General features: G+C 46.6%; 1 protein-coding gene across 8 annotated transcripts; it reads right to left on the bottom strand.

Moving 5' to 3' along the window:
- Positions 1-2,441: 2,441 nt before the first annotated feature.
- On the bottom strand, positions 2,442-61,525 carry LOC125642866 (uncharacterized). 8 transcript variants are annotated; one of them, XR_012669957.1, is made up of 5 exons: positions 61,226-61,507; positions 10,925-11,031; positions 10,306-10,574; positions 8,947-9,021; positions 2,442-4,943 (listed from the first exon to the last, which is right to left on the bottom strand). XR_012669957.1 is itself a non-coding variant. In XM_075132385.1 (3 exons), the coding sequence occupies exons 1-3, from the start codon at positions 61,256-61,258 to the stop codon at positions 30,072-30,074; spliced, it is 759 nt and encodes a 252-aa protein (XP_074988486.1). In that variant the 5' UTR covers positions 61,259-61,525; the 3' UTR covers positions 29,872-30,071. The 8 variants fall into 8 exon arrangements, 2 of the variants coding, with proteins under 2 accessions (XP_074988486.1, XP_074988485.1); XR_012669958.1 differs by lacking the exon at positions 61,226-61,507 and adding an exon at positions 56,879-57,102; XR_012669954.1 differs by lacking the exon at positions 10,925-11,031 and having other exon boundaries at positions 61,226-61,433.
- Positions 61,526-62,559: the final 1,034 nt, after the last annotated feature.

Raw genomic sequence — 62,559 nt, 5'->3', positions numbered from 1 at the left:
CTCTGAAGGCCCAGATGGTTCTCCTGTCAAACCCAAGAGATTCATAGGAAAGACACACACACACCCTGCCCCTCATATCTTTATGTGTTATATAAGTGAGCAGCAGCACCTCAGTCAGTAAAACACATAAGCATGTGCTTAAATCTAAGCGTCAGTAATCCCAGTGGAGCCATGGGAGGACTCAAGCACTTGCCTAAAGTAGGCCAGCAGCAGAACCATGGATAGAACCCGTGTCTCCTGAGTCTTGCTCTTGTGCTCTACCCACTAGGCCCTGCTGCTGCCCCTGCAACTAATTCAAGGTAGTGGGACTCCTCCAATACGAATAGCACATAGAAGATCAAGTGAAAAGTTTGTGAACCATCAATAGCCTAAAAGTTATTTGTTAAAACTGCTCATCCAATACTTAAGTAAAAACACTCCCAAAAACTAGGATGGGGTCATGAAACTTAAAATTGATATGATTTGTAGTAGGGCTGTTAATTAATCGCAGTTAACTCAAGTGATTAACTCAAAAAAATTAATTGCAACTAATCAGTTTTAACTGCACTGTTAAGCAATAGACTATCACTTGAAATTTATTAAATATTTTGGATGTTTTTGTTTTAAAATATATTGATTTCAATTACAACACAGAATACAAAGTGTACAGTGCTCACTTCATATTGTTTTTGATTAAATATTTGCTCTCTAAAAATGATAAGCAAAAGAAATAGTATTTTTCAATTCACCTCATACAAGTACGTAGTGCAATCTCTTTATTGTGAAAGTGCAACTTACAAAATGTGGATTTTTTTTGTTACACAACTGCACTCAAAAAACAAAACAATGTAAAACTTTAGAGCCTGCAAGTCCACTCAGTCTTACTTCTTGTTCAGCCCATTGTGAAGACAAACAAGTTTGTTCACATTTACGGGACATAATGCTACCTGCTTTTTATATACAATATCACCTGAAAGTGAGAACAGGCATTCACATGGCACTTTTGTAGCCGGCACTGCAAGGTATTTACATGCCAAATATGCTAAACATTCGTATGCCCCTTCATGCTTCGGCTACCATTCCAGAGGGCTGCTTCCATGCTGATGATGCTCATTAAAAAAATGTGTTCATTAACTTTATGACTGAACTCCTTGGGGGAGAATTGTATGTCTTCTGCTCTGTTTACCCACATTCTGCTATGTATTTCATGTTATAGCAGGCTCGGATGACAACCCAGCACATGTTGTTTGTTTTAAGAACACTTTCACTGCAGATTTCACAAAACGCAAAGAAGGTACCAATGTGAGATTTCTAAAGATAGCTACAGCACTCGACCCAAGGTTTAAGAATCGGAAGTGCCTTACAAGAGAGGAACGAGGTGTGGAGCATGCTTTCAGAAGTCTTAAAAAAGCACCATTCTGATGTGGAAACAACAGAAACCAAACCACCAAAAAAGAAAATCAACCTTCTGCTGGTGGCATCTGACTCAAATGATGAAAATGAACATGCATCAGTCTGCACTGCTTTGGATTGTTATCGAGCAGAACCCATCATCAGCATGGATGCATGTCCTCTGGAATGGTGGTTGAAGCATGAAGGGACATATGAATCTTTAGGGCATTTGGCACGTAAATATCTTGTGATGTGCTGCAACAGTGGCACGTAAATGCCTATTCTCGCTTTCAGGTGACATTGTAAACAAAAAGTGGGCAGCATTATCTCCTGCAATGTAAACAAACTTGTTTGTCTTTGCAATTAGCTGAACAAGAAGTAGGACTAAGTGGACTTGTAGGCTCTAAAGTTTTACATAGTTTTATTTTTGAATGCAGGGTTGTTTTTTTTACATAATTCTACATTTATAAATTGAATTTTCATGATAAAGAGATTGCACTACAGTAGTTCCAATGGGGGAATTGAAAAATACTATTTCTTTTGTTTTTTACCGTGCAATATTTATAATAAAAAATAAATATAAAGTGAGCACTGTGCACTTTGTATTCTGTGTTGTAATTGAAATTAATATATTTTAAAATGTAGAAAATATCCAAAAATGTTTAAATAAATGGTATTTGTGATGGGTTGGATCACAGAAACCCCCTTGGGACTGCCACCCAATGTGCCAAGACTACTTCTGCCCCAGCCCTTCTTGCCAGCTTGGGACTCCAGAACCCTACCTGAATGTGCCAGATGCGCTTGCCGGCCACAAACACAGACCCAGGTCTGAACCACGTCCCACAAACTGCAAGCTTAACTGAGAGCAGCTTACAGAAGAGTTCCTGCCTTTAACACTCAGATGCCCAACTCCCAATGGGGTCCAAACCCTAAATAAATCAGTTTTACCCTGTATAAAGGTTATACAGGGTAAACTCATAAATTGTTCACCCTCTATAACACTGATAGAGAGAGATCCACAGCTGTTTGCCCTCCCCCGACCCCCGCCAAGTATTAATAGATACTCTGGGTTAATTAATAAGTAAAAAGTGATTTTATTAAATACAGAAAGTAGAATTTAAGTGGTTCCAAGTAGTAACAGACAGAACAAAGTGAATTACCAAGCAAAATAAAATAAAACATGCAAGTCTATGTCTAATATACAGATAAAACCTCACCAGTTCCAGTAAGCTTCCTTTTACAGACTAGCCTCCTTCTAGTCTGGGTCCAGCAAGCACTCACACACTCTGGAGTTACTGTCCTTTGTTTCAGTTTGTTTCAGGTATCCTTTGGGGTGGAGAGGCTATCTCATTAGCCAGCTGAAGACAAAAAGGAGGGGTCTCCCAGCAGTTTAAATAGACTTTCTCTTGTGGGTGGAGACCCCCTCTTCTCTCCTATGCAAAAGCCCAGCTACAAAATGGAGTTTTGGAGTCACCTGGGCAAGTCACATGTCCATGCATGACTGAGTTCCTTACCAGCCAAGCCACATTCCTGAGAAAGCTCAGATGTGGACTGGCGTCTCCAAGTTCATTGTTGGCTTAAGGGCTTCTTGGCTGGGCACTTACTGAGAATAGTCTTTTCTCAGGAAGCTGACCAACTGCTTCACTAAAACCTACTTAGAATCAGACAAGTATACAGCCAATATTCATAACTTTGAATACAAGAATGATATATGTATACAAATAGGATGAATAGATTCAGCAGACCATAACCTTTACAGAGATATGTTACATGGCCTATGTAGCATAAAACATATTCCAGTTATGTCATATATACATTCATAAGCATATTTCCATAAAGCCTTATGGGGGGCACTGTCACAGTATTATATTAGTGTTTAACAGCATGATTAACCTTGATAGCCCTAATTTGTAGCAAACACTTTGATCAGCTCTTCACAACACTGACTCCTCTCCCCCCCCCCCCCCCCCCAATACTTAGGATGACATTTTGAGAGAGCCATCAACCTGGCCTCTAATTTTGTGTCTGCAGATGCAGGTGCAAGAATGTAAAAGCCCAACTCTCTAATTTGTTGGTGCAAGTATAGTTTGCTCCTGCAATTAGGTAGTGAAAGGGTTTAAGAGTGTGTGTGTGTGTGTGTCAGAGAGCACTAAGTATTTTAGAGTACACCATAGACACAGAAAAGCCTGTACCATTGCCTGTTGTAAGGCCTCCAAAAACCACCACTCAAAGACCCCAGGGGAAAGAAGTCAACAAGCCTAATGGTGCCATTTTAGTTAATAGATTTTTATTACAAATACATTTTAAAAATTGTTAATGGTACAAATGATTAGTACATATAGATTGTTGCCCCTTTGGCCTGAGTTGTTAGCCTTGCAGGTGAGGTAATATTTTTTATTAGACCAACTTCTGGTGGTGAGAGAGACATGCTTGAGTTACAGTGGGCACACACACTGCTTCTTCAGTGTTATAGCATTTCATTGACAACTATTTCATCACTGCTCAGTTTAACAGATTGGATGGTGAAAGAATTGGGAGTCAAGCCCACAAGAGGGAAATTGGGAGATGCTGCAGGAAGGAAAGGAGAGGCTTAAGGAAACAAACCAGAATAGCTCCCGAGGTAGACACTATTCCAGGATATAATTATTCCGGAATAACATGATTTACATGCTCAAATCGCACTAATTATTCCATAATGAATTCCAGAGTAGTGTCCACATGAGGAGCTATTGTAGAAAAGTTTATCCTACAATAATTATTCTGGTCAATTTTTCCATTTAACAATCCATAAAGACAGGAAAAGGAGGACAGAGAAGGAGGAGGAACAAAAGCAAAAATAGCCATGGTTTGAAAAGTTAGCATATTTTTCTACGGAGTGAATTCAGCAATAAGACACTGGCGTTTACTAAGAGCCATATTTATCTTTGACCTTTCGGCAGACTTACTATTAATATAAGGGAAGTTCCTACAACGGATCCAGAGACGTACTGCATAGAGATCTGTATTTATACCCTGCTTCATAGACCACAACTACAAATAGACTTTAGCCCTCTCCCCAATATGAGTTTGACACCCTTGCTCTATAGGAAACAACCTGTCCTTTAAACACTCTCCCTTATAGGTCTATTGTTTTGTGCATTTTGTTGCTTGTTTGTTTAAATGTAGACTCAATCTGTTCCTACATAACTTGAAATGCTAAGTTATAATTTTCAGATGCCGTTGTGCAATTGCAGCTCTCTCTCTCCCCTTTGCTGGGCAGGCATTTTCTAAAAAGAGTTCTGAGTGCTAGTACTGTTCATGGATGGGCAACTGGCAACTTTGCGTCAAAGAACCAAAACCCACAAGATGGACAGTTTCAGATGCATTTTCTGACGGAGAACACTGATTTGTAATTTGTGATTTGTAAGAGGTCTGATGACTGCCTTAAGCCTGATGAAGTGGTTGTTGCTGGGCAGATGCAAACTGTATAATTCACTTTCTGTTCCATTATGTCTCTTTTTAAAATTGGGATTGTTTCTTCATCCAGATGAAGGCACGGCAGAGTTTTTATTCACTGTGTAAGTCCCCATCTGCTAATGGAGAAGGAAAGGAAATCTTCTATTAGTATCGTCATATTCTATCAATTCAGCAGTTACTCATTTCCTTTGGCTCTGGTGGTTGCTGATTCCCGGCCCAAATTCCAAACAGTCCTGACACTTGACATTGACTATTAGTCACAGATGGTTCCCTGAAGGGGCCTCAGCCAGAAGCAATGGGTGCATTATTTTACAGAATCAAAAAAAGTCAAATACAGGTAATGCATTAGGAAAGGAATAGATAATAAGACACAAAATACCATAATAATGCTATATATGTCCACACCTTGAATATTGCATGCAGTTCTGTTTGCCTCATCTCAAAAGAGATATATTAGAATTGGAGAAAGTACAGAAGAGGGCAACAAAAATGATTAGGGGTATGGAGCAGCTCCCATATGAGGAGAGATTAAAAAGACAGACTGTTCAGCTTAGAAAAGAGACAGACAATTAAGGGGGAATACGATAGAGGTCTATAAAATCATGACTGATATGGAGAAAGTGAATAACGAAATGTTATTTACTCATTCACATAATACAAGAACCAGAGGTCACCCAATGAAATTAATAGGTAGCAGGTTTAACACAGACATAAGGAAATACAGTGCTTCTTCACACAACACACAGTGGGGGGAGGGATAGCTCAGTGGTTTGAGCATTGGCCTAGCTAAACCCAGGGTTGTGAGTTCAATCTTTGAGGGGGCCATCTAGGGATCTGGCCCAAAAATTGGGGATTGGTCGTGCTTTGAGCAGGGGGTTGGACTAGATGACCTCCTGAGGTCCCTTCAAATCCTGGTATTCTATGAACCTGTGGCACTCAGTTGCCATGGGATGTTGTGAAGGCCAGTATAACTGGGTTCAAAAAAGAATTAGACACATTCATGAAGGATAGGTCCATCAATGACTAGTAGTCAGTATGGTCAGGGATGCAACCCTATCCAGGGGATGGATCACTTGATAAACTGCCCTGTTCTGTTACTTCCTTCTGAAGCACCAGGCATTCAGCCACCATTAGAAGCAGGATACTGGGCTAAATGGACCATGGCTCTGACCCAGTATGCCTGTTCTTAGATTGTAAATCTATTGAGGAGAGTCCAATGAGGTCATCCCAGAACAGCAAAGAGAGTTACCAGAACCCTAGGGAAGAAATAATAATTCCACAATTTCTACAAGTCACAAGATAGTTGTGGATGTCAGTAATTTGACCCCAACCCTGCTATGGAAATGTCACAGCAGTGAGAGAATGGCAGATTTAATTATTACAAGTGACTAACTGATTGCATTACATCACTGACAAGCTAATTTCCAGCCACTGATTAGTTGGAATACTTTTGCCAGGTATCCCCCCCAACCCTAATCTTCGGTTTTGGTGCTGGCTTTTCATATATTTTCTAGCTGCCATATATTTTCTGATATTTATTCATAATCATCCAGCTCACTGAACCCACCCAATATTTAACCAACTGAAGAGAAATTTTATTGAAGCCCCATCCTGCAGAAAGCAAAAAAATTAAAGGGACATACTTTGGCCTTTGGACATACAATTAAAGGGACATACTTTGGAAGTTTTTTGCCTACTTCTAAGTAACAAAACAAAACAAAACAACAAAAATTGTATCTGAAAGATTAGCAAAAAAATAAGTTTCTCTGTTATTTTTTGCTTGTTTATTTAAGGTATTTGACATTAATTTAGAGAAATATGTTTGTAAAACCACAAAAATTGGCAGGGGGACCTAGGGCAGGAGCTTTAAATGCATCTTTTGAAATTCACTAGGTTTCCAGTTGACAGTGCCCCTTTAAACAATGTTTGATTTGTAAAGACAGTTGAAGAGAGGGGAAGAAGAGTGGAGTTGTTACTGAAAAAAAAAAAGAGCAATGGCAGGAGAAGCATTAGCATTTGTAAAGAGAGTGTTCACTAGAACAGTAATTGGCATGGATTCTTTTTCCCATGTAAAATGTGTAACAGCTACACACATAAAGTGCTGTTATAATTTGTCTTACCAGTGAACATTAGTTTGACTTCTCTGACCTCAAGTATAAAAGGATGCTAAGTGCTGAAGGCTGGAATGTCATTGCCATGATAACACTGTCCAGAAGCTGTTTTGAGCTATTACTGATGCTCAGTGTTATCTCTGGCACGCCAAGGTTGTTAACACAAGCACAGAATGCAGCGAGCTATTTCAGCAGACCTCCATGTGATTTATAAAGCGCGGCCACCAGCACAGTTCAGTGACAAAAGCACTCGGCCAGGTGTATTGCCCTCAAGGCACAGTACTAGTGCCCTGGCTCCGTGGTTACAGGTACACTAACACCTGAGCGTCCCATGGCAGGAATTTCTGCTGTCTTCTCGGCCGTACAGAGGGCTAAGGGGAGGTACCCTGACATTTCTAACTGAGACAAACAACTTGCATACTGCCGAACATGTTTTATGATGACATCTACTTGTTACCTTCCCTTGTATTATACTCCAGTTGTCTCAGACAAAAATTCCTCTTATCTGGCGTTAAGTCAGGATGTCCCTGAGGTAATCTTTTAGAGAATGTTCCCACCCACCACAGTATCTGTTGCTACTTAAGAGTGCCTGGGTTTTAGCAACCCTAGCAATACAGTGAACTTGTAAATATCTATTTTAATACATGACCTGATTGTGGTTCACAGCCTCTGGTTCAGACCTCAGGTCTTGCCCCAGGCTCCGTGCTCCAGGCTCTCCTCTCCTACACTCTGCTCTACTTCAGAAAAAGCAGCAGCAGGCTCTTCTTCTCTTGCAATTTTAAGCGGAACTCTCCATTGAAATGAATGAAGAATTAAACTGAGGGTGCAATATGGCCTTAAGGAAAATTTCTTTCAATGCGTTACGAGTACAATGTCCTTTCCCCTAGAGCGTGGCTGGGTTAAAGGAAAAGTGAGGTAGTGAGCTAGCACAAGTGTCGCATCTGCAAAAGCACCTAAATGACTTACGCACATAATTCACTTTTGAAAATGGGATTTAGGAACCTCAGCTACGTCTACATAGGGATAAAAGCCCCACAGCTCAGCCCACAGCTGCCTTGGGCTCGCAGGGCTCAGGATGAGGGGCTAAACATTTCCATCTGTAGACATGCAAGCTCAGGCTGGAGCCCAAACTCTTTAGACCCTCCATCCTTGCTGGGTCCCAAGCCAGGGCTCCAGCCTGAGCCCGGAAGTCTACACAGCAACTGCTGCCCAAACCCTGCAAGCCCAAGATGGCTGGTGCGGGCCAGCCGTGGATGTCTAGTTGCTCTGTAGACATACCCTTAATGTCTACCAGTGTTCTAAAAGGAGATGTACATTTCTTTTCATATATTTTGTCTTTGGAGACAGCTTTGCAAATAACCCAGACAAACCAGGTAATTTCTAAGCATGGGCACCGCTAACTAAACAGAACATAAAGTGAATCTTCTTGTTTGTGCTAAATACAGCTTTAGAGCCACTGGCCCCTCTGGGGCAAGGTGCAGCACTACATTGTTCCAGGAACAGCTGAAGGAGAGATTGGGCTGGGATGTTTGTTCCTGCTTCCGACACACCCCAGCTGGAGCAGTTTGAACCCCTGAAGATGCTTGCAGGGAGCAGTCCCACACTTCTCTTAGCTGGGGGACTGGAATTAAGTCTGCTCCTTGTGCCAGTCGTTCATTTTGGAGGGAGGAGACTCCTTGCACCTTTCCTTCTGCACACCCACAAGAGGGCCAGGCACAATTTAGTCCTTCATGAAGCCTCATTTTCACCATAAGAACCAAATCCTGATCCAGCTGAAGTCAGCAACAAAATTCCCCAAGGATTTCGGCTTTAAATCCCTTTGGGTACAAATATGTAAAACAGAGAAACTGATATGTGCAGCTGTGATCAGTTTCTAGAAGACAAACCTATAGTGTTATTTTAGGTCACACCTTCCCCATCTTTTTGATATAACTCATAGCATAGATCCACCATGAACCAAATACAGTTCTGTGATCAATGGCAAGGAAGTTGCAATCCTTTTACTCACCCATTACTAGACTTACGACAGCAGTTCTGACAGCAATTCCCAAAATGACTCCGTCTGAAACCACAGCTGAAGAATCTGTGTGAAGAAACATCACTTTCCGATCAGCCACTCTTTGAACCTCACTTGTGGAAAATGTCCCAAGAGAGAAATAGCCTTTTTCCTTTAAAACAACAACTTTGCGATCTGCCCTTTCAAGTTTGAATATTAAGTGCTGTTCTACAAGATTTTTTTTAAAAAAACCTGTTGCAAGTTGTCTCTCTCACACTTGTAAACATTACTGCCCCCAACTCTGTTGTGGTCTAGAAAGGCCAGATGTCCAAATTTTTCCATGACTCCTGCAGTTTTGATTAAGCCAGACTGCCTTAGTTTCAGTACAACCAAAGAGGGCAACAATTGTCCTTTTGTGCTCACTCGACTCCCCCAGTGCTTCCTCATCTGCCATCACTCAGCTCCCACCTATATACACTGGTACCTGCATTCTCCCACCTTTTGTGCTTTCACTTCTGGTACAATGCACTAGTAGAATGATCTCTGAGGCGGGGCTTATGGTAGTTTATTTAGTTAGCTAAAAATAAATCACTTATAAAATAAAGGGTGATGCTACTGCTGTATTCTAGCCAGGCTGTATTCTCGCTCTCTAAAACTGGTGCATATCTCTATTTGCAAGCCAGAGTCTATTACTGCCACTAGGTAACATGGCACTGCATAGTGACCTATAGGATGGGTGGCAATTTTAAACATCCTACTTACTTACTTCTATAGCACATAGAAGACAAAGCTTTACTGAGATTTTAAATTAAAGAGCCCCCAACTCCAAAGTCTTCCCACAGTTCAGTGGGTTTGGTCTAATTTTTATTTTAAACCATATCAAAATATTTTCACATGAAAATGCATCATTTAAGTACAGATAACCAATACTGGTGTCAAGCTATTTTGAGAGGATTTATACTCCTAGCCTGGGTTGGGACCATTTATTTAAATCACTTATTCCTGGGCTCTCAGTTGGGTAATTATTTTTTGTTGGCACTTGGGGCCATATTACACCATCCTTTTTTAAGCTTAAACTTGATGGCACCAGTGGACCCTTGTTTAGGAGTGCAATCACTCCTACATTTGCTGAAGTCACTTAAGAGCATCAGAGCTCTGAAATGACCCATTGAAATACTGAATTGCATAGATGTGCACCTGAGATGAACTTATGGTGTATTTTTTAAAATGTAGCCCATTATTGAATAAACACCGATCATTACGCGTGCACACACACACACAATTTCATAAACTCCGAAGAAGCATGAAGTTAATTCCCATAATTAAAACAACAAAAACTATAAAATACTGCAAAGAGAAATTCTCACTTACCACTGATGGCCAATTCCAGGGAGGTTTCATTCTCACTAACTTCACTGGTAACTTTACAGGAGTAACAGCCACTATCAGCCTGTGTTGCATTCAGTATGAGAAGTACATTGTTTTCCGAGAGAGTTGGTAGTGATCAGTCCCAGGGAGAGGCTTATGGTCCTTACTCCACAGATAGGAATCCACCCTACCTACTGTCACGTTACAGACCATTTCAGTGGTGCAGCCCGCCAAGGAAGAGTTCCTAAAGAGTTCCGACTTGGATAAGGGCTCTGGAAAAAAGGGAACGTTTTGCGACCATTATTCCTAAACACTAAAAAATGCAACAGCATTTTCCAAGAATGACTTAAAGATATCACTTAACTATTAATAGACACTATCTTCAGTCTTAAAGGAATGTGTTTCGATAGCACTGGATGGCACAACGTGTTATGCAATGTTGATCTTTATTAGCAGCGTATGCTAAATAAATAAATCCCTACTAATGCAATATTATGATTGAGCTTTAAAAAACGTAAATCAAGTCATTTCAATTATGGCTCCCATAGCATCCTTAATGCTCCTGCCTTGTAGTATGGTATATTATATTACAGTTTTGAACATGTCAACTTTAATGTCTTACTAAGCAGCTTGAGCCATTTGCTGTAGGAATCAGAACTTTGATTTTGCCCGTGAGAAAATTCCTCCCACCTGCGACCATGAGACTGCTAGAAGATGGCACTTGAGACTCTGAAAAGATAAATGAACAGGTGAAGAATATAAATGAAAAGCCTTGTTCACTCTTTTTTCTGTATTTAGGCCCCAGTTCAGGAAGTCCATGGGAATTAAGTGATTCCAGCTACGAACCTAATTAAAGAAACATACAAAAACATCCATTTTAGCAGTTTGAGATTATAAAATGGGAAGAAAGTAAGGAACTAATAACATGTAAATAAAAAAAATCTAATTTATTTTTAAGATGGTACAAATGATTATTACACACTCAAAGGTATATTAATGGAGATAAAATAAAGTATTTTTCTCATAAATTTTTGCTAAATCTGGCTACTATCAAATGTTTTATGAAGTCCTTTGGTTTGTCAATTTAAATTTGACCCACATTTTACATTTTGTTAAAACAAGTATAAAACCTAAAACTAGAATAATTGTTTTTAAAATTCCAATGAAACAATTTCAAACAAGTAACTTTCCCGTGTGTTATGTTCACGGCATACACGTAAAGAAGTTAGATAAAAACAAATACTCTTACTGGAAGGTTGCCACTTAAAACTAAAGTTATTTCTTAGAATTCAGAATGCTAACACACCAGAACCAACAACAGAGAGACAAAGCAGGCTACTCCCTTAAAAAACAGAAGCACAATTCACTCCACCTCTTTCTAAATTATCTGTCCACAGACTGACTCTGATCAGACTCTTCCCTACAGAACCCTCATCTACAAGTACAGCCAGAAAAACTCCAGAGAATGTAAAGTGATAGATCACAATTTTGACATGGATTTCAATACACCACACTCTGCAGTATATGAAACCCAAGCACTAGCAGAACTAGAAAATGAGAAAGCCAAACTGGCTTAATAGATGGTCAGTATCCTAGCTGAGATGACTGCAAAAAGAAATGGAGAATAAAGACAGTTGGGGCAAATTTTAAAAATTCTTTCATTTTTAATAAAGTGTTGTCAGTACCATTGACACAGGAATGAATAAAACATGATTTTTGGACAGTGTATCTAGAAGCAGTGTTTATTTCTTCTTCGTTGTTTTAGCTGTTTTAGACTATGTGTGTAACAGTCCAGGAATCCTGGCGTTAGTCGTGCTGTTGCTAATGTATGAACACACTTATCAGTATAAATAGGCTTCCAGGAATAAATTATGTGTCAGAGTTTAAGGCCAGTCAGGACCACCAGTTCATCTAGTCTGGCCTCCTGTCTATTGCAGGCCACCAGCATCACCTACTATCTGCACACTAAACCCAACAACCAAATGAGACCAAAGTATTCCAGCCCACAGGAGACTAAACGGCTACATCCCATAGGCAGACAAAAAGAGGGACAGAAGCCCACTAGTGCCTGAGACCCCCACAATGGCAGGAAAATGGTGAAGTGAGCTATACCCAGATAATCCTTGTTAGGATATAGATATTCAGGCCTGTCTGAAAAGGCCTATACTCTAAGAATTTAGGTGTATTCTTATCACTTGGCTAATTATAGAGGTATAAAAGAAAGAATCAAAATCACTATCTGATGGTGTAAGGGCTTTCTCTTACTGTGACAGTCTGAGGCCCTGTTCTTAGGCTAAGGCCTTTGGCTAAGCAGCAGAGGCAGCCATAAGCTGGGAAGCGAACAAGTCACATCCTCACATTCCAAAATAGTCACATTGAAATAAGGTGCTATTGGGCTGTTAGGCACTATCAGGACAGGATTGTATTCCTATCACCTCCAGAGAAAGGGAAGTGCCTAGAAAATGTAAAAGGAAACTTAGTTTGATAGCATCCTGTCTGGCAAGAACTCACTTATCAATAGCTGGGATGTGAAATCCTCACTTCTGTATTGTTTTGTCATTATAGTTCCCACTTTGCTATTGTTTGTCTGTATAATCTCTCTGGTTCTGTGACTGTTCCTGTCTGCTGTATAATTAATTTTGCTGGGTGTAAACTAATTAAGGTGGTGGGATATAATAATCATGTTACAATATGTTAGGATTGGTTAGTTAAATTTCAGGAAAATGATTGGTTACGGTATAGCAAAGGAGAACTCAAGTTTTACTATATAGTCTGCAGTCAATCAGGAAGTAGGGGGCTGGGGGTGGGCACGGGCATGTGGGTGAGGGAGATGGGAACAGGGAATGGGGGTAAGAAAATTGGAATCATGTTTTGCTAAAGGGGGAAATGGGAACAGGGAATGGGAGTAAGGAAGTTGGAATCATGTTTGGCTAAGGGTAGGAATGGGAACAGGGACACAGGTGTAAGGCTCTGTGGTGTCAGAGCTGGGAAGGAGGATACTAAGGAAGGAAACTGGAATCATGCTTGCTGGAAGTTCACCCCAATAAACATCGAATTGTTTGCACCTTTGGACTTTGGGTATTGTTGCTCTCTGTTCATGCGAGAAGGACCAGGGAAGTAAGTGGGTGAAGGAATAAGCCCCCTAACATCTTGGTGCCGTGACTCGGATGCATCGCATCGGATAGGTGAGTGGCAGCCTGTAAGTCCCCCTCCCCAACAGTCCGCGCAGCTGCTTGGAGGTGGTATCGCGAACTCTTGTGATGGTAGTTGCGGGTTCTGGCAAGCCAGGGTAAAGGATTTTTTGGATAAATGGATAAGGGAGAACCAGGGCCCATACCAGGTACAGGGGTCAACCTGGGATGAGATTAAAAAGGAAATGGAGGAAGTGTTAGGGGACCCAGAGGTATGGGGGGTGGCTGAGGAGCCCACCCTCCTTGGTATATGGGTAGTGGAAGAAGGTCCCTGCCCATGGGGGCTGAATGCCTTCCAGGGAAAGGAGGCACTTCAGTCCACTTGTGAGCGGTTTGAAGTAAGGGCAGCATTATGGAAGCTGCCAGTAATCTTTCAAGTTTGGTGCTGCTTCAGCAAGGGCTGCTGAAGGGTTGTAAATTAATTAGGGGTAGTGAAAGATGATTTGGCTCAAAAGGGTTATAGTCAAAAGCAGAGTTAACAGACCACCTTTAGAGACTGGATCTGGGACTTGGTCCTGGGGGAGTGGAAAAAAAAAATTTCAAAGTGCAACCTGCCTTTCCACACTCTTTTGTTTTTCTGAAGTTTTAATGGAGGGTACTTTGGATACTTATGTGAGATGTCAAGAAGGAAGTTTTTGTTTAATGATAAAACCCAGTTATATAAATGTAACTGTATGTGCAACTCTGTGCAGTCACATTGGAAGGAAGCTTGGTAATTAAATTATCCAAGGGGGTCAGGTAGAGTGGCTACTACCACCACTGTGCTTCTGTCCCCAGAAGCCTTTACAGCTATTCTGAGGGAACATGGGCCCTTTTCCCACAGAAATGGTCTATAAGGGACTACTGCAGGCAGCAGGCAGAGAGAGAATATGATCAAAATTATTTGACTTTTGGGTAATGTAATCAAAATCACTAAAGGATGGAAGGGGTTTCTCTTGGAACTTAACTTGGCTGCGCCTGGTTGTGTCTAGTTGTACAAGATGGAAGTGTAATTGGGGTACAGTTGTGTAAAAAAGAGTAATCACAATGCAAAGGATGTTAGGCAAAACAGAATTTTGTGTGTGTGTGCACAGGTAAAAGAAAAGGAAAAGGGGAGGAATGATGGGAACACTGAGCCTTGGGATGGCTCTGGGGGATCAGATTGTTGCTTTGGTGGGTGTGCATGAGAACTCTGTGGGCATGGGGGAGGCAGTTACACCTTGTGTAAAATTAATATGGCTAATATAATGTTATGGAGGTTAAACTATACGGAAGGAATGTGCATTTTCCCAGGACGTGTGCAGTGTATATTGGAGAAGGGGTAAAAGAAATGCAAATAAAACATGGTACTTCATTAAAATCGTAATAGTGCTCCAAAAGGGGCCACAATAGGTTGTGCTTTCTTTTTCAGATCTGTGAGTGTTTTGGAGCAGGAGATGAAAGTGGAAAGTAATCAGAACTCTGGTGGAAGTAAAATGTTTCCCTTTTAAGACAGTGTCTGAGCTGCTAACAGCTTTGGATCCAGAAGCAAGCTAGTAAGCCTCTGTGTAAATGCAAATTACCTAGGTGATGGGCACAAAGGAGCTACAAATAATGAATACATCGGGTCAGCAAACAAGCTACTAGAAGACTCAGATTATGGCTCTCCAGGAAAGGGAGGTGAAAAAAACAAGTCAAGCCTGAAAATAAAGGGGACAGGTTAACCTTAAGGGGTGTGTGTGTGTGTGTGTGTGTGTGTGTGTGTGTGTGTGTGTGTGTGTGTGTGTGTGTGTGTGTGTGTGTGTGTGTGTGTGTGTGTGTGTACAGCAGAGAAACTATTGCAAACTCGGTCTGTTGTACAAGAGGGGAAACTGAGGTACACCATCTCATGAATTTCATAAATGACCAGTGAGTGAGGTAATTCACTAGCCTGACTATAGAACAAAATAAGGACAGCTTGGAGGTAATTCTTCTGTTTTTCCTGCTATTAGCAAGGAAATTTGTAAAGGAAAGTGGTATTATTATTATTAAGCAATAATCTGTCCCCACCAGGGGGGTGGAAATTGTTTCTTTTGTTTTTCAGACACTCTACAAGCAAGCTGGCGCCAGTGGGAAGAATAACTCAGAATACCAGGGATCTATGTTTTGTGTTGTTTGTCTGTGGTGTTTGTCTTGTTGCTAGCATTGTTGTGTTTTAATGAACAGAAAACCTCATGACATGGGTGGGGGATGGCTTCAAAAGGCTGACCTTGGGGGAAGATGTGTATGGGAATGCAAAATGCTCAACTAGGAGGCCAGCATCTGTGTAATAGCTACCGTGGTACCTGGAAATGGAATGGCAACTAAGGTGGCCCCCACAAGCCCTATGGAAATAATGAGAAGGGGAGGAGCTCACTGGGACTCAATGGAGGGGTGTGTAAAATAGTGTAAATCAATAGAAGTTGTTTGGATGTGCCCCTCTCCTATGACTATAGAGGAGCAGGATCAATGGCCTATGCAAGGGGTGGACAATTGGGTGTACTGTGTATAAGGTGTTTTGCTGGGAATGTACATATTACTGGGGGCACAATTACACCAGCCCATAACCAAACTACACCCATCTATATGCTGCTATATGGACTTTGGTGCACAAATGGATCTGTGAATCTTATTGCTGTGAATAAGCCAGGGCTTACTGCCTGATTCCATACCAAGTGGTCAAGCTGGTTTGGACAATATCCCATTTCTCTGTGAACATTCAATGGACTTATGATATGGACAAAAGCAAGCAAAACCTCCAAGGGCAACTTGTTGCAACTGCCAGCAACTGGACACAAGATCGTGACCCCATCGAAGGAGGAGAGGCAGTGTTTTGAGGGTGTCTCGGATGTTGGACCATACTGCAGTGGTCAGGACTCAGTGTTGCTGTGGATTTTGTATTGTTAACTGTACTTATGTTACGTTGCATATGGGAGATAATCTATAAGTAATGTAATAAGCCCTCCAAACCCTGCAGTGTACTAGACAACCCAGACCCAACCTTCTCAGGCCCACTCTAATGGGAAGTCTGGAACACTAATTGGAATAGGTGTGGTATGCCCGTACGAGAGAAGGTACAGGGCACTATACTACACAAAGGGCAGTGGGACAAATGGAATATCGACACCTTCCACCTTGATGCCTGGCCCTATCAGGAAATGTGTCTCCATATGTCCTATGCTTTTCCAGGGATACCTGGGCAGGAGGATCCCAAAAGAAAAAGAAAAAAAAGGGGTGGAGTGTTAGGATATAGATATTCAGGCCTGTCTGAAAAGGCCTATACTCTAAGAATTTAGGTGTATTCTTATCACTTGGCTAATTATAGAGGTATAAAAGAAAGAATCAAAATCACTATCTGATGGTGTAAGGGCCTTCTCTTACTGTGACAGTCTGAGGCCCTGTTCTTAGGCTAAGGCCTTTGGCTAAGCAGCAGAGGCAGCCATAAGCTGGGAAGCGAACAAGTCACATCCTCACATTCCAAACTAGTCACATTGAAATAAGGTGCTATTGGGCTGTTAGGCACTATCAGGACAGGATTGTATTCCTATCACCTCCAGAGAAAGGGAAGTGCCTAGAAAATGTAAAAGGAAACTTAGTTTGATAGCATCCTGTCTGGCAAGAACTCACTTATCAATAGCTGGGATGTGAAATCCTCACTTCTGTATTGTTTTGTCATTATAGTTCCCACTTTGCTATTGTTTGTCTGTATAATCTCTCTGGTTCTGTGACTGTTCCTGTCTGCTGTATAATTAATTTTGCTGGGTGTAAACTAATTAAGGTGGTGGGATATAATAATCATGTTACAATATGTTAGGATTGGTTAGTTAAATTTCAGGAAAATGATTGGTTACGGTATAGCAAAGGAGAACTCAAGTTTTACTATATAGTCTGCAGTCAATCAGGAAGTAGGGGGCTGGGGGTGGGCACGGGCATGTGGGTGAGGGAGATGGGAACAGGGAATGGGGGTAAGAAAACTGAAATGATGTTTTGCTAAAGGAGGAAATGGGAACAGGGAATGGGAGTAAGGAAGTTGGAATCATGTTTCGCTAAGGGTAGGAATGGGAACAGGGACACAGGTGTAAGGCTCTGTGGTGTCAGAGCTGGGAAGGAGGATACTAAGGAAGGAAACTGGAATCATGCTTGCTGGAAGTTCACCCCAATAAACATCGAATTGTTTGCACCTTTGGACTTTGGGTATTGTTGCTCTCTGTTCATGCGAGAAGGACCAGGGAAGTAAGTGGGTGAAGGAATAAGCCCCCTAACAATCCTGGCAAGTGAAACACCCTCCCTCCTCTCCCTCCAGGATCACTGCCAATCTGTCCTGGAGGGAAATTCCTTCTTTACCCCACATTTGGCTATCAGTCAGACCCTGAGTATTGAGCAAGAACCAGCCAGCCAAGCGCTTGAGAGAGAGAACACCCAGTACCACCTCAAAACACTGGCCCACCCTGTTCAATGTCCCATCTCCAACTATGGCCATTTTTGATGATTCAGAGGAAGAAGTCCACCCTCCCCCAATACAGTCAGCACTCAAATATAAATCAAAAGAGGAAGTTTAGATATAAAGAACTACAGACCATGTGATGCAAATACTCATTCAAGTGCTTCCTTTTCCCCATAGGGACTCCCATTATCATTGACTATTTCAACACTAGGCAGAATTACCTACCTGAAAACTGCCTTTATATTTTAAGGAGAGAAGCTGTGCGTATTGTTTTATTGCTCAAGTGCCAGTAAAATCCGTACCTAGATTTTGATAAGTCACCCCTCAAAATAATCAATACCATGGTAAATATGGGCAAACCTGAGATCTAGAAGCAAGATTTAGTGAGTCAAAATTTCACACAAGAGCAACTGGGGTGACACTCAAAAAAATTAGAACCTGTCCTGTTCCAAAGCTAAATGTAACCAATGTCTGATACATCTAGACCAGTGGTTCCCAAACTTGTTCCGCCGCTTGTTCAGGGAAAGCCCCTGGCGGGCCAGGCCGGTTTGTTTACCTGCCGCGTCCGCAGGTTCGGCCGATTGCAGCTCCCACTGGCCGCGATTCGCTGCTCCAGGCCAATGGGAGCAGCTGGAAGTGGCGGCCAGTATGTCCCTCGGCCCGTGCCATTTCCCGCAGCCCCCATTGACCTGGAGCAGCGAACTGCAGCCAGTGGGAGCCACAATTGGCCAAACCTGCGGAAGCGGCAGGTAAACAAACTGGCCCGGTCCGGCAGGGGCTTTCCCTGCACAAGCGGCAGAACAAGTTCGGGAACCACTGATCTAGACAAGTCATCTTCAGAATTAAATGACAAAAATACCACAGAAATTAGTTCCCCTCTATGTCACACATGCAACAATTCCTCCTGCCCCACTCCCAGGAATACTGTGCTGAAGTCCTTTTTTGGGAGGTTAAGGTTGGAGAAATAGACCAAACCTGATATATAATGTGGATCCTTCTCACCACCTGAAGTAATGTAGGTGGTGTAAGAATGCAGTCTGTGACAGTGCAGGGTCAGTATGTACAATATACGCCTATTACTTCTCTGCAGAATGTCGGCCGTGAAATCCTAGAGAGCAAAAAGCTGACATGAAATTAGCACAAGAGTGGAGGAAAGATTCATGAACATGGCACTTACCTATAACTTCCAACTGGATCCATTTGCCACTCTTGTCCTCCTCTTCTCTCCTTAATCTGTACAGGCCACGATCTGCTAGTTGCAATTTCAGTCCCAGGGACCAGTTGGACATGTTAAATACAATACGATCCTTATACGCTGGTAAGATGTCCAGTTTCCATGATTCCACATAATAAAGTACGACGGACAGTTCAGTGATATTTTCATTTTGTTTATACTCCCACCATACAACCCCAGTGGTGTCAATGTGATCTGGTCCAGGGAACACCACAGTGCAGCCCACGGCACCAACCACCCTGTCTCCTGTTGGTGCAAGACCAGTGGATTGACATGCAGAAACAATCCCCACTGCAAGAACAGAACAGTAATATTTAAGGTTACACTCAGTTACTATGGTGAAATAGAAGCCACCCCTCAATTAAAGTTGTAACCTGCCTTCCATTATAAGACAGATTTTGCCCCCTCCCACCTCATAAGATAATTTTTGCACCACATTTTTCATGTAACCATTATGATAGTTGTTTGTTAAGCACAGTCAACGTGTGGTGCAGTAAAAGAAAATTAATCATCGTCCAGAGTCTTTGGCAGAGGAAGATTAACAGTAAAACACAGGGGGCCCTGCCACAGGGCCCCTGCAATGACAAGGGGCCCCAGGGCCGGGCAGCTGCAGGGGCAGAAGCATGGTCCTGGTGGCTCCTGGGGCTCCAGTCCTGCTGCAGGCTCCGCACCCACCGGCAGCCAAGCTCCCTCCTCCCCCCACCTTTCCCGAGTGTGCCACGTTCCCACCCCTTCCCCTCCCTCCCAGTGCTTCCCCCGCCACCAAACAGCTGTTTGCCAGCGCTCACGTCACTCCGGGAGCAAGGGGGAGGAACGGGGCCACAGCGTGCTCGAGGGCGGAGGCAGAGAAGAGACAGGGGCAGGGCCGTGGGGAAGAGGGTGGAATTGGGACAGGGTGGAGCAAAGGTGGGGCCTCCGCACCCCCCCCCCCACATATCCCCTCCCCCAGCCCCCTGCCATGAGCTGCTCAAGGCAGGTGGCTGGGCTGGGGAAGGGGGCTGGGAGCACCCCCATGACCCCAGCCCACACCCCCAGGCCCCTGTCCTGACTCCTGCACCCCCACATCCCCACCTGAACCCCTCGCACCAAAAGGGAGCTGCCCCAGGTAAGCGCTCCACACCCCAACCTCCTGCCCTAGCCCTGAGCCCCTTCCTGCATCCTAACTCCTGGCCAGACTCTGCACCCCAGCCCCCAGCCTGCTCCTGCACCCAAACTCCCTCCCAGAACTGGCACCCCCAGTCATGACTCCGATACCCCTCCTCACACGCCCCAAGCCCTGACTCCTGTACCCTCACCCTGCAGGCCCCTGCTCTCCCTCACTCCTGCAACCCCCCAAACCCCCTGCCCCCCACACCTCCAGCCCACCCTGACTCCTGCACCCCTTCACACACTCCCAGCCCTGACTCCTGCACCCCCTCACCCCACAGGGCCTGACCTCCCTGACTCCTGCACCCCCTCACACACTCCCAGCCCACCCTGACTCCTGCACACCCACATCCCCACCTGCACCCCTCGCACCAAAAGGGAGCTGCCCCAGGTAAGTGCTCCACATTCCAACCCCCTGCCCCAGCCCTGAGCCCCCTCCCTCACCCTAACTTCCTCCCAGACCCTGCACCCCCAGCCCTGAGCCCCCTCCCGCACCCTAAGTCCTGGCCAGACCCCACACCCCAATGTTTTTTTGCATTTTTTTTATAAAGCGCTCTTATCCAAAGCGCTTTACACTAGTTAGCTAAGGGTACAAACAATATTTGGAAAGATCATTAAGTGGTCCACCGAGACCCTCAGCGATTCCTCAGCGATTTTCAAGTGGTCTGTGGAAAAATAAGTTAGACTACAAATACAATCAAGGTACCGTACTTTATTTTCATTTACTCCCTATTACTTACAGGAGGAGGAGGAAGAAAAAAACCAAAAACGGGGTGCTGGGGAGATAAGAGAGAATGTTCTTTTTCTTGGCTGGGGGTCCCAAGGAGGGGCCCCAAAAAGGAAGCTGAGCAGAGGGCCCCGCCAATTCTAAATCCGCCACCCGTCTTTGGCGAGAAGAAAAAAAATTGGTGAAATGCAAGTTCTATTTCAAATATCTCTGGGTCTGATCCAAAGCCAACTAAAACCAATGGTAGTCTTTCCACTGATCTCACTGGCCACTGGATCTGGCCCTAGAGATCCTTTCTGAAGTATGGGAGTTGGGAGAATTTCTGTGGCCACATTTAGAAAATTCACTGCTTTGTCATCATACCATTTCTCAAGGTTAGCTCGCCCTAAAATTTTAAGTTTTGGTGTATTCAAAATAGCTGGGTGTGATTAACACCTTGTGCCTTTTTTTCAAGAAGCAGGATTGCATATTTTAGAAGCTATTAACTGCTGAATGTAGTCTAAAAGATTCCATAATAGCCATCAAAACTCTGACAGACCTGGTAAGGTTCACACAATGCGTAACAGACGTATATGGCCCATAGCTGGTCAGTCTGGGTTTGGAAACTTCTCACAAAGGTATGTTGGAACTTCTAATGCTGAATCATGATGATATAATTAGCAAAGAGCCATGCTCTGTCCAGGGCCAGCTCCAGCGTTTTTGCCACCTCAAGCGGCAAAAAAACCCAAACTTGCCGCCAAATGGGGAGGTGGAATCCTGCCCGACGAACATGCCGAACAGATGAGCTGAATGTGTGAGGCTCTGGGGACTGCTGCTGCTGCTGGAGGAGTGGGATCTCCTCAAAGACTGGCTTGAGGAGGACACTGCCTTGCTAGCAGCCCTGGGCTGGGACTAAACCTGCCAGTTTGCCCTTTGTCACAGGGGTAAAAATAAATTGCATGCAGAGTATTGTTCTTGGGATAGAGTCAAACAACGTGTTCTAATATGGCAGCCTCTTAAGAGACAGGTAGAGTGGCTTGGCCCAGCCTGCCCTGGCCCACAGTGGATGGCCAGAGGCAGCCAAGGAGTGTTTGGGAGGGGCTAGGGAAGTGCATTGACATTGGGGACACAAGGAGGACTTGTTGCTGAAGTTTATAGGCATCTCCAGAACGTCTCCCAAGAGCTGAGTTTGAGGAAAGCCACATGTCCACAGGGAGGGAGAAAGGAAAATATTGCCCCGAAATGTTAAAATAACCCAACCACAGACTAGCTGGGTGCCTTGTGACACTGTGTGGGAATGTGACTGTGCTCGCCCAGGGTATGCTGCTAGGCACTTTGCTATTCGATTTCTTGGTAGAGACCTACATCTCCTACGTGTTTGCATGCCTCAGTCCAGAACTTTAGAACAATGGGACTGCTGGTAGAATGGGGTTTGGCGTGAGACTGTGGGAACCTTCCAGACTAGTGCCCCATATAAATATGTGATGTGTAGTGTCACTTGAATAAATATGTGGACAGAGTTGGCATTAGGATAGGTTCCTGGGTTAGTGTTTTTGTTGTGTGGTGTGTGGTTACTGGAGAGTATTTGCTTCAGGTTGGGGGGCTGTCTGTAAGCTTACAGCAACCACACACCACACAACAAAACCAATAGGAGAACACTTCAAGCTCTCTGGCCACTCAGTAAAAGACTTAAGGATGGCAATTTTGCAAGAGAAAAGCTTCAAAAACAGACTCCAACAAGAAACTGCTGAGCTTGAATTAATATGCAAACTTGATACCATTAACCTGGGTTTGAATAGAGACTGGGAGTGGCTGGCTCATTACACATATTGGATCTATTTCCCTATGTTAAGTATCCTCACACCTTCTTGTCAACTGTCTAAATGGGCCATCTTGATTATCACTACAAAAGTTTTTTTCTCCTGCTGATAATAGCGGCTCTTAACTAATTAGCCTCTTACAGTTTGTATGGCAACTTCCACCTTCTCCGTATGTATATATATATCTTCTTACTATATGTTCCATTCTATGCATCCGATGAAATGGGCTGTAGCCCATGAAAGCTTATGCTCTAATAAATTTGTTAGTCTCTAAGGTGCCACAAATACTCCTGTTCTTTTTGTGTTAAGTAGTAGGGCGCCTGAAGATATATTGGTGAGCGGCTCGCAGGGCAGCTACCGGAGAGGAGCAGCTGGCAGAGAGGAGCGCCTGGCGGCAAAGGCTGCAGCAGAAACCCATGGAGAGGCAGGGCAGTTGGAGCACGTAAGGTGCCTCTTTACTTTCCCCCTCCCATTTCCACACAGGCTGGCGGGGGTGTGTGTGTGAAAAACCCTGCAGATCAACTTTTGAACTCTGGACTCACCAAGGACAGAGATAGAGACTTTTGGATTGCTGGACTTTGGCGTTTTTGGACTTTGGGGTTGCTGGACTCAAAAACCAAAGGGAAAGGACATGGCCCAATTTGCTTGGGGTGGGTTTTTTGCTCATGGTTTGTGTTATGAATCCTCTTTGTGGTGTTTCCCCAACATAATGCCACATTGTTTCTCTCTGTTATTAAAAGGCTTTTGCTACACTCAGACTCGTGCTTGGGAAAGGAGAACTATTGCCTCTTGGAGTTGCCAAGCGGGGGTGGTGTATATTTGTCCCAGGTCACTGGGTGGGGGCTGGAGCTGGTTTTGCATTGTGTTATTGGAACGGAACCCCTAAATACTGAACCCGGCCCTTGTTGCTGCCAACTCTGAGGGGCAGAAGGGTTACAATAGTAAAAGGAGAACCATCATTATTCCACAGTTCAGCTGGATGATAAGTCATTCACAGAGGGAAATCAACGTTCTATCAAGTTCTTTAGCACCCTCATGCACAGAGATGTAACAATTTCTCATTGGGTTTGCTGAGTTGCCTTTGTTTGCTGAGATTTCTCAGACAGCAACCAAGTTGTCTCTGTTCTGTGTAATTTCTCAACAAACCTAGGGAGATGTGTTCCAGAAACAATGCGCCTCACCCATTATGGAAGTTAGTAACGTTCCTATTTCCCTTCCGTTTAAAAGCAAAGTGGCGCATGGTCTCAAAAGCCCAGGTCAACTGTCTGTCACCAGGCGACTCTGCCCGGCCGATAGGACGAGTCACTGCCACTCGGACCACAGGCTGCATTTCAGTAAACCCCTCACCTTTGCTACGCAGCTGCAAGTTACCGGCCACAGCCAGCTAACCTCGCCAAGCCCAGAGGCTTGAAGGAGGGGCTAGGCACGTGGAGTCGGAGCCCCCGGGGAGGCAGGCGGGTACACAGCCATCTTCAAGCTGCAGGCCAGCTCCTTTGAAACCGCCACCGGTTCATCCTGCTGTGCCCCCTCCCGCGACTGAGGCCCAGACTCTGACCTGCCGCAGTGCGGGCCTTTTAAAGGCCGCCAGGCAGCACCCGGCTGCCCTCCTCTCTGCCGGGCAGCCCACGGCAGGGACCCGGCCGCCTGAACCCCGCTCACCGGCCTGATCTCCCCGCACCTCCCTCCCGGGACCGACCCTCCCCGGCGGCTCGCGCAAAGCTGGGCTCGGGCCGCCGCGCCCGCAGGGGGCCGAGTCACCGAGCTGAGCCCTCCGGCTTCCCCAGCTTTGCCGCCCCGCCGGAGAGCAGCGCCGCCGGCAGCTAGCCCGCAGAGCGCGCGGCGGCGGAGCGGGCAGGCCGGGGCAGAGCAGGGGCTGCTCTCTGCCGACGTCCCGGGCTGCGCGCGCCTGCCCCGCTGCCCTCCCGGCAGAGCGCGGGGGAGCGGGACGGGCGGCCGCCTGCGCCCGCTCTGGCTCCCAGCCCAGCGCCTGGCGGAGGAGAGCCCCGGGCCTGCTCTTACCTGCTTCGGGGGGTTTCAGTTTTAAACCTCTGCCCCGAAAGCACACCGCTGGGGGGGGGGGGGGGGGGCCGAGGCTCAGCCCAGCCCCAGGAGCGCCTGCAGGGAGAAGCCGGCCGCAATAGGCCGTTTGCAACCTGCCTTTTACTGTTGCAGGCATCCGATGAAGAGGGCTGTAGCCCAGGAAAGCTTATGCTCAAATCAATGTGTTAGTCCCTAAGGTGCCACAAGGCCTCCTGTTCTTTGTGCGGATACAGATTCTCACGGCCGCGGCTCTGAAACCTAATTTTACTTCTGACATTCAGCCCGAGCCCTGCAGTGAGGAGCCCCCCTCCCCCGAAGGAGGAGGTGGGGGGGGGCACATCTGGCAGCTGACGAAACCCTGATGGAACCCAAACCCTGGAGCGGGGCTAGACCTAGCCCTTGGGAACAAGGAGCGAGCGGGAGACCAGCGTTAAACCCCGCAGCCAGAGCCCCGCACACGGCCTAACAGACGGGGCAACCTGTGCCTTTCATTACAGCGGACTGCTGGGACTGGAACCGCCCCCTTCTTTCTCAAATACAAGGCTCCGGGTCAGTGGCGGATTTAGAATTGGCGGGGCCCTGTGCTCAGCTTCCTTTTTGCCCCCCCCCCCCCCCTTGGGAACCTCCAGCCAAGAAAAAGAACATTCTCTCTTATGTCCCCAGCGCCCCGTTTTTGGTTTTTTTCTTCCTCCTCCGCCTCTAAGTAAGAGGAAGTAAATGAAAATAAAGTACGGTACCTTGAGTGTATTTGTAGTCTAACTTATTTTTCCACAGACCACTTGAAAATCGCTGAGGGTCTCGGTGGACCACTTAATGATCTTTCCAAATATTGTTTGTACCCTTAGCTAACTAGTGTAAAGCGCTTTGGATAAGAGCGCTTTATAAAAAAAAATGCAAAAAAACATTGGGGTGTGGGGTCTGGCCAGGACTTAGGGTGCGGGAGGGGGCTCAGGGCTGGGGGTGCAGGGTCTGGGACGAAGTTAGGGTGAGGGAGGGGGCTCAGGGCTGGGGCAGGAGGTTGGAATGTGGAGCACTTACCTGGGGCAGCTCCCTTTTGGTGCGAGGGGTGCAGGTGGGAATGTGGGGTGGGGGTGGTGTGCAGGAGCTCCCATTTGGTGCTCAAGGTGGGGGTGGGGATGTGGGGGGTGCAGGAATCAGGCCTTGGGGGGGCTGGATATGTGTGGTGGGTGCAGGAGTCAGGGAGGGCAGGGGGCTGGGGGGGTGCAGGAGTCAGGGCTGGGGGTGTGGGCTGGGGTTGTGGGGGTGCTCCCAGCCCCCTGCCCTGAGCAGCTCACGGTAGAGGGCTGAAGGGGGGGTATGTGTATGGGGAGTGTGGGGGCTGCCTTTGCTCCACCCTGCCCCATTCCACCCCATTCCCCAAGGCCCTGCCCCTGCCTCTTCTCCGCCTCCTCCCCCAAGCATGCTGCGGCCCCGCTCCTCCCCATCCCTCCTGGAGCAACCTGAGTGCCGGCAAACAGCTGACTGGCGGCGGGGGAAGCACTAGGAGAGAGGGGAAGGGGTGGGAATGCAGCAGGCTCTGGGAAGAGGAGGGGGAGGGGAAGCTTGGCTGCCGGTGGGTGCGGACCCTGCAGCAGGACTGGAGCCCCAGGAGCCAGCAGGATCATGCTTCTGCCCCCGCAGCTGCCCGGCCCTGGGCCCCCAGTCGTTGGGGGGCCTGGGGCTAGGGCATCCTGTGTTTTACTGTAAATCCGCCCCTACTCTGGGTTGATCTGTCGTCGTTCCGCTGTGTAAATCCAGGAGCCAAATAGTCATCCAGCGCCATTACATATTCGTCAGAGAACATGCAACCATTGGAAGCCAGACAGAAGGGCTTAAATACACTAGTTTTACCCCAAATCGTATTTTAAATCGATTTATTGTAACAGATGTAAATGCTTGTGTGGACACATGCAACCTGAGAACCTGCTCAGATTTAGGTTAAGTGCTTAATTTTAAACATGCGAATTATCCCAGTAAAATCGAAGGGAGAACTTGTGTGCCTAAAGTGCAGCATACAGGTAAGTCTCGCTGAGAGACTTACCAACGATCATTTACTACTTTTCTCTGGAGGCCATGGCCAGTGTCAAATACAGTGTCTAAGGACAGGCAAGTTACATAGGAAAACCACAACAAAATATGCCAAATGACAAAGAAATTTACAAAAGTTGGAAGCCAGCCTGGCAGACTAAAAGCGTTTGGTGTAAGTGAGGACCTAATAATTGCATTAATTCCTAAAAAGGAACAAGGAAAGTCTTAGGGTATGTCTACACTACGAAATTAGGTTGAATTTATAGAAGTCGGTTTTTTAGAAATCGTTTTTATATATTCGAGTGTGTGTGTCCCCACAGAAAATGCTTTAAGTGGATTAAGTGCATTAACTCGGCGGAGTGCTTCCACAGTACCGAGGCAGGCGTCGACTTCCGGAGTGTTGCACTGTGGGTAGCTATCCCACAGTTCCCAGAGTCTCCGCTGCCCATTGGAATTCTGGATTGAGATCCCAATGCCTGATGGGGCTAAAACATTGTCGCAGGTGGTTCTGGGTACATATCGTCAGGCCCCGTTCCCTCCCTCCCTCTGTGAAAGCAGCAGCAGACAATCGTTTCGCGCCTTTTTTCTTGAGTTACCTGTGCAGATGCCATACCCCGGCAAGCATGGAGCCCGCTCAGGTAACCGTCACTGTATGTCTCCTGGGTGCTGGCAGACGTGGTACTGAATTGCTACACAGCAGCAGCAACTCATTGCCTTGTGGCAGCAGACGGTACAATAGGATTGGCAGCCATCATCGTCATGTCTGAGGTGCTCCTGGCCACATCGGCCAGGAGCGCCTGGGCAGACATGGGTGCAGGGACTACATTAGAAGTGACTTGACCAGGTCATTCTCTTTAGTCCTGCAGTCAGTCCTATTGAACCATCTTATGGTGAGCAGGCAGGCGATACAGATTGCTAGCAGTCCTATTGTACCATCTTCTGCCAGGCAGGCAAGAGATGAGGATGGCTAGCAGTCCTATTGTACCATCTTCTGCCGAGCAGCCATGAGATGTGGATGGCATGCAGTCCTTCTGCACCGTCTGCTGCCAGCCAAAGATGTAAAAGATAGATGGAGTGGATCAAAACAAGAAATAGACCAGATTTGTTTTGTACTCATTTGCTCCCCCCACCCTCAGTCTAGGGGACTCATTCCTCTAGGTCACACTGCAGTCACTCACAGAAAAGGTACAGCGAGGTAAATCTAGCCATGTATCAATCAGAGGCCAGACCAACCTGCTTGTTCCAATAAGAACAATTACTTAGGTAAAACATTTCTTATTGGAACCCTCCATGAAGTCCTGCCTGAAATACTCCTTTATGTAAAGCCACCCCCCTTTGTTGATTTTAATTCCCTGTAAGCCAACCCTGTAAGCCGTGTTGTCAATCGCCCCTCCCTCTGTCAGAGCAACAGCAGACAATCGTTCCACAACATTTTTCTGTGCGGACGCCATACCAAGGCAAGCATGGAGGCCGCTCAGCTCACTTTGGCAATTAGGAGCACATTAAACACCACACGCATTATCCAGCAGTATATGCAGCACCAGAACCTGGCAGAGCGATACCGGGCGAGGAGGTGATGTCAGCGCGATCACGTGAGTGATCAGGACATGGACACAGATTTCTCTGAAAGCATGGGCCCTGCCAATGCATGCATCATGGTGCTAATGGGGCAGGTTCATGCGGTGGAACGCCGATTCTGGGCTCGGGAAACAAGCACAGATTGGTGGGACCGCATAGTGTTGCAGGTCTGGGACAATTCCCAGTGGCTGAGAAACTTTCACATGCGTAAGGGCACTTTCATGGAACTTTGTGACTTGCTTTCCCCTGCCCTGAAGCGCATGAATACCAAGATGAGAGCAGCCCTCACAGTTGAGAAGCGAGTGGCGATATCCCTGTGGAAGCTTGCAACGCCAGACAGCTACCGGTCAGTTGGGAATCAATTTGGAGTGGGCAAATCTACTGTGGGGGCTGCTGTGATGCAAGTAGCCAACGCAATCAAAGATCTGCTGATATCAAGGGTAGTGACCCTGGGAAATGTGCAGGTCATAGTGGATGGCTTTGCTGCAATGGGATTCCCTAACTCTGGTGGGGCCATAGACGGAACCCATATCCCTATCTTGGCTCCGGAGCACCAAGCCGGCGAGTACATAAACCGCAAGGGGTACTTTTCAATAGTGCTGCAAGCTCTGGTGGATCACAAGGGACGTTTCACCAACATCAACGTGGGATGGCCGGGAAAGGTACATGACGCTCGCATCTTCAGGAACTCTGGTCTGTTTCAAAAGCTGCAGGAAGGGACTTTATTCCCAGACCAGAAAATAACTGTTGGGGATGTTGAAATGCCTATAGTTATCCTTGGGGACCCAGCCAACCCCTTAATGCCATGGCTCATGAAGCCGTACACAGGCAGCCTGGACAGTAGTCAGGAGCTGTTCAACTACAGGCTGAGCAAGTGCAGAATGGTGGTAGAATGTGCATTTGGACGTTTAAAGGTGCACTGGTGCAGTTTACTGACTTGCTTAGACCTCAGCGAAACCAATATTCCCACTGTTATTACTGCTTGCTGTGCGCTCCACAATATCTGTGAGAGTAAGGAGGAGACGTTTATGGTAGGGTGGGAGGTTGAGGCAAATCGCCTGGCTGCTGGTTACGCGCAGCCAGACACTAGGGCAGTTAGAAGAGCACAGGAGGGTGCGGTACGCATCAGAGAAGCTTTGAAAACCAGTTTCATGACTGGTCAGGCTACGGTGTGAAAGTTCTGTTTGTTTCTCCTTGATGAAACCCTCCGCCCCTTGGTTCACTCTGCTTCCCTGTAAGCTAACAACCCTCCCCTCCTCCCTTCGATCATTGCTTGCAGAGGCAATAAAGTCATTGTTGCTTCACATTCATGCATTCTTTATTCATTCATCACACAAATAGGGGGATGACTACCAAGGTAGTCCAGGAGGGGTGGTGGAGGAGGGAAGGAAAATGCCACACAGCACTTTAAAAGTTTACAACTTTAAAATTTATTGAATGCCAGCCTTCTGTTTTTTGGGCAATCCTCTGTGGTGGAGTGGCTGGTTGGCCGGAGGCCTCCCCACCGCGTTCTTGGGCTTCTGGGTGTGGAGGCTATGGAACTTGGGGAGGAGGGCGGTTGGTTACACAGGGGCTGTAGCGGCGGTCTGTGCTCCAGCTGCCTTTACTACAGCTCAACCATACACTGGAGCATACTGGTTTGATCCTCCAGCAGCCTCAGCATTGAATCCTGCCTCCTCTCATCATGCTGCTGCCACATTTGAGCTTCAGCCCTGTCTTCAGCCCGCCACTTACTCTCTTCAGCCCGCCACCTCTCCTCCCGGTCATTTTGTGCTTTCCTGCACTCTGACATTATTTGCTTCCACGCATTCATCTGTGCTCTGTCAGTGTGGGAGAACAGCATGAGCTCAGAGAACATTTCATCATGAGTGCGTTTTTTTTTCTTTCTAATCTTCACTAGCCTCTGGGAAGGAGAAGATCCTGTGATCATTGAAACACATGCAGCTGGTGGAGAAAAAAAAAGGGACAGCGGTATTTAAAAAGACACATTTTATAAAACAATGGCTTTCAGGGTAAACCTTGCTGTTAACATTACATACATAGCACATGTGCTTTTGTTACAAGGTCGCATTTTGCCTCCCCCCACCACGTGGCTACCCCCTCAACCCTTCCCCCTCCCCGTGGCTAACAGCGGGGAACATTTCTGTTCAGCCACAGGCAAACAGCCCAGCAGGAACGGGCACCTGTGAGTGTCCCCTGAAGAAAAGCAACCTATTTCAACCAAAAAGAAAAGGAGTACTTGTGGCACCTTAGAGACTAACCAATTTATTTGAGCATGAGCTTTCGTGAGCTACAGCTCACTTCATCAGATGCATACCGTGGAAACTGCAGCAGACTTTATATATACACAGAGAATATGAAACAATACCTCCTCCCACCCCACTGTCCTGCTGGTAATAGCTTATCTAAAGTGATCATCAGGTGGGCCATTTCCAGCACAAATCCAGGTTTTCTCACCCTCCACCCCCCCACACAAATTCACTCTCCTGCTGGTGCTAGCCCATCCAAAGTGACAACTCTTTACATAATCAAGTCGGGCTATTTCCTCAATAAATCCAGGTTTTCTCACATCCCCCCCCCCCCACCCCCATACACACACAAACTCACTCTCCTGCTGGTAATAGCTCATCTAAACTGACCACTCTCCAAGTTTAAATCCAAGTTAAACCAGAACATCTGGGGGGGGGGGGGTTGGAAAAAACAAGAGGAAACAGGCTACCTTGCATAATGACTTAGCCACTCCCAGTCTCTATTTAAGCCTAAATTAATAGTATCCAATTTGCAAATGAATTCCAATTCAACAGTCTCTCTCGGGGGGTGGAGGGTGAGAAAACCTGGATTTGTGCTGGAAATGGCCCACCTGATGATCACTTTAGATAAGCTATTACCAGCAGGACAGTGGGGTGGGAGGAGGTATTGTTTCATATTCTCTGTGTATATATAAAGTCTGCTGCAGTTTCCACGGTATGCATCTGATGAAGTGAGCTGTAGCTCACGAAAGCTCATGCTCAAATAAATTGGTTAGTCTCTAAGGTGCTACAAGTACTCCTTTTCTTTTTGCGAATACAGACTAACACGGCTGTTACTCTGAAACCTATTTCAACCAGGTGACCATGATGTTATCTCACTCTCCTGAGGATAACACAGAGAGATAAAGAACGGATGTTGTTTAAATGCCAGCAAACATACACGGCAATGCTTTGTTGTACAATGATTCCCGAGTACGTGCTACTGGCCTGGAGTGATAAAGTGTCCTACCATGGAGGACACAATAAGGCTGCCCTCCCCAGAAACCTTTTGCAAAGGCTTTGGAAGTACATCCAGGAGAGCCGTGAATGCCAGGGCAAATTAATCATTAAACATGCTTGCTTTTAAACCATGTATAGTATTTTAAAAGGTACACTCACCGGAGGTCCCTTCTCTGCCTGCCGGGTCTAAGAGGCAGCTTTGGGTGGGCTTGGGGGGTACTGGCTCCAGGTCCAGGGTGCGAAACAGTTCCTGGCTGTCGGGAAAACCGGTTTCTCCACTTGCTTGCTGTGAGCTATCATCTTCTTCGTCCCCATAACCTGCTTCTGCGTTGCCTCCATCTCCATTGAAGGAGTCAAACAACACGGCTGGGGTAGTGGTGGCTGAACCCCCTAAAATGGCATGCAGCTCATCATAGAAGCGGCATGTTTGGGGCTCTGACCCGGAGCGGCCGTTCACCTCTCTGGTTTTCTGGTAGGCTTGCCTCAGCTCCTTCAGTTTCACGCGGCACTGCTTCGGGTCCCTGTTATGGCCTCTGTCCTTCATGCCCTGGGAGATTTTGACAAAGGTTTTGGCATTTTGAAAACTGGAACGGAGTTCTGATAGCACAGATTCCTCTCCCCATACATCGATCAGATCCTGTACCTCCCGTTCGGTCCATGCTGGAGCTGTTTTGCGATTCTGGGACTCCATCATGGTCACCTCTGCTGATGAGCTCTGCATGGTCACCTGCAGCTTGCCACGCTGGCCAAACAGGAAATGAGATGCAAAAGTTTGCGGTTCTTTTCCTGTCTACCTGGCCAGTGCATCTGAGTTGAGAGTGCTGTCCAGAGCGGTCACAATGGAGCACTCTGGGATAGCTCCCGGAGGCCAATACCGTTGAATTGTGTCCACAGTACCCCAAATTCGACCCAGCAAGGCCGATTTAAGCACTAATCCACTTGTCAGGGGTGGAGTAAGGAAATTGATTTTAAGAGCCCTTTAAGTCGAAAAAAAGAGCTTCATTGTGTGGACGGGTGCAGGTTTACACCGATTTAATGCTGCTAAATTCAATCTAAAGTCCTAGTGTAGACCAGGGCTTATTCTCCAACAGAGGCGGAGAATCTTATTCTCTCATAAGAGAAAGTCCATTATTAAATAGATCTAGTGTATACCTGGCAATAGGGTTATCTGAGAGGAAGGATGGCCCAGGAGCTGGGCACTGAGCTGGGTTCAAGTCCCCTCTCTGCCACAGACTTGTGTGACCTGCAGCAGGTCACTTATCCTCTCTGTCTCAGTTCCCTACCTCCGAAAAGGGCCCAGACTTGAGGTGGCTGGTAGTGTTGGTATTAAAGGCAGGGAACTGACAGAAATCCACTAGGTGCTGGAAACAGGAGGTGAGGAACAGGGTTCTGCATGCTGTGGTTGGGCTTGTTTTGCCATGGCACAAATGTTTAAATATTAAACAGAAATCCATCTGTTTCCCTCTATCCGCACAAAGAAACTAAACATGTGAAAAAAGCTTTCACAACTGGTATTTGTCAAACGTTTCCAAGATCCAATCCTTCCCTGAAAAAATACCATTCAGCCAGATCTGGTACACTAATTGAGGAAACCAGATGTGAGCAGCAAATTCCCACGGTAACAGATCAGAACAGCAGCTCCTCTTAACATTAGCTATTGAACTGATCTATTATGGTGGCCTTATGTGATGATCACGAACTAAACCAGATCTAACAGTGTCAGATTTGGGGACTTTATGCAAACATAATCCGATGAGGTACAGTACGGACATTTGCCAGTCCACATGATGAATCAGTATACATCTATATTTCATGAAAAAAACTTTGTATTAGAGACACAGTAATGCAGCCTCATCCCCCAACACACACGCGGAGAATAATATAAACCTACAGTTCAACAATTGCATTGCTTCAGTTTTGAAAATAATCTCTTATCGACATACAGATTAAATAGATCAATTAATTCCGTTTCAAAGACACAATTTAACTTTGAAAACCGGCATATGGCTATCGCTCAGACTCAAACCAGAGCCAGCTTTACAAGGGGAAAGTTAGAAATTGTAGTAATCCGATTCATTTATTATTTACATTATTTACAAAAATCGTGACAAAAACATATTTTATATCATTGTCCTCAAAAATTCCTTTTTTAAATGGGTCGTTAACAAAATACCCCCAAGAAATTATTAATCTGCCAGATTTTGGAGAGGATTAGGAAACTGTACCTACATTTTATTAAAAATTAGTCAAATACATCCACAGCCAGTGTTTTAATCTTTAGACCTACACTGCTGTACTTTCCCATCTGTGTTTATGTAAACTGTAAAATCATCCTGGATCTCCCCACTGTTTTGTAAAACCGCTTCGGGTTGTTCAGGATTTCTAGCAGGAGTCGTGTTCATATTTAACCCACGACATCTTCTCCATTTGAGGAGAAATAAAGGTGCATTTCCAAGTGGGAATTCCTTGCCCGAAATTGACACATTTGGCAGCTGGGCAAAATTTCGGAGCCCAGGATTAAAACAACCAAAAAGGACTAGTTTATGCCTCCATGGAGAGATTCTCTCAGGTCACACTGTATTCAGAGAGGCAACGTGGTAGGGGGACTTTCTTGAGGGTAAAAAGACAAAGGGGGATCCTGATTCTGCTTTTTGCGGGTTTCAGTGGGAGTAGGTTCGGACACAAGCGGCTTCACGTGAATCCAACTGGATTAATAAACAACTTTCCTGTGGGTCAGCTAGGGGAGCACAGTTTGAATAGCTGGACAGTATTTGTTGTAGTGTTTTTTTTAATCCCTGTCATTTTGGGATGCCACCGTTCCTCGTACTAGGACCCAGTCCCTCGGCACTCACCTACCAAGTCACTGCCTAAACAGCTCACGTTAATGGAACTGCTGCCGGGTGTTACATTCCGAACGCTCTCTTCGCACCCTGGCTGTGTGTAGACAGACCCTCTGCCGTGGTTAGCACTTTGATCGCGTCCAATGATAGCAAACAAGGCCAAGTGACTGATCTGACTCAATTCAGCTCCCTCGAAAGCCAGTGGAAAGAATCCGATTGACTTTCCTGCCAGCTGGAAAAAGCAGCATTGAAACTCCTGGCCAGGAAAGTGGGGAGAGACCCCTGTACGGTTCCATTGCGTTAACGACTTCACACATACACCTTCTTTCCCGTCGCCAGTGCACCTGTCACACGCCCAGAGATTAGCGTCCTTGCGGTTTTTTTTGCTCTGAAGATCATAGCAATTGAGCAGATTAACAGAAACAGCGAAGTTAGATGTACGTGACGGACACAGCCAGAGGCAGCCGCGTGCCGGGTGAACGGAGCGCTGTTTATAGCCGCTCGCGGAGACATTGGATGCAGCCCCGCGGCCCCGACAGGCGCACAAGCGTAACAATTGAATCTGATGAGGCTGCTGGCCCCTTTGCGCCGGGATTGTCTGCGGGCCCTCCAGCGGCATAGCTACGGCCCCATACGTTGGTAACTACAAGCTGCCCACGCGTATTGCGGAACTGTCCGAGCAAGCGGAGGGAGAGCCTTGCCGTGCACACTGTGCGCTCCGCATTACGAACGCTCCGATTTGCCTTGAATGAGGTAATACGCATTTCGCCAGACGTGCGAATTGCACAGACACAGACTCGGCAGGGCGGAGCCCGCTGCCCGCTCCTTACAACCAACGGCAAGCAGGACCCTGAGATTTTAAAACCGCACCTCATCGCCAGGCACGGCCGAGGGGCGCGACGCCTTGCAGCGCGCTAAGGGCGGTGCTCGCGGCTCGCAGGGCGCGCGAAGTCCTGATGCCCGCGCTTGGAGCCGTGCGGCCAACGGGCGCTTCGCCATTGACTTCAGCAGCAGCCTGGCCCGGGGTAGCGGCAACTAAAACTAAGTGGAGTGCGGGGCTGTCACTTAAAGGCGAGCCGAGCAAGCACTGCATTCTGCAGTTCCTGCTGCTGATTAATGAAAGACGTCAGGGCATCGGAAGAGCTCTGTTATTGTACAGCTCCGAGCACAATAATGAACAGGTATTTTTAATGGGGATACACTCTCTGGTCACCACAAAACAGGGACCTGCCTCAGAACATCGTCAGGGGAAGGGCAAAAGGTAGCAGCCCTGTCTAGGGAGCTGCAACTTTAATAATAGGATTCAGTTTGCTGTTACCTGAATTTTAATTGTAAAGAGTAGGGTGACCAGATGTCCCTATTTTAGAGGGACAGTCCCGATATTTGGGGCTTTTTCTTCTATAGGCGCCTATTACCTCCCAACCCCACCCCCGCCCTGATTTTTCACACTTGCTGTCTGGTCACCCTAGTGAGGAGTCTACTTTCCGGGAGCCGTTTCTCGTCAGGATGTCTGCTGCAGGAGTCACACAGGAATCAGTCTCGACATAAAAACAGCCATACTGGGTCAGACCAAAGGTCCATCTAGCCCAGTGTCCTGTCTTCCGACAGCGGCCAATGCCAGGTGCCTCGGAGGGAATGAACAGAACAGGTAATCATCAAGTGATCCATCCCCTGTCGCCCATTCCCAGCTTCTCGCAAACAGAGGCTAGGGACACCATCCCTGCCCATCCTGGCTCATAGTCATTGATGGACCTATCCTCCATGAACTTAGCTAGTTCTTTTTTGAACCCTGTTATAGTCTTGGCCTTCACAACATGCTCTGGCAATGAGTTCCACAGGTTGACTGTGCATTGTGTGTAGAAATACTTTCGTTTGTTTTAAACCTGCTGCCTGTTAATTTCATTTGGTGATCCTAGTTCTTGTGTTATGAGAAGGAGTAGATAACACTTCCTTATTTACTTTCTCCACATCAGTCATGATTTTATAGATCACTATCATACCCCCCCCACACACACACACCCCAAGTCATCTCTTTTCCAAGATGAAAAGTCCCAGTCTTAATCTCTCTTCACATGATAGCTGTTCCATACTGGTAATCATTTTTGTTGCCCTTTTCTGAACCTTTTCCAATTCCAATATCTCTTTTTTTTTGCTATGGGGCATCCACATCTGCACACAGTATTCAATATGTGGGCATGCCTGGCATGCCTGAGGGAAGAGTTTAGGGATGCTATAACAAAGAAAGAAGATGTGTGTTTCCAGTTGAGGGAAACCGAGAAACAGCGGGATAACCTAAAGGGGCATCTCAGAACAGGGCAGAGCATGAGACCTCCCTACCACAGAGGGTTGTAGGCTTGAGGGGAAGGGGGTGTGATGGGGCATCTGCCCTACACTGGGCTCTAAGGGGTTAATAGAGCCCTAGGGAGGCTGCACAGGAGGCAGCCAGTCAGGGCCAAGCAGGTCCATATAAAAAGGGAACTGCAGGGCAGAGGAGGGCAGTTCTCTGCAGGGAGCTCAGGGAGGAAGGATTTTGTCTCTGGAGGATTGAGCAAACTGCCAACACCCTGGACAGAGAAGTGCTGCTAGCAGGGAGCGAGAGACAGCTCCTGGCTGCCTGCTGGGGTTTGCAGGCTGCGGCCCTGAGGCAAGGACAAAGAGGATGCTGGGGTGTGATGTTGTTGACATAATCTGGGACTGTATAGATCATTGTTGCAACCAAGGTCCTGTAGTTGCACCAAATCTTGTATAAAGGGGGTCAAATAAGGTGTCTAAGACAAGGTTATGGTCTGCTGGTTATGATTATGCTGTTTATGTGTATCATTTTTGTTGTTAAAGTTATGAATATTAGCTCTATACTACCTGTATTTCAAACTTATGCTATGCTCCTGGGTGACACCCCAGACAAGTTGGTGTCAGCTCTGCCTAGCCTGCTTGCTGGCCCATTAAGGACTACCAGCTATACAACTGACTCATTCAGAGAAGGCGGATACGCCTTGTGACTCAGCAAAGTATGCAGGAACTTGCCCATGTGACTCCAAACTCTGTTTTGCTGTAATTTTCCACAGTAAGAACAAAGAGATGTTCTTACACCTGGAAAAAGACTATAAAAGCCTGATGCCTCGTCTCCATCTTGTCTTCAATCCTGCTTCATACCTCTGGAGGAACTTTGCTACACTGAAGCTTTGAACCAAGGACTGAAAGACCCATCCCAGCTATGGATGTACTCCAGAGACTTGATTTGAACCTGCAGTTTATTACACCACTGCTACAAGCCTGAACCAAGAACTTTGCCATTACTGTATGTAATTGATTCCATTTAACCAATTCTAGCTCTCATCTATATCTTTTTCCTTTTACGAATAAACCTTTAGATTTCAGATTCTAAAGGATTGGCAACAGCGTGATTTGTGGGTAAGATCTGATTTGTATATTGACCTGGGTCGGGGGCTTGGTCCTTTGGGATTGAGAGAACCTTTTTTCTTTTACTGGGGTATTGGTCTTCATAACCATTTGTCCCCATAACGAGTGGCACTGGTGGTAATACTGGGAAACTGGAGTGCCTAAGGGAATTGCGTGTGTGACTTGTGGTTAGCCAGTGGGGTTAAACAAAAGTGCTCTCTGTCTGCCTGGTTTGGTTTGCCTTAGAGGTGGAAAAACCCCAGCCTTGGGCTGCAACTCCCCTGCTTGAAGCAAGTTGTCCTGCATTGCCACTCTCAGTTGGGTCTCGCCAGAACCAGCGTCGTTACACGGGGCCATAAGGAAGTGGCAAGAAAATTTGCTGCAGTAGCCACTAAGGGAAGTGGCTGAACGTGGACTGCAGGTCCCCTGGAAGCGGGGAGCACAGTGCGTGGCATGGCTGGAGGGCTGTGTCACTGAAGAGGATGCTGCGGGCCTTGGAGAGACGTGGGTCCTAGAGCAGGAGTGACGGCAGCGAGGCACCACCCAAAGCGGGCGCACTAACATGCAGAGCTAATTCCCATGACAGACAACAGGAGGCGCCAGAATGGTGCATGAAGCCCATTACACTTGGGTATTTCTGAAAATCCCACAAGGACCTACCTGCAACTTGAGGTTCCCAAAAACCTGGCCCCTATTGCTTTTTCTAAGTATCAGTTTGTTCCAGCTTCCGTCCCCCTGCAACACCTGAATCTCTGAGAACACCTGAATCTCATTTTTATTACCAGAAAAGAGTGAGTCTGGTGTAGTATCTGCCTAGCATCCTCCGTATGAAGAAATCCTGTAGCTTCTCAGCAACATCTTTATTGCTCCTTTAACCCCTACTGATCCAGTGGGCTCACTAAGTCTTTCACAGGCTCCCTGCTTCTGATGTACTTAAAGCTTCTCTTATTGTTTGTCATTACATTGTTTGCAGGGATTTTATGCTTTTTGTGCTTCAAAATCCATTCTGCTCTTTCTAATTTCCCTCTGACATAGCACCTGCTGTAATTTATTATCGTTTTCACTAGGGTCAGCACTACAAATTTTGAAGGATTTCTGTCTGGCTCAAATAACCTTTCAAACCTTGCCATATTAGTCTACCCCTTGTCTGCCAGGTTTTCTTTTTGTTCAGTGGTATACATGGCTTTTGAGATTCTCAATACAAATAGCTGGTGATTAGTCAGTGTTGAGGAGTTAAACTGAGAGAGAATTCCTACTAACAGCTACTTTAGTAGTTTGGATTCAAAATATTTAGCCCGTAGCAAAAATACTAGCAAAAAAATAAAAGTACCCACTGAAGATCTTTTACGGTATTTTGATTAAAATTGGACCCCATATTGCAAAAATACTTACCTGAATACTCATTACCCATTGATTTCAAATGCACTACTGGTTGTAGGCCTTGCTGGAGCCCTAGGCATAACTAACAGTGTGAACCAGAGTTGCCCTGGCCTTGACAGAATAACAACAGGCTCATGTCTGCAGTCAGCTAACACCAAGTAAGCACATTCTTGACTAGAGAGGAGGGTACAAAAACACACAGATCTCTCAAGTAACATTCCTAAGGAATGGTACAAGAACACACCAAGCCCTAAGGATGTTTTGTTCAAACTACCAAGTACAAGGGTGGTAACTAACACCATCTGGAGTGTAATACTGTACATAACTTCTTTCAGAGGAACAGCCGTGTTAGTCTGTATTCGCAAAAAGAAAAGAAAAGGAGTACTTGTGGCACCTTAGAGACTAACCAATTTATTTGAGCATGAGCTTTCGTGAGCTACATGAGCCATAGGTGGGGCAACTTTGTGTTCAAAGAGCGGGCCGCATCGTGGGGTGCAGTGTGAGCATGTACCTTGTTGCAGGCATACATGGTGTTAGTGTACCTGTAACTCCTATGGGACTCTCGGACCATGCTCTGTCAATGGAGGAACTAAAACCCAGTCTATGCACCACCTATGCCAGGGACCTGAGTCTGCATGCATCAAGCTATTGGCACATCAGTGGCTCTGTGCAGGGCTGCTGCCTAATGTGCCATGGAACTGAGGTAGCAATGCTGTGGGAGTAGAGTCTTATGTACTGATAATGTCTGGGCAGATACAGTCTTGACTCCCTCTCCCAGAGCCCCATTTCCCCCCCATACTGCAGGCTCCCTGCGCAGCCTGCTTTACCGCCTACTTCTCCACAGCCTCACTTGTTCCCTTCCCCCACTCAATCCCCCAGTGCCTTTCTTTCCTTCTGCACCTCCCAACTGCCAGTGTCTCCCAAGAGCCTCCTTTGCCCTTTATTGTCTATTTCATCTCCCTGGATTCCCCAGAGTCCGGAGTGAGAATGTATGTGAGGAACTGAGGTGGGCACTCTGATGTGCTGAGCAGTGCTGGAGCGTGGAAATCAAAGGGCTGGCAAAGATGACAGTTCAGCTGGCTCTTCTCTATGGAGATGCATAAGAAACCCACTACTTCTACCGTTCAATCAGATTAAGGCAGACTTATAAAGGGCATGTCACACAGGAGTATGGCGATCTCCCTTCTTTTCTTTCTGTGCCTACATTTAGAAAAGGCTTATGGGGGCGGCTGGGGAACTATTGAGCAGTAAGCCCAGCATCTGTCTCTGGTGAACAAGTGGTTGAAACAATAGTTTAAAATAGTATAATGAAACACCTGGAAATTGTGATATGACAGAGTCTAACCAAGCATGGTTTCTGCAGAGATATTTATTGGAATTTGTTGAATGTGAGAAAAAACCATTTGAAAAAACCATTTGATGTAATTTATTGGGCTTTTTCCATGGTCCCTATCAAGAGGCTACTAAAGTACCTAAGTGTCAAGAGTAAGGACCCACAGCTAGCCTGCTTACCAGCTAGCTCCAGCGTGGGCAAACTTTTTGGCCCAAGGGCCACAGCTGCGTGGGGAAATTGTATGCAGAGCCATGAATGTAGGGCTAGGGCAGGGGGTTGGGGTGTGGGAGGGAGTGCAGGGTGTGGGAGGGGGTGTGGTGTGCAGGAAGGGGCTCAGGGCAAGGGGTTGGGGTGCATGAGGGGTGCAGGGTACAGGAGGGGGCTCGGGGCAGGGTTTGGGGTGCAGGAGGGGAGCAGGGTGCAGCAGGGGACTCAAGGCAGGGGGTCGAGGGCTCAGGGCAGGGGGCTGGGGTGCAGGAGGAGTTCGGGGTGCAGGCTCTGGCCTGACGCAGCTTACCTCGAGTGGCTCTGGGGTGGCAGTGGTGCGCAGTGGGGCTAAGGCAGACTCTCTGCCTGCCCTGGCCCCGCACTGCTCCCGGAAGTGGCCAGCATGTCCAGCACCAGCTCCTGAGGGTGGGGCAGGTGGCTCCGCCACACACTACCCTTGCCTATGGGTACCACCCCCGAAGCTCCTATTGGCCGCAGTTCCCCGTTCCTGGCCAATGGGAGCTGTGGGGGGCGGTGCCTGCAGGCGAGGGCAGCGTATGGAGCCCTCTGAGCCCTCCTCCCCCCAGGGGCCACAGGGATGTGGTGCAAGCTGCTTCCAGGAGTGGCACAGGGCCAGGGCAGGCAGCCTGCCTTAGTCTCACTGCGCCACCGGGCTGCCAATCCCGTGGGCCGGACTGAAAGATCTGATGGGCCGGATCCAGCCTGTGGCCCATAGTTTGCCCTCCCCTGAGCTACCTTAACCCTCAGGCACTCTAACAAGCGTAGCGGGGCCCCGGTTCAGCCAGCTGATTGCCCAAACTGCCTGATTGGCTGAAGAGATCAACAGACCTGCTGTTAAGACCAGCAGCATGGTGCTGGCTGCTCTAAGCATTTGTCCATGCCTGCTTGTTCCCAGCCCTGTCCCTGCCTTGCCTCGCTCTATGTAACCTGAGTCTGACCCTCAGCTCCAATTCCTGACTTCTGATTTTCGCTCTACCCCTTGGCTCTGGCATCAGGTCTTACTCCACTTCTGAGCCTCTGTTGTGAGTCCTGACTTCTGCCTCCAGCACTGACCCTCAGCTCCGATTAGTGAGTGCCTGACGCGTGCTCTATTCACAGTACCAGATTTACCATGGTGTGGGGCCCACTCTTCTCTGCCCCCCGCTCTCTCTTCTGGGGGCAGAAGCTTGATGCTGCTGGCTCCTGCTGCAGCAGGGCAGACTCTGCCAGCAGCCAAGCTTTTCCCCCCACCTCTTCCCCCAGCGTGCTGCGTTCCCTCCCCTCCCCCTCCCCCTCCCTGCTGCCGATCAGCTGTTTGCCCGCAGGAGGGAGGGGGAAGAGCGGAGCCTCAGCATGCTCGCTGTTCCAGGGAGGAGGAGGAGAAGAGATGGGGGTGGGACCTTGGGGAAGGGGGTGGAATCGCAGCTACCCCCTCCAGCCCCTTGCCGTGAGCACCCTCAGGACCCCAGCCCACACCCCCTGCCCCGACCCCTGCACCCCCTCACACCTCCCAGCCCCATCCTGACTCCTGCATCCCCACACATACCCAGCCCCCTGTCCTGACCCTGCACCCCTCACACAGCCCTGCCCACTAGCTCCTCTCCACTCCCTAGCCCACCCACCACTTGCTTCCCCCCCCCCGCTTAAAAATGATTGCTTCCCTCCCCTCCCCCCCGCCGGCTTTTCTGGCAGCCCTGTTGCCAGGTATCCAGTTTTACACTGGAAACTCCAGTAAAAACAGGATCTGAGTGTCCGGTTACCAGTGCTGACTGGAAACTAAAAGACTGGTTATAGGAGTAACCACATTAGCCTCCGCTCATCCCACTCCCAACACCCACCCCAGAGGGCTGGAAGAGAACCTGTCCTGCTGCTGCAGGAGGAGGGGCAGCTCAGTGCAGAGAGAGATGAAGAGAATGGGCCAGAACCAGGTAGGTACCCGTTCTATGTGGGCAGGGGTGGCGGTGGGGGGGATTCTGTTTACCCCCTCCCCAGCCCTGCTGTGCTTGCAGTTTACCCATGCCCTCCCCCCCTCCCCCCCTTGCTCCAGGGACCAACCCTGAGACATCTGTTACTGGTTGCTGTCAGAGACAGTATTGTGTGACTTGACTCTGAGTCAGTCTGGGAACCCCTGTGTTCCTCTCTGAGAACATAAGCATGGCCATACTGGGTCAGACCAATGGTCCATCTAGCCCAGTATCCTGTCTTCCCACAGTGGCCAATTCTAAGTGCTGCAGAGGGAATGAACAGAACAGGTAATCATCAAGTGATCCATCCTGTCATCCATTCCCAGCTTCTGGGAAACAGAGACTAGGGATACTTCGGAGTATGGTCATGCATCTCTGCCCATCCTATCTAATAGCCATTGACGGACCTATCCTCCATGAACGTATCCAGTTCTTTTTGAACTCTATTGTAGTCTTGGCCTTTAAAACATCTGCTGGCAAAGAGTTCCACAGGTTGGCTGTGCGTTGTGTGAAGAAATACTTCCTTTGGTTTGTTTTAAACCTGATGCCTATTAGTTTGTTTGGTGACCCCTAGTTCTTGAGAAGCACTAAATAACACTTCCTTATTTACTTTCTCCACACCAGTCATGACTTCATAGATCTTTATCATATTCCCCATTAGTCAGAAAAATCCCAATCTTTTTAAATCTCTCCCCATATGGAAGCTGTTCCATACCCCTAATAATTTTTGTTGCCCTTTTCTGAACCTTTTCCAATTCATCTTTTTTGAGATAGGGTGACCACATCTGCACGCAGTATTCAAGATGTGGACACACCATTGATTTGTAAAGAGACAATATGATATTTTCTGTCTCATTATTTATCTCTTTCCTAATGATTCCCAACATTCTGTTTGCTTTTTTGACTGCCACTGCACATTTAGTGGATGTTTTCAGGGAACTGTCCACAATGACTCCAAGATCTCTTTCTTGAGTGGTAACAGCAAATTTATCCCCATCATTTTATATGTATAATTAGGATTATGTTTTCCAATGTGCATTATTTTGCATTTATCTACATTGAATTTCATCTGCCATTTTGTTGCCCAATCACCCAGTATGGGAGATCCCTTTGTAGCTCTTCACAGTCTGCTTTGGACCTAACTATCTTGAGTAGTTTTGTATCATCTGCAATTTTTGCCACCTCACTGTTTACCCCGTTTTCCAGATGATTTATGAATAAGTTGAACAGCACAGTCCCAGTACAGACCCCTGGGGGACACCACTATTTACTTCTCTCCATTCTGAAAACTGACTATTTATTCCTTCCCTTTGTTTCCTATCTTTTAACCAGTTACTAATCCAGGAGAAGACCTTCCCTCTTATCCCATGGCAATTTACTTTGCTTAAGAACTTAAAATGAGGGATCTTGTCAGAGGCTTTCTGAAAAACTAAGTACACTCCATCCACTAAAACAATGAGGAGTCTGGTGGCATTTTAAAGACTAACAGATTTATTTGGGCATAAATTTTTGTGGGTAAAAAACCACTTCTTTAAATGCATGGAGTGAAAATTACAGATACAGGGATAAATGTACTGTCACAGGAAGCGAAGGGAGTTACCTTACAAGTGGAGAACCAGTGCTGACAAGGCCAATTTAGTCAGGGTGGATGCAGTCTACTCCCAATAATTGATGAGGAGGTGTCAATACCAAGAGAGGGAAAATTGCTTTTGTAGTGAGCCAGCCACTCCCAGTCCCTATTATAGCCCAAATTAATGGTGTTAAGTTTGCAACTGAATTGTAGCTCTGCAGTTTTTCTTTGAAGTCTGTTTTTGAAGTTTTTGTTGTTGAAGGATGGCTACTTTTAAATCTGTTCTTGAATGTCCAGGGAGATTGAAGTGTTCTCCTACTGGCTTTTGTATGTTACCATTTCTGATGTCTGATTTGTGTCCATTTATCCTTTTATGTAGAGTCTGTCCGTTTGGTCAATGTACATGGCAGAGGGGCATTGCTGGCACATGATGGCATACATCACATTAGTAGATGTGCAGGTGAATGAGCCCCTGATGGTGTGGCTGGTGTGGTTGGGTCCTATGACAGTGTCGCTAGAGTAGATATGGGGACAGAATAGACAACGGGGTTTGTTTCGGGGATTGGTTCCAGGGTTAGTGTTTCTGTGGTGTGGTGTGTAGTTGCTGGCTGTAAGCAAGGCCTTGCCTCCCAACATTTGTGAGAGTGAGAGATCGTTTTCCAGGATAGGTTATAGATCGTTGATGATGTGCTGGAGAGGTTTTAGCTGGAGGCTGTACGTGATGGCCAGTGATGTTCTGTTATTTTGCTTGTTGGGCCTGTCCTGTAGTAGGTGACTTCTGGGTACCAGTCTCGCTCTGCCAATCTGTTTTTTCACTTCCCTAGGTGGGCACTGTAGTTTTAAGAATGCTTGATAAAGCTCTTGTAGGTGTTTGTCTCTGTCTGAGGGATTGGAGCAAATGCGGTTGTCTCTTAGGGCTTGGCTGTAGACAATGGATCATGTGATGTGTCCTGGATGGAAGCTGGAGGCATGTAGGTAAGTATAGCGGTCAGTAGGTTTCCAGTATAGGGTGGTGTTTATGTGACCATCACTTATTTGCACTGGAGTGTCTAGGAAGTGGATCTCTTGTGTGGACTGGTCCAGGCTGAGGCTGATGGTGGGGTGGAAGTTGTTGAAATCCAGGTGGAATTCTTCAAGGGCTTCCTTCCCGTGGGTCCATATGATGAAGATGTCAGCAATGTAGCGCAAGTACAGGAGGGACGCTAGGGATAATCTATCAACTTCATGAAAAAACTCACACAGATACAGACAGATATCATCTTCCTCTCAAGTGCAAACAGATGGACATCATACCAAATGGACTGAAGGTAAAAAATCCATTGCAATCGACATACTACACTGACTATGGTGAGAGATTGTGCCACACACTCTCAAAGAAACTGAGGAACCACCTGATAAGCATCCTGTACAGCAAACAGGAGAAAATCAAGAATGAACTCTCAAAACTGGAGACTCATACAAAACCAACCTTCCACACAAACTTCCACGTGGCTGGACTTTACAAAAATGAGACAAGCCATTTACAATTGCACACTTTACTTCTCTACAGAGGAATAAGGACAGTAAACTAGGAGCTGAGGGAGGGCCAGCCGCATCGTCAGTGCAGAAGTCGCAGAGATCCTGGAAAGTCACTGAATCCATGACTTCTGTGACTTCCATGACAAACTCACAGCCTTATCTATGAACCCTGACCCTTAGGCAGGATGGGGCACCAACCATCAGGGGCTCTGGCCTGCAGTCAGGGAGAGCAGCAAAGGATCTGTGAGCCCAGGCCCTCAGGCATGGCAGGGCAGCAGAGAGGTCAGAGCAATAAAGGGTCTAGCATCCTATAGTTCCGGTGGATGGTAGACTAGCACAGACCTCCTGGCCTCTGGTCCACCCAACTCCACCTGGTCCCAGCCCAGGGCCCTAACAGTAGCAGTGTTTCGCCCCTGGGGTCAGCAGGAAGTCCAGCTGCAACACCCTGACCTATCAGCAGGCAGTACCACAGTCAGACTACAGTCAGCTGTCCCTGGGCTACTTCCTCCCCTCCTGCTGGAGTGTACCTGCATGTAGGGGTTGCTTTCCTTCTCCCCAGGATACACTGCCAATGGTAGTCCCAGCAGCTTCTCAGGTGTCTGAAGTGGCAGGGTGCTCTGGAAGCTCAGGCAAGTCTTTGGGACAGCAGCAGTCCTCGTCAGCATCCCGCTCCGGCAGCAGGGGAGAAGCGTCTGTCTCCCTCAGCAGCTCCAGCCCAATGGAGCTGCAGGGCTCACCTTTTGTACTTCCGCTTCAACATCCTGTCCCACGCCTTAGCTTCCGTCAGAGCAAGTGGAGCTTCCCTGGCTCTACAACCCAGGGAGTGGGTTGTGGTCCCTCCTGGTCCACCTCTGCGGGAGGCCATGTCTCTTCTCTACACTTTCCCATAAGTATTCTTTTAATATTGGTTTAAAACTGTTCACATGAACATTCCTGACAGTAAATTGGAATTTTTAAGCAAAAGAGAGAAAAAAAGTGGGGGGAGGGGCGGGGGAAGGGAGGGAGCGCATGAACACAACCAAAACAAAGTCAGTATTCAAGACAATATTCACAGAAGGTGAAGTTCACCTCTGTGCAGAAGGACCATTAAGGTTTACACACTACTTAAACCTTCAAAACAGAGCTGGTGAAGAACACACGTGGTGCAGGCTCTGGGCAGGCCCATGTTGCTAAATGGGAGCGAAGACCCTCCTTCCACTTAGCTGGAACCTGAGTAGGGGGAGTCCTGGCATGGAAAACATTGTGAAACTATGGATAGACTTGGAAGGTTTATATTGTTATTGATACACGTCAGTTTCACCGTAAGTAACACAAGGTGGGTGAGGCCATAGCTTCCTCACCAACACAAGTTGGTCCAATAAAAGAAATAACCTCATCCACCTTGTCTCTCGGATACCCTGGGACCAACACAGCCACAACACCACTGCATGCAACAATGGAAGAGATCAAATTTTACCCTCCGAAATGGTAATTTCACTGTATCTACACATACGGACCCAAAATATTTCTTTCTATCCCTAATCACTGAAATTGACAGGCAGGCAAAGTAAGAAAAATGCTGCTTGAGAACATAAGAGTCTGACGGAAGGATGTTTCCTTTGTATATTTTCACATGTGATTTGACAGTTTGTGTTTTCATGGTCATAAAGCGTTAACTCTTTGACTCTCAATATCTACACTCATTAAATAATTATCTGACACCCCTCCATAACTTCCCACAACAGCAGGAGTGTTGTAAGCAAGACATGAGAAGTCATTCTTCCGCTCTACTCAGGACCCAGCTGGAGTATTGTGTGCAGTTCCGGGTGCCACATTTCAGGAAAGATGTGGACGAATTGGAGAAAGTCCAGAGGAGAACAAAAAAAATGATGAAAGGCCTAGAAAACATGACCTAAGAGGGAAAAAAATGGGTTTGTTTAGCCTGGAGAAGAGAAGACTTGGGGGGGGCAGACATGATGACAGTTTTCAAAATACATAAAAGGTTGTTACAAGGAGGAGGGAGAAAACTGTTCTCATTAACCTCTGAGGAGAGGACAAGAAGCAATGGGCTTAAATTGCAGCAAAGGCTGTTTAGGTTGGACATTAGGAAAATCTTTCTGTCAGGGTGGTTAAGCACTGAAATAAATTGCCGAGGGAGGTTGTGGAATCTCCATCATTGGAGGTTTTTAAAAGCAGACTGGACAGACACCTGTCAGGGATGTTCTAGTTAATACTTAGCCCTGTCTTGAGTGCAGGGGACTGGACTAGATGACCTCTCAAGGTCCCTTCCAGTTCTATGATTCTATAATTGCAGTGGAGAGGGAGAACTTGATTTAGGCAATACGTTGATATGGCTGGAGGCAGGGCTCTTCTGAAATCCCTGGGACTCATCAGCTAACACATCAGTGGAGGTCTGGAGCATCATCAATGAGGACCAAACCCTCTACCAGCACCAATGCCTTTCGCCCTGTGCCAGCCCCCGCCATTCCCTAAGGAAGTTTGACCATACAAAGTGGAATAACAGGGAGTTAATGCTCAGAGGATCAGTATGGCAGACTAGCATTCGCAGAGGGCTGTGCCTATGGAGTTCTTTCAAAGAAAAAAGAAAGAAACTTTTCCTCATGGGCAGAGATTGCAGGGGCATGTATGGGCATTCCCCCCCCCCCTCAAAACTGTATACCACAGGTTTTCAACCTGTGGGGCATGACCCCTAGGTGGGTTGCAGAGGAACGTTCACAGGGACCAGCCCTGCATGGCAGGGCTCAGGGAAGAAGCATCTTCTCCACCCTGACTCAGTTCAGCGGGCCACCCAGCCTGTGGGTCAGTATCAACATCCGCCATGGCCATGCCAATTTCCACTCCCGGCAGCCTCCGAGCCCATGCTGGCTCTGCCCCCAGAGACCATCGCACCCTGAAAACCCAAGGGGGGCAGGTATTGGGGGGGTGCAACCCCCAATATAGAAGTCAAGTTACATCCTGCCCCCCCCCCCCCGCCAATATAGAAGTCAAACTATTCCTATGTTTTTCTTTCTCCCAGACATATCTGCTGAGATATTCTGAGGCATGGCACTCAGAGTCCAAAACAAATAAACTACAGCCTGACATTAAAGTTAAAAAAACCCTCTCCCACAAGCCAGTTCCTTTGTGACGTTACTGCTGGAGTTACAGATCTGGCTGTCAGTGTCCAAAATATAAACAGAACTGCCCTGGCTCGGAGAGAATCTGTCAGCAGCCCCAGTTCCCACCATCATCTCTCCCTGTCATGAAGGAGGAGTCTGCTTACATCCTGACCTGGTGTAGAGGCCTAACCACTCTTACAGCCCTGTGACCCCACTTTCCAAGGGTTCCTTCTGGTTGAACAAATAAGGGAACTTTCACCCACCCACCCACTCTTCAAGGCTCCCGTTCCTGATCCTAGATAGTCATCAGCCTGGGTTTCTTCACAAACCACAAATTACTAGTCCCAGGCCACTTTCTTCCTCTAAGTGTTTGCTTTCTTTTTCTGATGGGTCTGACTGGTCCGTACAACCCCTGGAATGGGGTAGCATGGCCCTAGAGACTTCCCCTCTCCGCCCATATGTCACAATCTGCATTAGTTCCCACTGGAATTTCCCCACAGTTTAGCTAAGGAATGTTTTGTTGAGTTTCTGTTGAGTTTCTGCTATTTCCCGTCCACTTCCTGCCACACCTTGCCAAACTCTCTCCTGCCCATTTTCCACCTTTGAGTAAACACACGGAGTTCATACAGAGAGTTTTCCAGAGGATTCAATGCCATTCACTCATTTCCCTGCCCTCCTGTTCCCCTCCCACACAAGACACTTGGGCATTTGAGTAGATTTTTACCATTGTTTCATTCCCTTTCAGTTTCTCCTTAACAGCCTCCTTTGATTTAACTCTATGCATTCAGGCGGGATAATACAAACGGGCAAACTGAGGGGCAGATGATATTTATAAAAAATAATACCCAGCACACTGTCATTCTCCATGGTGCTGCAAGGAGTTAACTAGAAGCAACAGGATTAAACTAAAAATTGATAATCAAAACTTAAAGAGCAGGAAAGGTTTTTGGCTGACAGTTGTCTGTTCCACAGCCCAGTGAAGAGAAGAGTCAGAAGCCCCATTGCTTGGCACACTTAAAATAAGGCTGGACCATGTAATAGCTAGTGTGCTGTAGGGACTACTCCTGTACTGGCAGGGAGACAGATGAGATGACCTCATTGTTATTTCCAGCTTTATTTCCATGTGATATAATCATAGATTGCTTTGACAACTGGTGTGGATCTGACACTGTCTCTCTCTTGGCAAGGTTTGCTCACACCCCAAGATGTTACCCTAGGCTCCTCTCTAGCAGAACATCAAACCCTGTCTCCTGTCCTCCCAGATACACCAGAACAAGGATGTAAAATCAGTTTTGCCTCACTAAGCATAGGTTCTACTGAAACACAGTTAAAGTTAACCACTAATAGAATACCATTTATTTAAATATTTTTGGATATTTTCTACATTTTCAAATATATTGATTTCAATTACAACACAGAATGCAAAGAGCACAGTGCTCACTTTATATTTATTTTTTATTACAAATATTTGCACTGTAAAAAACAAAATAGTATTTTTCAATTCACCAAATACAAGTACTGTAGTGCAATCTCTTTATCATGAACGTTGAAATTACAGATGTAGAATTATGTACAAAAATGCATTAAAAAATAAAACAATGCAAAATTTTAGAGCCCGCAAGTCCACTCAGTCATACTTTTTGTTCAGACAAACAAGTTTGTTTCCATTTGCAGAAGATAATGCTGCCCACTTCTTGTTTATGTCACCTGAAAGTGAGAACAAGCATTCGCATGCCACTGTTGTAGCCGGCATCACAAGTTGTTTACGTGCCAGATGCACTAAAAATTCGTAAAAATACTTGTGGCACCTTAGAGACTAACTAATTTATTTGAGCATAAGCTTTCGTGAGCTACAGCTCACTTCGTCGGATGCATGCAGTGGAAAATACGGTGGGGAGATTTATATACACACAGACCGTGAAAAAATGGGTGTTTATCATACACATTGTAAGGAGAGCGATCACTTAAGATGAGTTATTACCAGCAGGAGTGTGGGGTGGGGGGAGAGAAAACCTTTTGAAGTGATAATCAAGGTGGGGCATTTCCAGCACATTTCCAGGAATTAACAAGAACATCTGAGGAACAGTGCGGGGCGGGGGGGGGGGGGGGGGGGCAGAGCAGGAATAAACAAGGGGAAATAGTTTTACTTTGTATAGTGACTCAATTATCCCAGTCTCTATTCAAGTCTAAGTTAATTGTATCCAATTTGCAAATTAATTCCAATTCAGCAGTCTCTCATTGGAGTCTGTTTTTGAAGTTTTTTTGTTCAAGAATAGTCACTTTTAGGTGAGAAATCGAGTGACCAGAGAGATTGAAGTGTTCTCCGTCTGGTTTATGAATGTTATAATTCTTGACATCTGATTTGTGTCCATTTATTCTTTTACATAGAGACTGTCCAGTTTGACCAATGTACATGGCAGAGCGGCATTGCTGGCACATGATGGCATATATCGCATTAGTAGATGTGCAGGTGAACGAGCCTCTGATAGTGTGGCTGATGTGATTAGGCCCTATGATGGTATCCCCTGAATAGATATGTGGGCACAGTTGGCAATGGGCTTGTTGCAAGGATAGGTTCCTGGGTTAGAGGTGCTGGTGAGAGGTGAGAGGTGCTGGTATTTGCTTCAGGTTGGGGGGCTGTCTGTAGTCAAGGACTGGCCTGTCTCCCAAGATCTGTGAGAGTGATGGGTTGTCCTTCAGGATAGGTTGTAGATCCTTGATAATGCGTTGGAGAGGTTTTAGTTGGGGGCTGAAGGTGACAGCTAGCGGCGTTCTGTTATTTTCTTTGTTGGGCCTGTCCTGTAGTAGGTGACTTCTGGGTACTCTTCTGGCTCTGTCAATCTGTTTCTTCACTTCAGCAGGTGGGTATTGTAGTTGTAAGAATGCTTGATAGAGATGTTGTAGGTGTTTGTCTCTGTCTGAGGGGTTGGAGCAAATGCGGTTGTATCATAGACCTTGGCTGTAGACAATGGATCGTGTGGTGTGGTCTGGGTGAAAGCTGGAGGGATGTAGGTAGGAATAGCGGTCAGTAGGTTTCCGGTATAGGGTGGTGTTTATGTGACCATTGCTTATTAGCACTGTAGTGTCCAGGAAGTGGATCTCTTGTGTGGACTGGTCCAGGCTGAGGTTGATGGTGGGATGGAAATTGTTGAAATCATGGTGGAATTTCTCAAGAGCTTCTTTTCCATGGGTCCAGATGATGAAGATGTCATCAATGTAGCGCAAATAGAGTATGGGCATTAGGGGACGAGAGCTGAGGAAGCGTTGTTCTAAGTCAGCCATAAAAATGTTGGCGTACTGTGGGGCCATGCGGGTACGCATAGCAGTGCCGCTGGTTTGAAGGTATACATTGTCCCCAAATGTAAAATAGTTATGGGTGAGGACAATTAATTTGCAAATTGGATACAATTAACTTAGGCTTGAATAGAGACTGGGAGTGGTTGAGTCATTATACAAAGTAAAACTATTTCCCCTTGTTTATTCCTCCCCCCCATCCCCCCACTGTTCCTCAGACGTTCTTGTTAACTCCTGGAAATGTGCTAGAAATGCCCCACCTTGATTATCACTTCAAAAGGTTTTCTCTCCCCCCACTCCACTCTCCTGCTGGTAATAGCTCATCTTAAGTGATCGCTCTCCTTACAATGTGTATGATAAACACCCATTTTTTCACGGTCTGTGTGTATATAAATCTCCTCACTGTATTCTCCACTTTATGCATCCGATGAAGTGAGCTGTAGCTCATGAAAGCTTATGCTCAAATAAATTGGTTAGTCTCTAAGGTGCCACAAGTCCTCCTTTTCTTTTTGCGAATACAGACTAACACGGCTGCTACTCTGAAACCTAAAAATTCATAGATCCCTTCATGCTTCAACCACCATTCCAGGGGACATGCATCCATGCTGATGATGGGTTCTGCTCAATAACTATCCAAAGCATTGCGAACCGATGCATGTTCATTTTCATTATCTGAGTCAGATGCCACCAGCAGAAGGTTGATTTTCTTTTTTGGCGGTTTGGGTTCTGTACTTTCCGCATTCGAGTGTTGCTCTTCTATGACTTCTGAAAGCATGCTGCACACCCGCTTCCTCTCAGATTTTTGGAAGGCACTTCAGATTCTTAATCTTTGGGTTGAGTGCTTTAGCTATCTTTAGAAATCCTACCTTCTTTGCATTTTGTGAAATCTGCAGTGCAAATGTTCTTAAAACGAACAACATGTGCTGAGTCATCATCCGAGACTGCTATAACACGAAATATATGGCAGAATGATGGTAAAACAGAGCAGGAGACATATAATTCTCCCCAAGGAGTTCAGTCACAAATTTGATTAACACATTTTTTTAATGAGCTTCAACAGCATGGACACATGTCCTCTGGAATGGTGGCTAAAGTATGAAGGGGCATATAAATGTTTAGCATATCTGGCATGTAAATACCTTGCAATGCTGGTTACAAAAGTGCTATGCAAATGCCTGTTCTCACTTTCAGGTGACGTAAATAAGAAGCGGGCAGCATTATCTCCTGTAAATGTAAACAAACTTGTTTGTCTTAGTGATTGGCTGAACAAGAAGTAGAACCGAATGGACTTGTAGGCTCTGAAGTTTCACACTGTTTTGCTATTGAGTGCAGTTATGTGACACACACACACACAGAAAATCTGCATTTGTAAATTGCATTTGCACCACAAAGAGATTGCACTACAGTACTGGTATGAGGTGAATTGAAAAACACTATTTCTTTTGTTTATTATTTTTACGGTGCAAATGTTTATAATAAATAATATACACTTTGATTTCAATTACAACACAGAATACAATATATATGAAAATGTAGAAAAATATTCAAAATATTTAATAAATTTCAGTTGGTTTAACTTTGCAATTAATTCTGATTTTTTAAATTGTGATTAATTTGTTTGCATTCATCGGGTGAGTTAACTGTGATTGACAGCCCTAATAATAATAATACTTAGCTCTTAAAGAGTTTTTCCATCATCAGGCTATGGGAGAAGTTGATTAGTATTGTTATCCACATTTTATAGCTGGGGAAACTGAGGCACACAGCAGTGAAGTGACTTGCCAAGGTTCACACAGAAGGGCAGAAGCAGATCCAGGAATAGAACCCAACACACCTGCACTCCAGTCCAATACCTTATCCACTAGATCTGTGTAGTCCTGGCATGTGCATCCTTCCCCATTTGACATACATTACTTCCACTCCACCCAATTGTGTTTCTAAGGACTGAAGGTTGTCATGAGTCATTTGATTTAAACAGCATCAGCTCACCACCAATAACACTTTAGGATGACTGTACATCTTTTATAAGAAAACGTTGATGTTAAAATGTGTTTACATCATTCAAATATAAATACAACATATCAAATACATTTATGCACCTCCAGCTGCAGGTCATATTATTTTCCAGAGAAAAGCTACAATGTAAAAATGGTGCCTTCTCACTCAGAAGATCTACTTGCCTATTCAGATGCAGGTCTGCTGACTTCAATGACAGATGTAAACTATTTTAACTTGTTTGCCCTGCGGACCCAACACGCTCAGAAAGAGAGATCTGGAGTCTATCCTGCCTCATGCATCCGCAGCAAAATTATTAACTAAGTGCCAGATGCAGAACTTTTACAGCTGGGGAAGATAGGCTAGCTAGGAAGAATCAAACTGGACTCTCAATCCCTGGTTAGTTTTTGCAGATTAAAACATAAAAGATTCCATTTTTAATGTGTATACTGAGCAAATATCAGAAGGCTGGAAGTCTTGAGATCATCAATAATCAAGCCCCATGATGTGCCATTTTTGTTTCTGTGTCCTTTGAAGAGCAGTTTTATAAAAAGGACATGAAACGTGGCTGAAAAACCAATGGTACAACACAGCCATGCTAGCGCCTGTCACACTGGTTTAATCGGGGCAGATGTCCAAACGTGTGTAAGTGGGGGAATAGTCCTGCTATTGTGGGGAACCTTCCTGGCTTCTGCACTACCCTGGTGAAGTGGGCTAGTGAAAGGATCGGAGTCCTTACTCCCACTTCCTTTACCCGTGGCCTCCCTGCCCTTGAGGACTCCCCTTCCACTCTCCTGTCTGGCAAAATTCTCGTAACCCCAACAAGGCTGGGCCCAGGATTACTGGGGGGGCTCGACCCCCAACCCTGCTGTGGTCACCTAGGACAGGGGCTAGGGTGTCTCCACTCCGGAGTACTCTCTCTGCACTGGGCACTTCTCTGACCCACTGACCATTACATACAAGTTAAAGCAAATGCAAGTTATTAAATCAACAATTAATTTTAAAAAGAATAAGGAAAAATGGGAAAGGTTAAAGGAAACACATCACCCCGCTCTGTGGCAGGGAACATCACATCACGATGAAGTGAGCTGTAGCTCACGAAAGCTTATGCTCAAATAAATTTGTTAGTCTCTAAGGTGCCACAAGTACTGCTTTTCTTTTTGCGAATACAGACTAACATGGCTGCTACTCTGAAACCTATCACAAACTGTCTCTGGAATGTCAGGGCACTTCACAGTCTGTTCCTTGTAAGTCCCAGGCCTTCTTCTCAGGCCCTGGCTGTGCTGCAGGGATGCTGTGGGTTGGACACTTGCTTTGGTGGTGGCCACACGCTCTCAGGCTCTAAGTGGTAGGACCCTTCTTCCCAGTGTCGCCCCCGCCCTGTTGGGATTATGATCCAAGCCTGGCCTGCAGAGCCTCTTGGCTGAGGCGTCTCCCTGTGCTGGGCCTGCTGCTCATGGTCCCCCTCGTTCTCCCCAGCTGTTCACCGCACCCAGCCCCGGACTGCTCCAGCCCCAGCTGCCCCACTCTGTCTCTGCACTGCGGCTGCTGCTCTGCCTCCAGCTCCCTGGGCTGCTTCTTTGGCCCCTCTGCCTCTGGTTGCTGCAGCTCTGCTCCCAGGACAGGTCTGCTCTGCAGGCTGCTTCTGGGACTCTGCTCCCAGCACTGACCTGCTTCATGGGCTGCTTTTCTGGCCCCTCTGGCTCCGGTTGCTGCAGCTCTGCTCCCAGGGCACGTCTGCTCTCTCTGGGCTGTGCCTCTGGCTTTGGCGCTGCAGCTCTGCTCCCAGGACAGGGTCTGCTCTCTCTGGGCTGCTTTTCTGGTCCCTCTGGATCTGGCACAGCTCTGCTCCCCAGCTTAGCTTGGACCCCTGCTTTCTCCTTAGCTCAGCCCCACTCTGTCTGACCCAGGCAAATCCAGCTCACATGGAGGATGGGACCTCCCTGGCCTCCTGACTCCCTGATTAGGCTGCTCGCCCTGTCATTCAGGCTGACCTGGAGCATTGGCCATTGTTCCTGAGACTATCGGTCTCAGGGTCCTTGTTTCCCATAGACCCTTCCCCTTTTAGTACTGAGCGCTAGCCAACCAAAACACCCCCACTGAATGTTAGTAAGGGGGCAACAGTCCCCTTACACGTGGTAACAATTCCCTAACAGCATGTAGGAGTTCACCCATCCAACATGTGCCTCTTGAGAAGTTAAAAGAACAGGGAGTAATTGTGGCACTTTAGAGATTACAAATTTATTTGTTAATCTCTCTAAGGTGCCACAAGTACTCCTTTTCGTTTTGCGAATACAGACTAACAAGGCTGCTACTCTGAAATTTATTACAGCCTAAGCTTTGGTTGGCTACAGCTCACTTCGGCATACAACAGCTCAACATTTGCGCAGCAATGTTGGGGTCGGGGCTAACCAGCTGTACCCCGACCTCTCCCAAATTCTGCGGGTTGAGGGTTCCCTGTGGGGTCAGGGGGTGTTTGCTAGTAAGTGGAAGAATGGGGGGAGTGGGGGGGGGGGGTTCTGCTATAGTAATTTTCCAGGCATGACACCTGCAATCTCTTGCTTAACCTTTCAGCTTCGGACAGCTTCGGGGCGGGGGATTAACCAGCTGCCTGACGAGTCCAGTCGCTGTGCTGACTTCCCTCCGGACGCACATGGGCCGGGAAGCTCGGAACGCCTCTTGCGGGCGGGTCGGGGCTGGGGGCTGCGAGTTGCCGGGCGCTGCCCCGCGCGAGGCGGCTCCCAGGGCCGGCGGGACCCCACTTCGGCCGCGACCATTGACTCCTCGCTACCCCCGGCGGCGGCGGGTCTGCAATGGGCGCGGGGGGGCCTGGCTCGGCGCGGTCAGTCCCAGACTTTGCGCCACCTGCTGCTGGGAGTCCCCGCCCCTGGAGCTGGGGTGGGGGGAGGAGCCCGGATCCAGGCCCGCTCGTCCAGCGCCGCTGTGGGGCTGCAGCCTGGCTCCCAGGAGAGCCTCTGCCAAGGGCCTCGCCGGGTGTTTGGCCACGAGCCGGATTGCGGCTTGTTCGCCCCGGGCCGGGCGGCCCAGCACCCCGGGGGAGGGCAGGGGAGACTTAATGGGGCTACTTCTGCTGCCCTGGGTGCGGTTACCCCCCTTTTGGGGAGCAGGGAGTGTACTGCGCTCCGCTCCCGCGCGGGGAGGCAAGCCAGGCTGCCTTGCGACGTACTGGAGCCATAGGCGCTGACTTGCCCTCCCCCTTCCCTAAAGTCCCGGCCCCACCTCCCTTTCCCCATCCTAGCCCCGCCCCATTCCCCCAAGTAACCACCCCTGCCCTGCCTCTTTTCCTCCTCCCCCTCCCCCCGAAAGTCTTAAACCTGCCAGACAGCTGTTAGGCAGCAGGGGGCAAGAAGCGCTGGGAGGGAGGGGGGAGAAGGCGAGGAGGGAGAACTTGGCTGCTGGTGGGTACAGAGCACCTGCTAATTTTTCCCTGTGGGTGCTCCAGCCCTGGAGCACCCATGGAGTTGGCGCCTATGACTTGAGCTGCCCTTGATAAGTACAGCCCTAGAGGGGTTCGCCCTGCAAAGCTATAGCAGGAAAGAGAGCCCTAGGCATCTCCCCCAGCTAGATGGGGTCTGATCTTCTCAACCATCACTGCCTGTTACAACCCTGCTCATTGTTGTTCTTGGCTAAGACCCTTTACAGGGTTCAAAATAGTGAGAGGGGGCAGGCAGCTCATCTAAAAATAGGCACACAGGTGAAGTTACATCTATTCTAGCAGCTGAAAAGTACAAATAAGAAGGATTGTTTTTACTGGGCACAAGGTGATAGTTTATTAAAGGCAGCATTCAAACCTGGAAAGAAATGTGAAAAAAAGAGAGAGAGAGAGAGAGAGAGAGAGGCAGGATTTAGCATAGGCATAGTTTGAGTTCTATATTTTTTGGAGGGTGGCTCCAGTCAGGCCAAGGGGACTGTTTGTGAAGGGTGTGTGTGTACCACAGGGGCACCATGATAGATGGGGGGACAATTTTAACTGGGATTCTAGGGCTACTTAGGCAACTGAAAACTCTAGGTTTTTTTCAGATGATAATTTCTAAGTTATCTGACAGGAGCACTGTATCTAGTTTCTATATAAAGAAAGAAACGTAAATAGATACTAGACTCACTCAGCTCTAATACTAACAACTTCTGACATCTTGTGGCAAGTCACTTAACACAAAAAGAAAAGGAGTACTTGTGGCACCTTAGAGACTAACCAATTTATTTGAGCATGAGCTTTCGTGAGCTACAGCTCACTTCATCTGATGAAGTGAGCTGTAGCTCACGAAAGCTCATGCTCAAATAAATTGGTTAGTCTCTAAGGTGCCACAAGTACTCCTTTTCTTTTTGCGAATACAGACTAACACGGCTGTTCCTCTGAAACCTGTCACTTAACACAGTGGTTCTCGAAGCTGGTCCGCTGCTTATTCAGGGAAAGCCCCTGGTGGGCCGGACCAGTTTGTTTACCTGCCACGTCCACAGGTTTGGCCAATCGTGGCTCCCACTGACTGCGGTTTGCCGCTCCAGGCCAATGGGGACTGCGGGAAGGGTGGCCAGCACGTCCGTTGGCCCACGCCACTTCCCGCAGCCCCCATTGTCCTGGGGCGGCGAACCGTGGCCAGTGGGAGCTGTGATCGGCCAAACCTGCGGACACGGCAGGTAAACAAACTGGTCCGGCTCGCCAGGGGCTTTCCCTGAACCAGCGGCAGACCGGCTTTGAGAACCACTGACTTAATGGACACAGGTTAGGTTTAAAATTGTAATGTATATTCCTACTCAGATACTCTTACTAAAGTCAGAAGGGACCATCGTGATCATCTAGTCTGACCGCCTGCTCATTGCAGGCCACAGAACCTCACCCATCCACTACGGCAATAGACCCCAACCTCTGGCTGAGTTACTGACATCCTCAAATCATGGTTTAAAGACTTCAAGTTAGGGAATTCACCGTTTACACTAGTTTAAATCGGCAAGTGACCCATGCCCCAGGCTGGAGAGGAAGGCAAAAAAACCCAAACCAGGGACTCTGCCGATCTGACCCAGGGGAAAATTCCTTCCCAACCCCAAATATGGCGATCAGTTAGACCCTGAGCATCTGGGCAAGGCCCACCAGGCAGATACCTGGGAAAGAATTCTCTGTAGAGAACTCAGAGCCCACCCCATCTAGTGTCCATCACTGGCTGTTGGGGATTTTTGCTACAGGAAGTCACTGATTGGCCACACACCATTGTAGGCAGTCTAGTCCTACCATTCCCTCCATAAATTTATCAAGCTCAGTCTTGAAGCCAGTTAAGTTTTTTGCCCCCACTGCATCCTCTTCACTCCTCTGATGGTCAGAAACCTTCATCTAAGTTCAAGCCTAAACTTGTTGATGGCCAGTTTATATCCATTTGTTCTGGGGTCTATATTGGTACTTACATTAAATAACTTCTCTCCCTCCCTCGAGTTTATTCCTCTGATGTATTTACAGAGAGCAATCATATCTCCCCTCAGCCTTTGCTTGGCTAGGCTAAACCAGCTAGGAAATCAGCTGTTTCCACCAGCTAATTAAAGAACATGCACAAACCTCTTAAGACACAAAAATCCAATCCTGTTCTTTAAAAAGGTAAATATTATTAATAAAAAAAGAAGAAAATACATCTGGGAATTTGGGCTTTTGCTAGATTAAAAAAAAACACTACAAGGATTAAGCATCAAGAATAGCTCTCTTGAAGTCCAGTTTAAAGGTTACAACCAAAACAAAAGCACCTGGGGTTAGCACAGAGGAATCCACAAGCCATAAAGAAATAAAAGGGATAAACTTAATCACGTCTTTCTAGACATTTCCTGATCTATTTATATATCTGGGGTTTTAGATGAGTAGTTTCTAGGAAAGATACCAATGATTTTTCATACCTGGCCCAAGCTTCTCACAGTATAACTGCTCCCTGTCTCCCTCTCCCCAAGAACAACAACAGACAGACAAAAGGGAAGTCTTGTTTCAATTTTAAAAAGTTCTAGCCTTCCCATTGGCTCTTTTGGCCAGGTGCCCACTCACTTCCTTTTACCTATGCATAGCAGTGAGACTTTTTAACCCTTTACAGATAGAGCAATTAGAGAACAGCTACTAAGAGGGATTTTGTAGCTACTGGCTGGCTGAGTGTCCATAAAAGGGAGCTACCCCAACCACCTTCATTTATCACAGCCTTTTAGAATTCCAACTTCCCTGTCTCTACTGGAAATACCTCACCTGATACATCCTAAGACTCCATTAGCCCTTTTCACAGCTGCATCACATTGACAGCTCATAGTTATCCTGTGATCAGCCAATACACCCAGGTCTTTCTCCTCTGTCCCCAGTTTATAGCAAACATTCTTGTTGTTAGTCCCTAAATGCATGACCTTGCACTATTAAATATCATCCCATTTCTATTATTCCACATTACAAGGTCATCTAGATCTTCTTGTATGATATTCTGGTCCTCCTCCGTAATGGCAACACTTCCCAGCTTGGTGTCATCTGCAAATTTTATTAGCACACTCCCACTTTTTATGCCATCTTCAGTAATGAAAATGTTAAAAAAGGTTGGTCCCAAGACTGATCCCCGAGGAACTCCACTAGTAACCTCCCTCTAGCCTAACAGTTCACCTTTCAGTATGACCTGTTGTAGTCTCCCCTTTAACCAATTTCTTATCCACCTTTCGATTCTCAGATTAATCCCCATCTTCTCCAATTTAACTAATAATTCCCCATGTGGAACTGTATCAAATGCCTTACTGACATCCAGGTAGATTAGATCTACTGCTTTCCTTTGTCTAAAAAATCAGTTATCTTCTCAAAGAAAGATATTAGTAACTCTGTTACTACCTCTCAAATACAACCATTGAAACAATTGTAGAAAAATCTACGATTACTTTCTATCATTTAGGCTACTTACTTTTTGCAGTTCACCAAGCTTGGAACAGGTCATTTAACTTTAGGAAACATCCTAACAGCCCTTTCTTATCTTCATCATCATCATCATGTTCCTATTACGCCTCTGGCATTTAGGGCAGCGACGAGGCTCCTCCACTCCTGCCTGTTTCTGGAAAGTCTTTCAGTGTTTCCCCAGCTGTGCCCCAGGTTGTGCAGGTCGGTTTCCACAGCTCTTCGCCATGTTGTTTTCGGGCAGCCTTATTTTCGTTTGCCTTCAGCTGTCCACCTTATTGCTTCTCTGATGATGGAATCAGTTTCCATCCGAAGCACATGACCGATCCATCTCCTCCTGGCAATGATGGTGCTCAGATCCTCTTGGCTGCACTGTGTCAATAGATTTTGGTTTGAGATTGTTCTGGGCCAAAAGATATGGAGGATTTTTCTGAATCACCTGTTAAATTACTCTGTTTATAACAACAAAATTCTGACTCCCTGCCTCAGGGAGCGCAAGCTGAGAGCAGCCCATCTCCTGTCTCCTCTGCAGAACTCGTTACACTGCACACTCAGGGTGCCTGCCTGAGGCTTGCAGTTTGGGGTGGCAATGCCCGCCCCCTTGACCCCCCCATATCCTCCAAACCCTGCCTATAGGATTTAGGAAGATGAATGAAATAATTGATTTAATTCAACCAGCTTTCACACTGATCTTTCACCTCGTAAATCCATTCAAATTATATATTTATACTCTTCAAACAAATATATACTTTGATGTCTCTAGGTTTGGCTTCTTTCATTTCAGAAATGAATTACAAATAGGCTACAGATAAGAGCATTGTCCATTGCAAATTAAAACAACTGTACAGTAACTAGGTTTTCTTATTTGTTCTCCACCACACACACTGAACAATTATTTACTTTCATTTATGTTTACCTTAAGCAAAGTTCTGAGTACAAATTAAAGCCAATGATATTTCAACTCTTAACAGTTACATACCCAGTGTCTTTCCAAATACATAATTGTGGGCCTGATCCTACAGATTTGTAGCCTCATGTGAGTAAGTCTCGGGCCTAGAAGTGAGGGGGGCTATCATATCGATCATTCTTAGTCCAACTGAAGTCAATGACATGTTTTGACTCCACTAGTGCAGGGTCCAACCCACAGAGTGCCCTTAGTTTTTAAGCGGCTCGCCCAATGGAGTTCAGTTTTGGAGGGTCATGTGTGTCATTCAAAGTCTGACAGCAGCAGCTCTGTCCCTTGCTCCCTAGGTTTCTAGTTCTCATGGATGGTTTGAATTTGCCCTTTATAGCTTGTAACATTGGCTTCACTGAAGATAAAAGAAAACAGAACAGTGTCACTTG

Source organism: Caretta caretta, chromosome 9 (assembly GCF_965140235.1).
Source record: "Caretta caretta isolate rCarCar2 chromosome 9, rCarCar1.hap1, whole genome shotgun sequence".
NCBI classification, from domain to species: domain Eukaryota; kingdom Metazoa; phylum Chordata; order Testudines; family Cheloniidae; genus Caretta; species Caretta caretta.
The sequence above is the reverse complement of the archived record's forward strand: the minus strand, read 5'-3'. Positions and strand labels throughout refer to the sequence as shown.

Bases quoted from the DNA above. Each gene is read 5' to 3' on its own strand.
- LOC125642866 (XM_075132384.1), bottom strand. From the start codon at position 35,172: ATGCCGCTGGAGGGCCCGCAGACAATCCCGGCGCAAAGGGGCCAGCAG. The intron at 32,261-34,569 runs GTAGGTGAGTGC...AAAATCTCCCAG, and splicing joins GCTGTTTAGGCAGTGACTTG to GGCATGAAGGACAGAGGCCA. The intron at 30,410-31,872 runs GTGAGTGTACCT...TTTCTCCACCAG, and splicing joins AGGCAGAGAAGGGACCTCCG to CTGCATGTGTTTCAATGATC.